Source organism: Nicotiana tabacum, chromosome 13 (genome assembly GCF_000715075.1).
Source record: "Nicotiana tabacum cultivar K326 chromosome 13, ASM71507v2, whole genome shotgun sequence".
NCBI classification, from domain to species: Eukaryota; Viridiplantae; Streptophyta; class Magnoliopsida; order Solanales; family Solanaceae; genus Nicotiana; species Nicotiana tabacum.
Genome location: NC_134092.1, coordinates 27,460,160 through 27,532,248, shown reverse-complemented (window position 1 = coordinate 27,532,248; position 72,089 = coordinate 27,460,160). Strand labels below are relative to the sequence as shown.

General features: G+C 37.9%; 3 protein-coding genes, 1 long non-coding RNA gene and 1 other non-coding gene across 7 annotated transcripts; 1 reads left to right on the top strand and 4 right to left on the bottom strand.

Annotated features, from left to right (window-relative positions):
* Positions 1–350: 350 nt before the first annotated feature.
* LOC107779879 (uncharacterized) lies at positions 351–2,295 on the bottom strand. The gene is made up of 3 exons (XR_012698257.1): positions 2,099–2,295; positions 1,918–2,019; positions 351–1,089 (listed from the first exon to the last, which is right to left on the bottom strand). It is a non-coding gene; the product is annotated as an uncharacterized LOC107779879 (long non-coding RNA).
* Positions 2,296–12,037: 9,742 nt separating this feature from the next.
* Positions 12,038–12,757, bottom strand: LOC142168042 (uncharacterized). Its single transcript, XM_075228696.1, has one exon. The coding sequence runs from the start codon at positions 12,755–12,757 to the stop codon at positions 12,038–12,040; it is 720 nt and encodes a 239-aa protein (XP_075084797.1).
* Positions 12,758–20,185: 7,428 nt separating this feature from the next.
* Positions 20,186–36,722, top strand: LOC107779877 (putative protein phosphatase 2C 38). 3 transcript variants are annotated; one of them, XM_016600378.2, is made up of 6 exons: positions 20,186–20,372; positions 20,553–20,579; positions 20,663–21,277; positions 32,657–33,039; positions 33,160–33,396; positions 36,155–36,722. In XM_016600378.2, exons 3-6 carry the CDS (start codon positions 20,938–20,940, stop codon positions 36,365–36,367), a joined length of 1,173 nt encoding a protein of 390 aa, XP_016455864.1. In that variant the 5' UTR covers positions 20,186–20,372; positions 20,553–20,579; positions 20,663–20,937; the 3' UTR covers positions 36,368–36,722. The 3 variants fall into 3 exon arrangements, with proteins under 3 accessions (XP_016455864.1, XP_016455865.1, XP_016455863.1); XM_016600379.2 differs by lacking the exon at positions 20,553–20,579 and having other exon boundaries at positions 32,672–33,039; XM_016600377.2 differs by lacking the exon at positions 20,553–20,579.
* Positions 36,723–43,449: 6,727 nt separating this feature from the next.
* Positions 43,450–43,556, bottom strand: LOC142168548 (small nucleolar RNA R71). The gene has a single exon (XR_012698402.1). It is a non-coding gene; the product is annotated as a small nucleolar RNA R71 (small nucleolar RNA).
* An 18,166-nt stretch (positions 43,557–61,722) lies between these two features.
* On the bottom strand, positions 61,723–64,696 carry LOC107816626 (protein ACCELERATED CELL DEATH 6-like). The gene is made up of 2 exons (XM_016642357.2): positions 63,681–64,696; positions 61,723–63,122 (listed from the first exon to the last, which is right to left on the bottom strand). The coding sequence occupies exons 1-2, from the start codon at positions 64,258–64,260 to the stop codon at positions 62,008–62,010; spliced, it is 1,695 nt and encodes a 564-aa protein (XP_016497843.2). The 5' UTR covers positions 64,261–64,696; the 3' UTR covers positions 61,723–62,007.
* Positions 64,697–72,089: the final 7,393 nt, after the last annotated feature.

The window sequence follows — 72,089 nt, the reverse complement described above, 5'->3', positions numbered from 1 at the left end:
ATAACGGCACTCCCGAGGTACCGCCTCGTAGTCCTAAATCATAAATAAAATTTATAATATCTCATTTTCTTATATCACCGCGGGAGCCTTCACATTTAATTTTAAAGAAAATATTTTTTGATACGTTGCCTCAGTTCCAAATTTAAAATATCAAATACTTCATATTAATAATATTTAAATTAAAGAAATTCCACCTTCAAATAATGCACAGAATAAAAGAAACTAAGTTTCAGCTAAATAGGTAAAAACAATTAGCAAGAGAAAGTCAAGCAAATTTAAAGTATATAAATCAGATCAATGATGGAGAATATAACAAAATAAAATAATTTAATTAATATACAACAGTAATCTACACAATTTAAAAATATAATCTTCCACATTTAGCCCGTGTATACACTCGTCACCTCGTGTACACGACTTGCAACACATTACAATTATTACATCAATACCAATCCTAGGGGAATTTCCCCCACACAAGGTTAGACAAGTCACCTACCTCGACTTGCTCCAATTTAATCAAGTAGTATGCATTTTCCTCGATTTTCTAACTCCGATCGACTCGAATCTAGTCATAATTAATTCGATACAGTCAACAAAAATTATAGAATCAATTCCATAAGAAAATACTATATTTTCAATAAAAATCCGAAATTAACTAAAAAAATCGCTCGTGGGGCCCACGTCTTGAAATCCGGCGAAAGTTACGAAATATGAATGTGCATTCAACCACGAGTCTAGCCATACCAAAATGACTAAATTTCGATGACAATTCGACCCTCAAATCCTCAAATTTATCCAAGAGGGTTTTCGTGATCGCGAAAAAGGTTTGAAACACCAAAAAACAGCAGCTACCAGCAGTGCCAAAATGAAGGGAAATAATCCGAATACCATCTGAAACACGTTCGAGCCCCTCGGGACCTCAACCAAATATACCAACAAGCCCTAATACATCATACGAACTTAATCGAGTCTTCAAATCACATCCAACAACACTAAAATGATGAAATTCACAAAAGTCAAACTTGGTCAACTCTTCCAACTTAAAGCTTAAATGATGAAATTCATTCTTTCAAATCGATTTCGAATAACCTGAAAACCAAAACCGACGATTCACATAAGTCATAATACATCATACGGAGCTACTCATGCCCTCAAACTATTGAGCGAAGTACAAGTGCTCGAAACGACCGGTCGGGTCTTACATCAAGCCAGCAACCCCTTCTATAAATTTATCCCGCAAGCCCGTACAATTCAGATGATTCCTATTATACATCTATCTACGATGCCCAAATTCCATCTACACAAAAATATTAAATATTATTTCATTTAAAGGTTCTTATTTTGAAAGGTTAAATAGCATTACACAATAAGCTAATTTTTAAGAATCCAATTTTAAATAATTTAATTTCTAAGGCTTCTATTTGTATAGGTATAAAAGTAGAAATATTAGCTTAGTGTTACTTATCCTCTTGTCATATTCTCGGAAATCTTTTTTACTAAAGTGATTGTGATTCATTAGATCGTGCTTCGTCAAATTGCACCAACTATTTTTTTTTTATTACTATCATTTATGAATATTTTTACTAAGAGGAAGAGAGGTAAAAGGAAAACTTAAAGTCTATAAGGTTGCTCCCAATCTTGATTCCAACTACAATCGACGAGTTTTAAATTTTTAACCCAACTAAGCAACTTTTAGGTGTGCTATTAGAACTACAAAATATTTATGAGAAATACAAAATTTAAATGTGCTATGAAAAATACATAATTTTTAACCCAACTAATCAATTTTATGATTTCAAAACAAATAAATCATTAAATATACTACGAGAAATATAAAATTGAAAATCAATCTATTTTCTATCATAAATTTCTAAATACTTGAATAAATTTAATAAATTTAATAAATTTTTTACTAACCTTGCAATCGGACCACTACAATACCGCCACTGAATGTAGAGGAAGACAATGTCGCCGGAGTCCACCGCCGCCGTTGCTGCTACACACCACTGTTGCCCGCTACTAAAAAAATTGAAATAGGAAAATGAGAAGAAGAGGAGAGGACGAGGGATAAAGAGAAGGAGAGCAAGAATTGCATTACCTTTATCTGCAATGGCACCTGCCGTGGAGGGTTCCACCGTGGGGTGGGATGGGGGAGGAGTTGGGAGGAAAGGAAAAAACAAATAGTGAAAGAGGCCAAATAAAATATTTTCGGGGGAAAGCAATCGCACAAGCGGGTCAACGAAGTCAAACGTGTCAGGCGGCAATTAATTGCAAATCGGTTCCAATTTTTAATTTTAATTTTTTTATTTTCCGACAAAACGGTCGGAAACCTCGCAAAAAACTTTTGCGGTTTTATCCGTCAATTTTTTCGACGGGCTCAGTCGCAGTGTCAATCTTAAAATTATTAAAAAGTAGTAAATATATTTTTTAGCAAATTTTCAACCGTTTCAATCGGAAACTCCAACTAAATTTTTTCAGCCGCAAATTGACGGTCGGAAAACTGTCATTTTTTAGTAGTGAACAAGGTTATTCCATGCTTCGTGTTTATTGTAAATGACTGCAATTGCACAGAGGCGAATTCAGGATTCGAAGGTTGCGGGTACCACCATGTTATGCATACAGTATATATGTCAGTAGCTACAAAGACAGATTATGAATAATGGGTCGGTTCGTTTAGTTTTTGGTTAATTTGAATAGGCATTTCATTCACAAAGCAAATAAGTTATTTTAGTTCAAATTTTTAACGCTTAATTTAAACACATTCTAAATAAAAATGCAAAAGAAAAATAACATTTCATGAAAGAGCGCCTTCAATATAAATATTTGCTTAAAGAGTAGCTTAACTACACTATATATTCTTTGTTTGACTAGATTAATTTACTTGTATTGTTCTTGTTTATTTTTTCATCTTAATTGTTGAGTTATATAACAATTATTTTCAAAGAAAAACCTTCAACATTCAACCTATGATATTCGACTCAAAACTACTATCAATCAAGCCATTTAATTTTTTTCAAAACCCAGTAGAAGATATTGCTCAAATTATATTCCAATATATAAATTAATATCGTTTCATTAAAAAAAAATTATATGCTAATTAAAATCAATTCCAATTACCTATAGAAAATAATTGTTCATAAAGTAAGGTATAATGATAGAAACAAAATGAGGACTGAAAGTTAAAAAAATGAAGAAGAAAGACTTAACAAGTAATAAAAAGAAGAAAAGGAGAGAAAGAGCCGAAAAAGAAGGAAAAGAGATGAGGCCCTAGGGCTCAACTGAAAACAAAGGAAATCTTAATAAGTAGAAAAAATGAAAAATCAACGGAGCTGCTCCAACAGGGAATCAAACTTGCATTCATGAGGCCAAAGAAAGCCTTCAAAGGGAAGGCTGAACCAATGGCACACGCTTCCACTTTGTGACTTCTGGGTGCCACTCTATCCATATATACGTTTCTCCACAGAGATATTATGTACATAGTAAGAATTTTAGCGAAGCGAGCGGGTGTCGTGGTACCCCTACCTCATAAGGTAGATCCGCCCCTGCAGTTGCAAGACTTCTAGCAGGGTTGATTCCGGTGCCGGTGATTGCGATAGTAGCCAAGTGAACCATGAAAACCGCAAATCCAATTGGAAGAAGTGCCAAGACCTAGAGTTCAAGAAAATCATGTGTGTACATTTATTAGGTTAACAACTTATTTGTGATGATCTCATAACCGATATTATTGTATAAATATATATTATACCGTCAATATATAAATTGAACGCTCAATTACTAACATTACTTACGGGGACAGGAGAATCTCTGGCATTCTTAGGGCCTCTAGTTGATTAACTGTAGAGGTCATAACGAGTTTTATATATGGCCTTCACTAAAGCAACACCATAAATGGCTCCCAAATATTGAACTATAATACACAATAATCCTCTGCTTAGGGACACTTTCTTAGCAAGGAATAGTCCAAAAGTCACTGCTGGATTAATATGACCACCTTCAATATTAACCCTAGAAATCAAGTTAGTTGATTGCGTAAACTTGGAAATAGTAAAAGTCTAGTTATCAGAAAGTATATAAGAGCATAATACACAGCATTCGGCAAAAATCTCAATTTTAATTGAAAGAAAATAAGTTGAAAGAGTCCTCTGAATATTTTGGTCTTACATTTGCTCAATACCTTTTTGGAATATGAACAAAAAAGAGAAACATCGAAATCTATTGAAGTGACTAATTCTTGAAAATTAGGAGGCTTGATTTCAATTAATTGTACCTTTTCTTTAAATATTTTCTTTTGAGTTCTTCAAGTGTTTGGTATTTGTTTTAGGGCATGATTGCGCCGAAAAGTCTCAATTCGAACAGTAAAACATTCCTTTAAGTTGTTACTATGATGTATGAAGCAGATAAAGACACTCACATGTTTTAGTTTGGCTGAGGGTTTACTAAATGCACAAACTAAATCAAATCAAACCAAGTCAAATTGTTTGGTTTCAGATTTTGTCCCTTTTTTGTGTTGTAGAATGTTTTCCCCACGTGAAATACAAATTTAATCCATTGGATTATTACTAGCAATGTAGAAATTTCTTTTTCATAGTCAATAGAATATAAATTTTATCATGAAACGAACAAATGGATGAACTTATATTATCTATTGAAGCATCTATGCATGTAAACAAGAAATTCGTGAGAAGTCATGATTATTAACTTTAATTAATAAAGATCAAATAACAGCCTTACATCCATATATTCTTTTTATTTAAGGCGGTGTATAAAGAAAAATGAAAGATTAGTATAATATAAATTATAGAACTTATCTTTAGAGCATACAATATACAGAAGTACTAATTAGATCTACACTCTTTGCTTTCAGGATCACTGTACTCTCAAGCGGTGACGGAACTAGGTGGACACAAAACCATTTGTCGAATTTATACTACACAAATAGGATTAATATAAATGGTCAAATTCTCTTGACAAAAGAGAAGATTAGAAGATTCAAGTATACTGTTAAAGGGAAGCTCACATTAGAAATAGATGAAGGTTCCTCTATCATGGACGAGTTAGATTATGACACATTATTTGAGCTAATTCATTTTTTTTCATAACACAATCCATGTTGATCCAAGTAAATTATGAACGATTGGATCATGATGTATTTTTTTGCTTGACCCAATTTGGCTCGTCTAAGTTGGCGTAGTCAGGAATTACGTCAAGAGTGTTCAAATTTTAAATAAATTAATATTTTTTTTGTCGATAAATGTGTTTGACCCAAAATTTAGATCTGGGCTTAACCAATTATATTTAATAAAATAGAGTCAATCTTAACCAATATTAATGTCTAAATGATATGTTAACTGATTTTGTAATAAGATAACATGTGTATTATCCGAATGACAATAAATATTGACAACACTAACAATATTAAATGACCCAAAAAGAGGGGGATAACATTAAATAACAACGAATGACATTTAAGTAATTAAGAACGTGTGAGTCACCCGAAAAGGAGTGTGATTTGTGGATATTTCTTCTGATAATGATGAATGATTGATGAGCATCGAATATTTAGGTTGTTCTTTGATCGAGTGGAAAGATTAGGCAAGAATCTTAGGAAAAAGGTATATGTTGTATGTTTGCAATAAAGTCAGATTCTATAGAGAAAGTCAATGTGTTTCTTTACAAATGAATATCTTATGTCTCATATAATTATGTCTCTTTCTATTTATAGGGAATATAAACTCAAAAACCCTAATAGTACAAGTACATAGAATATCCACTAGAATATTTTTTTAATGTCTTATCATAAAAACTAGCCGTTATTATCCTGTCCAAGGCGAATGCTCGGCCTTGACCTTGATCCACAGTGACTCCTTGACCTTGATCTTCAATGACTCAGCGACCTTGCCCTTCACCTCTTAAGAGACTACTCCAACCTTGAGCGGGTCTTTATCTAAGTCGCACTGGTGAGACGTGTACCAAATTTTTAAATCAAAATATGCAATATTTATCTAAACAATAAAAAAATATTAACTAGAACTATAGTTTTATACATCAAAATTAAAATAACAAAAAGACAATATTAGAAATTTTACTAATTAAAGTAAGCATAAAACTAAAGGAAAGAGAGAGTCGAGAGGATTTGTAGTTTGTAGAGAGCTTTATTGAAGAAATTTTTGTAGAGTTTGACTTTTAAATTATAATTTTTATTTAAGAAATTACTTTTAAGATTAGTTAAAAAATTACTTTTAAGATTAGTTGTTTATTTCTACACAAATTTTAAGTTTTAAGAGTTATTTTATTAGAAAATTTTTTAGATTGAGAAATAATCAAATAGAACACACATGGTGGTCTCCGTTTAGCTTTGGCAAATAAAATGAGCGGAACTTTGAACCTGTGAATAACATGTCACTTTGAACACCTTGAACTGCTGAACTGGCTCACTCAACTGTGTTAAGGGTGATAATAATATAACATATAATCATATATAGTAATACTTTCTTCGTTTCAATTTATGTGAACCTATTTCCTTTTTAGTATATGATAAAAAGAATGACCACTTTCCATATTTGAAAATAATTTATCTTTATGCAATGATTTATGGTCACACAAAATATATGTAACTCATTTCATACTACAAGTTCAAAAGTTTTCTCTTTTTATTAAACTACGTGCCCAGTTAACTGAGTTCATATAGATTAAAACAGAGGAAGTATTTAACTTATATACACAATATAATTTTTCGGCGAATGGTGTGCGCTCGACTACCTTGATGTAGGTTGGCTATGCCACTAACCAAAGGCCCAAGCAATCCCAATAAACCCAACTCCATGGTCATCACTCAAGTGTAAAGTAACAAAAGAGTCGCTACAAACGCTCCAATCATGGCCTTATACAAAGACCACTTTTTCAGCACCCATATAGGCGGCTCAACGAATTTTGTGGCCTAAATCCAAATTTTACGAGGAACTTTATTTATTTTTATTTTTTAAAATATTTTTTATTTGAAGTCTATTTTTTTTAACCTTTTTAAGATGCAAAGTTATTAATAATTTTTTTAAAATTAATTTCTCCTAATAAGTCTTTCTCAATAGAAAATATAGCTAATCCACTTACCCTCTCTTGAGACATTGTTGATTTTAGCTAAAATTTTATCAAATTTTATTTTGAAAAACTTCTATCCGCCGAAACAACGGTAACATGAGTTATTAGCATTATTCTATAAGCAATATAGGCATTTGGAAAAGAATCAAATCTTTTATTTGATTGAGTATATCAATTAAACTGTCATCTTCTAATTGTACTGTTTTTCTTAACACTTTTAATTCAGAAAATAAATTTAAACGATCAATATCAGATTGATCATTATGCTTTAAGGAACATTCAAGATTAAGTCAATATGTTTTCAAATTTTAATCATCTAGTGATCTCAGTTTTTTATTGCTAAATAGAAAACCAAAAATATTTTCATATGCTTCTAATTATTCAAATCTATTTTGACGTAAAAAATATAGTCTTGTCTACTATGTATAAAAAGTAATCAACTCTAAAGGACTTTTCGAGAGATTTTGAGATTTCATTAGCAACATTCTCATCAAATTGTTTCTTCCTATATGTCACATATTTTTTTTATGAAATTCAGGTTCGATATTCATTTCAAATACAATTTTCTTGATAGAAATCATATCAGTTGCAAATCCTTCTTCTCTATATTTGTGGCGGCTCGTGATAGTCCTTTGCCGTCGATAAACTTTGCTCCGGCAATGCACTACTCACTTTCTCTGCCATTTTGGCTTTCAAGTCAAGAGATAGTAGTGGTAACATAATATAATCAAAGGACTTATAAAATACAAGTATAAGGTGGAATTCATTAATATGGGATAAAAGTGATGAGGTTGTTGACTTGGTCTTGTACTTCATTCTTGTTCAGTTGCAAGTTGCAGAGTCAGAAATTCATACTAGAAATTCAAAAAAAATATTAAAATGTCACATCTAGAATTTAGACTTGTGGCTTTTACTAAATCAGAATCTTCACATATGTTAAGGGAATTCAGCAATTTGTATATAATAAAAATATTTATTTTTGCTCTATTTACGCATTATAATTTACTGAATGATGGAATTGACCGCCTGTCACAAGCTAGCTTCGCGTTTGATCCTTTTTTTTCTTTCTTTAGACTACGACAACAACATACCCAGTATTATCCCATACCGTGAGGTTTAGGGAGGGTAGTGTGTACACAAACCTTACCCCTACCTTGTGAGGATAGAGAAGTTATTTTCAATATACCCTCGGCTCAGGAAAGCATAAGCACTACATTAATGAAAATATAGACAAGAAGGGACAGTACCAAAAAGTCATATAAAAGCAGAATAAAAATAACAAGACAGTATGGTGATCAACAATGAAAGAAAACAACGGTTAGTCATAAAAATCTACTACCAATAGAAAGCAAGACTGCGTGCCAATACTACTGTAATGAACACTCTAGACTACCTACTATACTACCTTAATCCTCGACCTCCATACCTTCCTATCAAGGGTCATGTCCTCGGTTAGCTGAAGTTGCGCCATGTCTGGCCTAATCACCTCTCCCCACCTCTTCTTTGTCCTACATCTACCTATCCGTAGGCCCTCTAATGTCAACCTCTCATACCTCCTCATCGGGGGCGTCTGTGCTCCTCCTCCTCACATGACCAAATCACCTAAGTCGCGCTTTTCGCATCTTGTCCTCAATAGGGGCCACACCTACCTTATCGCGAATAACCTCATTTCTGATCCTAGCTAACCTGGTGTGCCCGCACATCCATCTTAACATCCTCATCTCTGCTACCTTCATCTTCTGGACATGAACGATCTTGACTGGCCAACACTCAGTCTCATACAATATAGTTGGTCTGACCACCACTCTGTATAACTTACCCTTAAGTTTCGGTGACACCTTCTTGTCACACAAAACACCCGAAGAGAGTCTCCATTTCATCCATTCCTCCCCAATAATATGGGTGACATCTTCATCAATCTCCTCATCCCCTTGAATAATAGACCCAAGGTACTTAAAACTCCCTCTCCTAGGGATGACCTGTGAGTCCAGCCTTACCTCATCTTCCCTTCCTTAAGTCTCTCCACTTAACTTATACTCCAAGTATTCTGTCTTGGTCCTGCTCAACTTGAAACTTTTAGATTCTAGGGTATGTCTCCATACCTCCCCTTTGATGTGGCGCGTCAGTACGTCCATCGCCAGAGCAAACAAAAAAGGGTAGATTGCCGACCCTTGATGCAACCCCATCATAACCGGAAAATGGTCTGAGTCCTCACCCACCGTCCTCATTCGGGTCATTAATCCATCATACATGTCCTTAATTAACCTAACGTAGGCAACCGGTACACCTCTAGCCTCCAAACATCTCCACAAAACCTCTCTCGAAACTTTATCGTACGCCTTTTCTAAGTCGATGATCACCATATGCAAGTCCTTCTTTCTCTCCCTGTACTGCTCCATCAATATCCTAACAAGGTAGATGGCTTCTGTAGTCGAACGCCCCGGCATAAACCTATCACGACCCAAACCGTAGGGTCGCGACGGACACCCAGTACCTTACTCAACCGAGTACCAATATAATGTATATTTCGTATCATACTATTATAGGTAAATGAGCCGGAAAGGCTGTCATGAGATAAATAGAATAAAATATGAGGAAATACTTGACATAGGATGACCCAAGATGATGTACCGACTTATACATATGACATATGGGCCTATAAGGCCGACACGATGCTTTATATACTCAAAATATAGGCCGACAAGGCCAAACAAGTATCCATATACATGACATCTGTCTACAAGCCCCTAAGAGTAGATAAATGCCATAAAGTTCGGGACAGGGCCCCACCATACCAATCAATACATGTCCAAATCATACCGATCAAATAAGCAACTCCGGAGCAAATGGAGCGCACCAACATCTTCCGCTGAGCTGATAGGCTACTTGGAGGACTCTCAACCTGTCTATCGGGACCTACGGGCATGAAACACAGTGTCCCCAAGCAAAAGGGACGTCAGTACAAATAAAGTACCGAGTATGTAAGGCAGGAAAAGCCGTATACAATAGACATAAAAGAAACATGGAGTAAAGGACTCACCTTGTAAGTCTGAGTAACTCTGTAAATCATGAAACATTTATAATGTCATGCATATGTGTATAAATATCATATCATGCATAGGTATATACGTATATAACATCATCAAGCCTCTGAGAGCATCCCATTATATCATCTCGACCATTGTGGCAAGATCATCAACGTATACCAGCTGATCAGGTGGTGGTGCGTATATAACGCCGTAACCTTTTTTCATATCCCAAATACATATAATATACGCGTATATAACGCCATCTGGTCATGGGTCAATGTACATGTATAAATGAATGAAATGCATAAGAAATACGTTAATACGATTTCTCAGAATGTTATAAGATCAATATGTCTTCGAATAAACTTTATTAACTACGTATTTTTCTGAGACCCATAAATAGAAGATATAATAATAAGCCACATGGGGAATCAAGAACATAGATACCCCTAGTACTTCTATGAATAGAGTCATTTATGAAAGCTGTGTGTTTGCTCGTTTCGTTTGTATCGTATGAATCATGCCAAAAAGAAAGAAGGGATATCCTTAATATACCTGAGCCGTTTCTCTTGGCAATCCCTCTAACACACGCCAATCGCGACAAAACACGTAACGGGGAGATCAAAATAGGAAAAATCTGTATGATATTCTTGAGAAAGATTGCACTGTACTTCCTTAGAATCGCAAATCTTACGTTGTTATAGTATTATGAAGATTCATACAAATTCATTTTTTTGAGACTACATCCGTTACTTAGCAACATACATCTCATTCTTAATGATATAAGTCTCTTAAAATTGTGGGTTGTGGGCCCTACTATTGTGATGACTTAGCCAAAAATCTTCCTAAATATGTCACCTAGTCTTATGAACCAAGAGTCATTGCTTAGTCTTAGCAATTAAACCCCTTGTTGCCACGTTGGGGGTATTGTCTCCTCCAAACTTATCCACCAATCTCCAATTACATGGTTAATCTCCTATTAAATTAATAATTAACTAATTTCTCACATAATTAAGAATTATCTCAAATTACTTAAAGTACTAATTACTTTTAACACACTTTATATACCTTACTATCATGGTCATGTGGTACCTTGTATAGCACTAGTCCATAAATACGGGGTATTATAGCTCGGACCATATTTTATCCCAAATTGTCAAACTTTGACGAAACTCATTTTCTTCGATTCTCTTACCCTCTCACCTTCACGAATTTACTCATCATTTATTTGAAATAGCGTAATATTAATAACCTCAAAATAATCTTGTCCTTGAACTCATGTCAATTTACAACAAATCCAACATACAATACTACGGGGTGTAACATCGTCAAAATACTGTGGAGCGTAACATCGACGTAATACTGTGAGGTGTAAAAAAAAACTCGAACTGGTTCTCGGAAATAGACATACTCATCCTCACCCTTAGCTCTACCACTCTCTCCTAGACTTTCATAGTATGTCTAAGCAGCTTGATACCCCAATAGTTATTGCAATTTTGGACATCACCCTTGTTATTGTATACAGGAAACATTGTGCTCCACCTCTACTATTCGGGCATCTTCTTCATTCTAAAAATGACATTAAATAACCTAGTGAGCCACTCCAAGCTTGCCTTGCTCGCGCTCTTCCAAAACTCCACCGGGATTTCATCCGGCCCGGTCGCTTTGCCCCTGCTCATCTTACGCATAGCCCCCTCAACTTCATCAACTCTAATCCGCCTACAATATCCCAAGTCACAATGACTCCCTGAGAGTTCCAAATCACCTAGTACAATGCTCCTGTCCCCCTCCTTGTTCAAGAGACTATGGAAATAGGTTTGCCATCTCCGTCAGATAAGCCCCGCATCCAACAAAACTCTACCTTCTTCATCCTTGATGCACTTCACTTGATCCAAGTCACACACCTTCCTTTCTCATGCCTTGACTGACCTGAAAAACCTCTTATCCCCACCTCGGCCCTCGAGTTCCTCATACAAATGACTAAATGCTGCAGTCTTGGCCGTCGTGACTGCTAGCTTTGCCTTTTTCTTAGCCAACTTTGTCTTCTCCTCCTCATCTACACTTTCCACTAGCTTCAGATACACTGCTTTCTTGGTTTTCACTTTTTCTTGCACCTTTCCATTCCACCACCAGTCTCCCTTGTGACCACCAGAGTAACCCTTTGAGACCCATAATTCCTCTCTCGCGACTTTTTTAATGCACTGCGCAGTCGTGGTCCACATAACGCTTGCGTCACTACTACTCCTCCAAGCCCTCATAGTCACTAGCTTGACCCCCAACTCCTGCGCTTTAGCTTCCATCAAGGCTCTCCACTTTATCTTATGTTGGCTATACATCGCCCTCTTCCTCCTCTTCCTCGTGATCTCAAGGTCCATGACCAGGAGCCTATGAAGGGTCGAGAGGTTTTCACTCGGGATGGCCTTGCAATCTGTATAAAGACCTCTATCGGACTTCCTACAGAGTAAATAATCAATCCGAGTCTCGGCCACCGAACTTCGGAAGGTGATCAAGTGCTCCCTCTTCTTTGGGAAACTCAAGTTTGCTATCACCAAATCAAATGCTCTAGCAAAGTCCAGTAGAGACATTCCTCCTCCGTTTTTATCTATCTTCAAAACCAAAGCCAACATGCACATCATCATACCCCCCAGACGTCGCTCCAATGTGGCCGTTAAAATCTCCTCCTATGACAAGCTTCTTGGTATGTGGGATACCATGCATCATCTCATCCAAATCCTCCCAGAAACGCCTCTTGACTTCCTCATCCAAGCCTAAGGCTGTCCAACGGGACGGGACGGGACGTCCCGTCCCGCGTCCCATCCCGTCCCGCTTAATTCTAAACGGGATGGGCCCATGTTAAATGGGACACGGGATGGGACGGGATGGCCATTTCGTCCCATTTGTCCCGTCCCATTTCGTCCCGTCTTGTCCCGTCCCGCCTCGCCTGTCCCGCTTGTCCCGTCCCATCTCGTCCCATCCTGTCCCGTCCCGTCCCGCCTGTCCCACGTCCTTTTTTTTTGCATTATATACAAAAAACTTATAATCCTGCTTTTGAAGGTTTTCCTAAGACCACTGTTAGAAATGATGTTTTTAAATTTCAAACCGAATATCTTCAGTATATTCGTTGTATATTGTTTCACTTAGATTGTAAAGTGCCTATCACATGTGATATAGGTCATAGTCCTAATGGTTGTGATTATTTAACTGTTACATGTCATTGGGTTGATCATCACTAGAACATACAAAAACGTATTATTGGTTATAAATTTGTTGATTCAAGATACAATGGAGCATATATTGCAACTATTGTTCTATAAATTGTTTATTTTTATGGACTCATTGATAAAGTTTTAACTATCACCTTAGATAATGCTTCTGCTAAGTGCTAACACAACTACAACAACTAGCTTAATGAAATTATTGCAAAATTAATCCAACTTATGCACCGACCATTAATGAAATGATTGCAAAATTTAAAAAGTATTTTTTCCCTATTCCCCAAGTTTATTTAATTTCTACTATACTTAACCCATCTTTAAAATTAAGAGGTGCAAATGGACTTGTTCGTAAAATTTATGAGAATTTAACATTTCGACAAAATGAACAACCATCTCTCGAAGACTGTCAAGCTAACATATATTCTTATGTTAGATCAATGTTTGATAAATATAAATCTATGGAAACACCAAGTGGTGAAACTAGGGAAGAAGAAGAATACAATGAGATACTTAGCACCGGGAGCTATGACGGCATGGAACTCATGGAACATCAATCAATATTGCCAATTCAAGAACAATGTCCAAGAGAAATTATAGATAAGTTACAACTTACAACGAAGTTATATAAGAGCTTACAAATATTAGTATGATAATTTATAATTGGCTAGTAAGAGGCCTAGTTCAAATAGAACCCTTCCTAGAAGGTGGCTGCGTAGAGCCGTAGATTAGGTGCTCTTCAAAAGAATTATATTTGTATGTGAGATTTGAAAGTTCTATTAATAAAATAAAAGGCTCTAAGCGTTGAATTAATTTTATGAATTGTCTTACACTCTTACTTAGTTACTTAGTGGCTTGAAATTATATTAAATAAATTATAACTCTATTATAAATTTATAATTACTAGAATATTTCATTACAAGTCTTTTGTTTTAATATTTTATAATTCTCTACTAAGTTTCCTAATTTCCGTTGAATTTTTAAGTTTATTAAATAACTCAAAAAACTAGTTGTTGCAAACTTTAAAAACTTAGTAATTGTCAAAAGAATAACGGTTTCCAAACTCAATGCTTAAATAATTATTTTTTTTTAAATGACACTTAAGGCCAGCGAACCCGTCCCGTCCCATCCCGTCCCATTCCGTCCCGTCTCGTCCCGTTTGTTAGCGGGACGGGATGGGCCTACCGTCCGTCCCGTCCCATCCCGTCCTGTTTGTTAGCGGGATGGGATGGGACTACCGTTTCGTCCCGTCCCATTTCGTCCCGTTCTGCCACCGTCCCGGCTAAATGTCGTCCTGTCACGTCCCGTCCCGTTAATTATGTCCCGTCCCATCCCATCCCGTCCCGTTGGACAGCCATATCCAAGCCTGCTTGGGGTGCGTACGCACTGATTATGTTCAAAGTAAAACTTCCAACAACTAGCTTAATAGTCATCAACCTCTCATTCATCCTCCTAACCTCCACCACTAGTTCACAAAGGTCCTTATCAACCAAGATACCTACCCCGTTCTTGCCCCCACCCTCCAAGAATACCAAGGTTTGAATCTACCCACACCCCGCGCCTTATCTCCTACCCGCGTAGTCTCTTGTACACAAGCTATATTAATTTTTCTTTTCTCGAGAATCTTCGCTAACTCTACAGATTTTCCAGTTAAAGTTCCTATGTTTCAAGATCCCACTCTCAGCCTAGTAGCTCCATTAGCCCTCTTACCCCTCCTCCGCGCTGACACCCCCAAGGATAAGACCTTACCCTACCATCGTTCACCAAAGCCACTATAATCTAGGAGTCACTACACAAGCACTATGTCATGATCCAAAAATCTCACCCGTCGTGATGGCGTCTATCTCGATACTAGGCAAGCCGATACCATTAATAACCCACAATTTCTTTTAAATACGAAAAATATCATAATTAAGTTTAAGAGAAAATTCCATAAATACTGGATATAAATACACTCCCAAAATCCGGTGTCACCGAGTACATGAGCATCTATTCATTACAAATATGAAAAACCCGATCTATAATAATCTGAGACCAAATACAATAAACAAAAGGATAGGGAAAGAGAGACAAGGTCTGCGAAACATAACAACTACCTCTGAATCTCCAGAAAATCAACTGTGTGAAAGAATCGACATCCACTGTGTCCGGGATTACCTGGATCTGCACACAAAGTGCAGGGTGTAGTATGAGTACAACCAACTCAGTAAGTAACAATAATAAATAAGGAACTAAAAGTAGTGACGAGCTTCTCAGCTAAGTCCAAATATAGTACTTTCCAACATAAAAGGGCAGGCATGCTCTCAAGTTCAACATTTAAAATTTCACAGAAATTTCATATCAAATTTGACTGAAACATAAAATAATATTTTTTGAAAATTTTCAAAATAGTGATATATAAAAGCTGAAATGCAGCAAATAATGAAATCATTGCATCCTCTCAGAGTAACAGTCACTCAATCCTCCCATTCACTCCAACCTCACAGTCACTCTTTCCTCACAGTCACTCATTCCTCACAGTCACTCATCACTCGATACTCGCACTCGGCACTCGCACTCAGTAAGTACCTGCGCTCACTGGGGGTGTGTACAGACTCCGGAGGGGCTCCTTCAACCCAAACGCTATATCAAGCCAATCATGGCATATAACAATGAAACATGTTGTGGCGTGCAGCCCGATCCCATAAATATCCTAACAATTAGGCCCTCGGCCTCACTCAGTCATCAACCTCTCCAATCTCTCGGGCTCAAGATGTCATGAAATTCAGCCCCAAAATGATAATATGATGCATCAATAAATAGCAACAGAGACTGAGATATGATATGAAATGAATGAACATGACTTAGTGTAAAATTACGATTTGAACATATAATTCAACCATAGAAATGACCCCAGTGGGTACCAATAATAACATCATATGTCTAAGCATGATTTTTATACGAGTCTCAGCTCAATTTTTCTCTAACACGTAGAGAATGTATAGATATCAACAGATTATTCAACTATACAGTTCCATGGGATTTTACCAAGTCACAATTCCTACGGTGCACGCCCACACGCCCGTCACCTAGCATGTGCGTCACCTCAAAACCAATCACATAACATATAATCCAGGATTTCATACCCTCAGGACCAAATTTAGAATTGTTACTTACCTCAACCCGTATAATTCTTTATTTATCTATGCCCTTGCCACGAGAATTGGTAGCTGAAAGCCTCGTATCTAGCCACAATTAATTCGATTCAGTCAATACCAATTATTGTAATTAATTCCATAAGAAAATACTAATTTTTTTCCAATAGAAATCCGAAATTAACTCAAAAATTGCTCGTGAGGCCCACGTCTCGGAACCCTACAAAAATTATAAAATATGAACGCCCATCCAACCACGAGTCCAACCATACAAATTTTACAAAATTCCGATATCAACTCGACCCTAAAATCTTCAATTAAAGTCTATGAAGATTTCTACCTTTTTCAACTCAATCTTTACCCATTTGAACTCAATAATCTTTCCATAAACCTTATTGATATATATAATTAATACACTTACACCCAAGAATCATACTCTTAATCACCCATCTTTACCCAACTCGAAATTGAAGACTAGGGGTTAGAACCTTACCTCTTGGGTGAAGATCTTGTGATATTTCCTTGCTGGATTTCAAAGCTTGAACAAGATCTTGATGAATAAAGCACTTGAGCTTCTTCCTCTCTCTAGAACACTCTCTCTTCTCTCTAAAAATGTCAGATTTTTGCTCCAAAATGAGCTTCAAGGGCTATAAATCGAAGTTGGGTCGGGTAAAAAATTAGAAAGGATTGAAGCCCCAACGCAGATTTTGCGATCGCATATGCGATAGCATAACACATATGCGGTCCGCTAACTGACCGCAAAATTGAAGCTCAAAAATGAGGGTCGCCTGGATAGGTCTGCGGTGATTATGCGGCCCGCATACCTGTTCTGCGGTCGCATAATGCACCGTAGAACAAGTCTGCTGTTGCATAATGCACCGCGAATTTTTCTCAAATCTTGCCTCACATCTGCTTCACTCTGCGGCCATTATGCGATCCGCAGAGTGATTCTGCGACCGCATTGTGGGCCGCAGAAATGTCCTCTTCTGCCGAAAATTTTTCTTTACTCCTCAGTGCATTGTTCAGCCCAAAAAGTCCGAGCCACATATAACCTTTGTACTAATTGATCTACCTTGGCACCACAAACCTTAATTTCCTTAGCAAAAATTCTCTGGGGTCGTTACACATAAGTCAACATCCGGTCAACATTTTCAACTTAAGTTCTAAACCTTGGAACTAAGTATTTTAAATCATTTCAAAACCTCACCGGACCCGAACCAATTACCCCGGCAAGCCAAATAACAATCGTAAATCACAATTTGAGCAGTAAATGGGAGAACAAGATTGTAATAGCAAAAAAGACTAGTCGGATTGTTACACACTATCCCGAAAACAAGCGACAAAAATAAAATAAATGACCGAAATATAATCCACCACTAAAGGTCGCAAAACAGGTGAAGAAATAAAATAAAGGAACTAACATGAACTACAATCTACAACTAAAGGTCAGAAAAACAAGTAAAGAAATAAAACAAAGGAACTAAAGGAACTATAATCTACAACTAAAGGATAGAAAAACAGGTGAAAAAATAAAATAAAGGAACTAGAAGAACTATAATCTACAACTAAAGGATAGAAAAATAGGTGAAGAAATACAATACAAGAGCTAAAGGGGGCTATAATCTACAACTAAAGATTACAAAAAAAATGTGCAAAAATATAACAGAACTATTAGGGAACATTTGAAATAAAGATTCAAAATAAAGATGTAAACAAGTAGATAACAATATAAACAAGTAGGCAAAGCTATCACTAATGCAATTAATTTGATAATTCTAGGGCAAATACTAACTTAAGATTCAAGAACAAAATAGGCAGGCAAGAAGATACAATTACACTAAAATATCAAACTATTAAAATATTATCTAGAGGAACAATAGAACCTGGATTGGAGCCCTTGAAGTTAACAAAAATTTGGCCGTGATGGATTGCCGGTATCTGAGGGATTTACCAGCGAGAATTGACCGGAATCTTGAGAGAAAGGGAAGTTGGAAGAAACTGGAGAAGACTAGGATTGAGGAAAGAATCAGCAACTGAAATTCCAGACCTACTGCCGTTTAATTATTTGTTCAATGTTGAAAGTTTGAGTAGGCTTTTTTTTTTGGTCACGCAAATGCTCTCTAAATTGGCTGGGTCTAATTGTCTATACGGAAAAGGAGAACAAGGCGGCGGCGCAGTCACTGGAAAAGCGAGAAATTCGAACTCTGAACTTTTTGGAGAATTTTGAACTGGCGAATCTTCAAATTCTTCTAGTACACCACAAATTCCAAATTTCAAATTCAAATCTTAGAAATAAAAATCAAATCAAATCTCTCTTTCACCTCCTTCGAACAAATAGTCAATGTTTTGAACAATGAGATTTTTCGAAAGGGAGTTGTCAAAGAATTAAAGAAATGGCGGCGGAGCAGTCACCGGAAAAGATAGAAATCCGAAATGTTGGTCGCAAGAACTTGAAGAAATGGAATTGAATATACCTACAAAACACAACCATAATGTTATTGCATGCATATAGCTAAAGTTTAGAGTAAAATGATTAATAAAAAATTTGGATTAAAAAGTGAAAAACATCTTAACAAAAGCATAACATGAAATACAGACATACATGAAGGAAGTTAATATAATAACCCGTTTGGCCAAGTTGCAAAAATCAGCTTATTTTAAAAAGTGATTTTTCTTAAAAAGTGCTTTTCTCAAAAGTACTTTTGGTGAGAAGCAATTTGTGTTTGACTAATTAATTTGAAAAGCGCTTCTGAGTAGTAATTAGTGTTTGACCAAGCTTTTAAAGGCTACTTCTAAGTGTATTTTTCTCAAAAATATTTTTCAAAAAAGTGCTTTTGAAGAGAAACTACTTTTTTCTGCTTCTCTAAAACTATTTTTGCTTCTCCTCAAAAGTAATTTTTTTTCTTCCAAAAGCTTTGCCAAATACATCAACTTTAAAAAAATGCTTCTAGGATTGAAGAAATTTGGTCAAACAAGCTAGAAGTAATAAACCTAACCTACCAATGACCATGCATACTTAAATACAAGAAGTAGACAAACTCTTAATTCAAATAATAAAGAGGAAGTCAAAAGACTTGAGAAAGATAATTAAAACATGACTTGCAATAGAGACTTTGATTTCATTGATTGATATATAACTGAATATTATTATACATATACACATATAATATATGCGCGTGCACACAAAATTAGCGCCATTGTTACAAAGGCATAAGTGAATGTTGTGAATATTGGGATTTTACACAATATAACTGCCATGGAAAATAATATTTTTATATATTAATATATTTGATACATAGTATAAAATATAAAATATATTTTATATATAATAAGTGTATATTTCTATGATTTCTGTTGATGATACTGATATATTGTATCTTTTCGTCTTCTTGAACCAAAAGTTTATCAGAAATAATTTTTTTCTTTTTGCTCGGTGTAAGGGTAGGATCTGGGTACACGCTACCCATCCTGAATCTTATGTGTGAGATTTTACTAGTTTGTTGGTCAAATGTGTTAAAAGGTGCTATGTTCATCGAAGTCTGTGGGGCTAAATTGCTTTGTAGTCCAAACGGTAAACAGAAAGTCCAATATGTATGGGTGAAAAGGGAAGCCAAAAAAACCCAATTACTTTTTTTTTTTTTTTTTTTTGCATTTTTAAAAAAAATAGTTTTTGTGCATCAGCTTCTTTACAACGAAGAAAAACCAAAAGAACACTCCACCCCACCCCCCAACCCCAACCCCTTTTTTTCTCCTCACGCCCTCTGTCTATCACCCTTTTCCCCATTGTAAAGAAACAATTTTCTCTTTCGTCGCAAGAGAAAGTACATCCTTTTTATTTTAATAATCAAAATCTAATAAAGGGGTCTTCCATTGCCACCTCAATTGGGAATATCTGATACAAGGTATTCAATGTAATATCCAATTTTGATATATGAATGTGCAATTCTTTTCTGTATTTGATTTCTTTATCCTGTATAATAATCTTGAAAATTAAAATAGGTATTATTTGTTTTAGTCTCAAATTGTTCAATTTAATGCAGTTTTTGGGTACATCATTGTTTAGATTGTTCTTGTTTATGTAGGTATGCAGATTAATTGTGTTTGCATAGGTTGGTCTCTGTATTGTGCATAATCTTGAAACCCCATTATCTTTTTTTGTCTCAATTGCTTATTTATCGTCTCTGTAATGCAGGCTTTGGGTACATATCATTTATTTAGTTAGCTAATGGTTTCTCGGTAAGCAGATTAGTGATATGCATTTCTTGGAACTTTTCACAAGATTTACAACATAGGTATTTTGATTGCTGGATCATTTTGGGTGTTGCATTGCTTGATATATGTGCAAAGTGTGGAACTTTTGGCAAGCTTTATAAAACTGGGGTTAGGATTTCGATGTAATCTTGGTTTGACAAGTACTCGATTGCTGGATCATATGAGTGACTCATAATAACAGTAACATGCAAAGAGATGGTGACAACTACATGGAAAAAGTTTGTATACCCTTGTTGGAAGCCTTCTATAAATAATGAAGGTGAAAATAGCAATAGTAGAGGAGGAGACCAAGATCCGGACGGCAGTGTTGATGGATTGTGGTGGTATAAAGATTCGGGACACCATGTTAATGGGGAGTTCTCGATGGCTGTAATTCAAGCGAATAACACATTGGAGGATCACAGTCAGCTTGAATCGGGGCCGATGAGTTCGGTCAACACAGGTCTTCAGGGCACCTTTGTGGGAATATATGATGGCCATGCAGGTGCAGAAGCTGCCCGGTTTATAAATGACCGCCTGTTCAAGAACGTCAAGAGTATGCCTTTTCTTCTTTCCTATGCTTTAAAGATCAACTGTATCTGTGGCATTTCATTTGTGACTTACATATATGTGCTTCTGAAACAAAGCCTTATCTTCTACTTACGTACTCTAGGTACTGTAGTGACTATTCTGTACATGCACACTCATATATGACACACATGTATTCCCAATTATGTAGCTCTTTCATAGTGTATTAAATCTTTATTAAATGTGTTATTGCATCTTATCAAAAAAAAAATCTGTTGTTTAGTGTGGTTAGACACTAAAGCTAGGTGTATAGGTTGAGTACTTCGCGTGATTTAGGATGTGTTTCATTCTATGTTGCTCGGAGCGTCAAACTAGGTGCGGGTACCCGATATTGGATTCTTCATCACATAAATTTTAGGATCTAGAGGTATGGATCTGAATGCGCATAAGGGTGCTAGAATACAACCAATAACTATTATTACGACGATTAATACAAGTTATTGAACTAAAATTAATAAAATTTAAACACCTAATATTTTATTCATAAGATATCTCGTGTAATAACAAAGCGTTCTATAACTATATATATGACATAAACCCAAAAGTCAAACCAAATAACGGATCAATCTATACTTGGTCAAGATGTAGTCAAAGCACCCAATTATTTATCATAGCACTGTCAAGACTTAAAAGCATTCTTCCAGAAAAAATGCTCTCAGGCACTTACCCCGAGACATTTCTCTTTCATGAATCCTAGGATTGTACCACCACCCTCCAAGAGACAAGCCTATCGCGACCAAAACCTAGCTAGAATCTCCGGCGTACGACCACCCACGCGCCGTCACGCGCGGCCCAGTTCCGGCATCTTCTCAGCCACACTCCGGCGCGTGAGGCATATCCCGGTCAGATCTCACTTTTTCTTCTTCAGACAGCCTCATCGCGAGGCTGTTCCGAGCCTTCCCGTCTAAGAATATCCAGATTTCGACGACCTTTACCATTTTCCGGCGACAGGTGAGGCTTTCTCCGACCAGACCTCACTAGTTCTTCTTTAGTCAGCCTCTTCGCGAGGCTTTTCCGTGCCTTCCCATCCCAGTTCCTCCTAAATCAGAAGATTTTTTCTATTTTCCGGCGAAAATCTTCAGATTCAGGCGGCATTCTATGAATTTTCCGGCATCATGCAACACCGGAGCTACAAATAGTATTTTGGGACAGCCGAATTTAGATATGATGGACTCTAGAGAGAGAAGCTCCTACTTCTCCCTAAAATCTAGAAAGCTGGAAAACATGTCTTTCATCAAAGCTGCCTCTTGGCCAGCCCTAGAACTTGGGGGAAGATGCCATCGAAAGCTCGACGTAGGGCAAGAGCCGCACTTCTCTCGTTGTTTGAGGAGCACACCCTCAGGCGCAAGGGTTTCTTGGAATCTTGTCTGATTGGGTCTTTCTCCAAATATGTTGGTTCTCCAGAGGCTGTTAGGAACTGGGCAGCAGAGGTATGGAATGTCAAGGACGGACTGAAAATATCGCAACTGGGGGACACGCAATATCTCTTTCGATTTGTCGACAAGTCTCAAGCTTCAGAAACTCTTGTCAGAGGAAACCAGTGGTTTGATGGGAACTTCTTAAAGTTATGACAGATGGGTGGAGCACGATGGGTGTCTCGACCCTCGTTTCCCCGGCAAAACATAGGTGGTCAACATGGTGGGTCTCCCGGTGCATCTTTGGTGTCTTGACCTATTCAAGAAGATTGAGAAAATCTGTGGGGGATTTTATTGATGTTACTTGTAGCCTACACGATCTCTCGCGAATGACGATTATGGTGAGGAAAAGGGGCAGAATCCCTGTCTCCACTGTGGTGGAAGATGGCTACTTGAGTTACAGGGTTTGGTTGAGCCCTGAATTTCGCCCTATATTTATGCCTGTGGTAGTTGCGGAAGAAAAGGGAAGGTCAAATAGAAGGGAGGGGAGGGAAAATCAGTCTCTGAAGGGAGGGGAGGACTCACCAGACCAGTGGACTAAGCCGGAATCAGACGTTAGATCGAGAAGAGACGCGAGGTTTGAATTTGGGAGAAGAAGGCAAAATTTTATCGGGAGGAAAAGACGTGAATGCCCCTGGGTTAGTGATGCGAGCTGGAAAGGCAGAATGGGCCGGTCCCCTTTTAACTATCATAGGGCCGGGCAAGTTTTCAGCAAGTATAGGCATGAGCCTCCACACATGGGCCCATCAACTTTTCCCAATAGAATTAGAATTGATCCCAAGTGGCCCAAATTATATCAAGTTGCGTCTGGTAATGCTCCTAAGCATATGGGAGCAGTCGCTCCTTCTTCTTCTGCCAATGGTGCTTCACACAGTAGTATTTCTTCACCGAGCTCTTAGTGACCTGCGCCCCTCTTCGGCCGCTGCTCCAGGGGCAGCACCGGCTAAAGCTGGTGGTGTTATTCCACGGCCTCCCGCCTCGGATGGACCCAGTTCCATCACCCCCCATCTTCCCCTTTGCTTAGCTGTGCTGAGGTTACACTCCAAGCTCCTTCTTCTGGGGAGATTGTTGCGCCTTCCCAAATTGATGTCAGTGGCGGGCCAGTAATACCAGTTAATATGCCGCCAAGGGCTCCATCTCGATACCCTGCTGGTAATGATGAGATCCTCCCGGCACCTAAACTTCCTATTGCTAGCAATGCTATGGTCTTGTATTCCTTCGGTAGGAGCAAGGAAAGGGTAACATACAGAAGACGCCTACCCAATTTCGTCATAGATTGGAGGAGGGGATATGTCCTTCTGGATGGAGGATAAACTATTAAATTTCGTGAAGTTCTTAGGTGTTTCTTTTGAAGGGAAGGAAGATAGGGTGCTAGAACTGTTGAGGGAGATTGAGCAACAGTCTTTTTATGAAGGTGCAGGGAGGGAGTTGGGTCAATGTGTTAAGCAAAATAATTTAGGGGATGTAGTAGTGTACCAGAGAAGGGGCCGGGTGTGTGACAGGGAGAAAGAGACCTCGGCTAGGGGGGTGGGGAAAAGGGGGCTATTGTTACTTATGGAAGTTAAGATTCTTTCATGGAATGTGAGGGGATGAATGACCCAAACAAAAGGGCCATCATCAAAGTGGAAGTTAGAGAGTGGGGTGCCAACCTAGTTTGTTTTCAGGAGACCAAAATGGAAGCTTTGTCGGATGCGATTGTGAGAAGTGTCTTAGCAGCAGGAAACCAATATGATTGGGTCCTAGCAGCGGGAAGTGCAGGGGGCATTCTTCTTATGTGGGATGATAGAAGCTTGAAGGTAAAGGAAATTAAGAAAGGAGTTTTTTCTTTAGCAGCTCTCGTCAAAGATAGAGTGAGTGGGGTGGAGTGGGGATTTGGGGGAGTGTACGGACCAGTAAGAGAAGGGTCCAAGATATCTTTCTAGGAGGAACTGGCCAATATTATGGGGGAATGGGACATTTCATGAGTTCTAGAGGGAGACTTTAACTCTATTAGATTCCCAGAGGAGAGATTAGGGTGTAGTCTGATTTCGAGGGCCATGGAGGAGTTTTCTGACTTCATCAATAATCACTTTCTTATTGATCTTACTCTGTCGGGGGAAAGGTTTACTTGGGCCAGGGCGGAGGATTCTAACTCAAGGTTTAGAATTGATAGATTTCTGATATCGCCCTCCTGCGATGAGCTGATGCCGAATGTGCTGCAGATTCCTTTACCTAGGCTGACTTCGGATCATTTGCCTATCTTGCTAGATGGATGCAGAGGGAGCGGGGTGCGTGCTCCTTTTCGATTCGAGAACATGTGGTTGAAAGTGCCAAGATTTGGTGACAAAGTGAAAGAATGATGGACAAGCTTCGGGGTATTAGGGTCACCTTCGTTCCGTCTTTCGAAGAAACTCAAATTGCTCAAGGGAGATATTATTAGGTGGAATAAGGAGGATTTTGGGAGGGTAGAGGTTAAAATGATGGAGCTTATGCATGAATTGGGGGAATTAGAGATAGGGGAAGGGGCGAGAGAGCTAGATGAATCTGAGAAAGCGAGATTGGAGGAGGTTAAGAGGGAAATAGTCGAGTTAGCAATAGCTCAGGAGACTAGTTGGCGGCAAGAATCGAGGGCGCTCTGGTTAAAGGAAGGGGATTCGAATACCAAGTTTTTTCACAGGGTTGCGGTCGCAAATCGAAGGAGAAACTTCATAGAGTCCTTAGTTGTGGATGGGGTGAGGATTGAGGGAGAGGAGGAGGTAAAGGGGGCGATAGTGGGGTTTTATGAGAACTTATACAAAGAGGAAGTTAGTTGGAGGCTTACTTTGGGGGAATAGAGTTCAACCACATAGGGGAAGGAGACAGTGAGTGGCTAGAAAGGGCTTTCGAGGAGGAGGAGGTGCACGAGGCTGTGTCGAGTTGTGCTGGCGATAAGGCCCCCGGGCCTGATGGTTTCTCCTTGACTTTCTTCCAGTTCTGTTGGGACACCATTAAGGAGGAGTTGATGGAAGCCATTGAATACTTCCACGTGAATGGTGTTTTCGAGAGAAGTATCAATGCTTCTTTTATTACTATTGTGCCTAAGAAAGAAGGTGCATCTTGTATCAGAGACTACAAGCCTATCATTCTCGTGGGGAGCATTTACAAGATTATTTCTAAAGTGCTCTCCAACAGACTCAAGAAGGTTCTTGACGTGTCTGTTTCGTCCTCCCAGAATGCGTTTGTAGAAGGTAGGCAGATCCTGGATGCTGCTTTGGTGGCAAATGAACTTGTAGATTCTAGAAGAAAAAATAGAGAACCCGGCTTACTCTGCAAGTTGGACCTTGAGAAGGCTTTCGACCATGTCAATTGGGAGTTCCTGGATTTCATTATGATGCGGATGGGGTTTGGGGAAAGATGGAGGGGATGGATCAAGTTCTGCATTTCCTCAGTCAGATTCTCTGTCCTGGTTAATGGTAGCCCGTGTGGTTTCTTTGGCAGCTCCAGGGGTCTCAGGTAAGGTGACCCTCTATCCCCATGCTATTCATTCTAGTAATGGATGCTCTGAGTAAAATGATGGATCGTGCGGCGGGCGGAGGCTTCTTGAGAGGATTCTCAGCTCCGATCGGGGTGCTTAGTGCCCGAAGAGTCTCTCATTTGCTTTTTGCGTATGACACACTGGTTTTCTGTGATGCCGATATGGATCAGTTGACCTGCCTGAAGCAGGTCCTACAGTGGTTTCAGATAGTATCAGGACTCAAAATCAACCTCGGCAAGTGTGAGATTTTTCCGGTGGGTGAGGTTGCTAACATTGATGCTTTGTCTCATGTTCTCAGATGTAAGTTGGGCTCTCTTCCCGCTACTTACCTGGGTCTACCATTGGGTACTTCGCATAAAGATACTACAGTTTGGAATCCAGTAATTGAAAGGGTTGAAAAAAGATTAGCAGGCTGGCAGAAACGGTACTTGTCAAAAGGTGGTAATGAAGTGCTTATCAAAAGCACTTTGTCGAGTATCCCTACCTATTTCTTGTCCCTGTTGCAAGTTCCTGTGATGCTCACAGATAAACTTGAGCGGCTTCAAAGGAATTTTCTTTGGGATGCGGCGGATGGATTTCATATAGTGAATTGGTAGACAGTCACTTCCCCAAAGAAGTTGGGTGCACTTGGAGTAAAAGATCTTAGGGTATTCAACAGAGCTTTGCTGGGGAAGTGGCTGTGGCGATTCTGGGTAGAAGAGCATGCTCTATGGAGGGAGGTCATAGTAGAAAAGTACGATTTCATGGGAGGGGGTTGGAGGACCAAGGCAATCACAACACCGTTCGGGTGTGGCATGTGGAGGAGCATCATGAAGAACTGGGAAGCCTTCAATGGCAACATCACTTACAGGGTGGGAGATGGAAGGATAATCAGCTTTTGGAATCACATGTGGTGTGGAGAGGATACTTTGAGGGTCTCTTTGCCCCACGTTTTCAGAGTTTCAAACCAGAAGGAATTGATAGTACAACAGATTCGCAAGGAGCATGAATGGGGGGGGGGGAGGTAATATGGGACCTCTCTTTTAGAAGGAACATGCAAGATTAAGAGATTGCGGAGCTCCAAGATTTGTTGGCACTGCTATACAGGCAAGACATGCCCCATCCATCTTGTGATTCTTGGAGATGGGTGTTGCGTGGCGATGGTTTGTTCACCGTAAAGTCCTTTTACCAGAATATGTTGGTGAGAGAGTAGGCTACTTTTCCATACTCCTCGATCTAGACTCCTAAAGCGCCCACGAATGTGTGCTTTTTTGCATGGCTAGCGGCGAGGGGAGTGATCTTGACTGCTGAAAATCTGCGAAAGAGAGGAATTACACTTGTTAGTTGGTGCTACATGTGTAAAAGCTCAGGGGAAAAAGTTGATTATCTTTTGTTGCATTGCCTTGTGTCCTTGGGTTTGTGGAGGGCAATCCTGAATCTTTTTGGTGTTTAATGGGTGATGCCAAGCACTGTAAAGTAAATGCTATATAGCTGGGCCGGTTTCCGAAGAAGAAGCAAGCAAAAGGCGTAGAAGTTCGCCCCGTTAGCTCTCATGTGGATAGTTTGGGGAGAGAGAAATAAGAGAGTTTTTGAGGGGATTGAGTCTCCTTTTTCACATCTTAAGAAGTCTTTTATCTTTGATCGCTTTTTGGTACACCCATATAGCCCCTACTTGTGTAGAAGATTGGGCGTCTTTTGTAGAGAATCATGTTCTGATGTAAATTATCTATTTTTTGGTATACTTCTTGTATACGGGAGTTTTTTCTCCCTTTTGATTAATACAATTTACCTTATAAAAAAAAAGTAGTCAAAGTACCCAAGTTAAGTTGACCAAATCCCATGTGGATTTCCCACCCACACCCACACCCACACCTAAATTGCGTCGGATAGGCATGGGTGCGATCGGGATTTTGAAGGGTCCGAGCAACACCAATGTGCTAATGTATATGCCTTAGTGTCCAGGGGCTCTTGAAAAGGGCGTCACTAAAAGATACATGTACGCACACCCTTTTCTTTAGTGAAGCACGCTTTATTTGCACTATGTGTTGAAAAAGCGTACGATAAAGTTCAGAGGGAGGTTCTGTGGAGGCGTTTGGAGGTTTGCGACGTTCTGGTAGCGTACACTGGGGTGATTAAGGATATATATGATGGTGCTAACACTCGGGTGAGGACTGTGGGAGGTGATTCGTAGCACTTCCCAATTGTGATGGGGCTGCACCAGGGATCGAATCTTAGCCCGCTTTTATTTGTCTTGGCGATGGACGTGCTGATGCGACACATCCAAGGGGAGGTGCCTTGGTGTATGTTATTTGCCGATGATATAGTGTTGATTGACGAGATGCGAGGCGGGGTTAATGCAAGGTTGGAGGTTTGGAGACAAAGGAGTCTAAAGGTTTCAAGTTGAGCAGGACCAAAACAGAATACTTGGAGTGCAAATTCAGTGACGGGACTCATGAAATAGACGTGGATGTTAAGCTTGATGCTCAAGTTATCCCCAAGAGAGGTAGTTTCAAGTATCTCGGGTCTATTATCCAAGGTAACGAGGAGATTGGCGAATATGTCGCACATCGCATTGGAATAAGATGGATGAAATGGAGGCTTGCATCCGGTGTTTTATGTGATAAGAATGTGCTGCCAAGACTTAAGGGTAAATTTTACAGAGTGATGGCTCGACCTACTATGCTGTATGTGGCTGAGTGTTGGCCAGTCAAGAACTCCTATGTGCAAAAGGTGAAAGTAGCCGAAATGAGGATGTTGAGATGGATGTGTGGGTGTGCCAGGAGAGATAAGATTAGGAATGAAGCTGTTCGAGACAAGATGCGGGAGTCGAGGTTGAGATGGTTCGGGTATATTAAGAGGAGAAGCATTGACGCTCACATTAGGAGGTATGAGAGGTTGACCATGGAAGATTTGAGAAGAAGTCGAGTAGGCCAAAGAAGTACTAAGGAGAGGTGATTAGGCAGGACATGGCGCTGCTTCAGCTTACTGAGGACATGACCCTTGATTGGAGGGTGTGGAGGTAGATGATTACGGTAGAATGTTAGTAGGTAGTTGAAAGTTTCTCATTTTCCTACCAGTAGTTTTAGTAGCACTCATGTTCCTTCATATTCTTAGATCTTTATTACGTCATGTGGTTTAGTTCGCCTCAAGTATTGTATTCCCTGTTATTACTACTTGGTACTACTTATTCTTTTTCTCCCTCTTTTTCTTCTCTCTTCCTTTTCTATCCTTTTCTCCTCTTCATCTGTTGTTGAAAGTTCCAAGTTCCAACAAACTCTGGCCTTTTTTTTTAAATGCTTTACACATTTTGGATAAGATTAAACAGTAAGTTCTTGTCATTTATGATGAAGGATTAGGTCAAACACTTTCACTATGCTATCATTCTTGTTTATAATGCCCTTACTGACAGAGAACTTTTAGAAGCAGGATTCTGGTTCTGATTATATAAAAAAAGATACTAAAATTACACTTAGGATAGCTCTCTGGTAATTTCTGATGCATTCAAGGCTATGATTGATTTGGGACATGTGGCATCTCTCTCTTGTTGGGAATTACTCCCCTTTAGGTGTGTGTTTGGCTGTTTGCAAGTTGTGACAGAGAACTAAAGTCAGCTCTGTATCCTGGCCATATGGATTACTTGATAGAAGAATGTCCTTTCCTTTTTAAATCACCTGAAGAAAGGATTGAGAGAGGAAATAGTGAATGTTTGATTAGAGATGAAGCGAATTGTGTGAGGTTCAACTATGCATAAATATCTGATCTTTTAGATTCCTTGTCCAAAGATGGGGAAATACTGAATTTGGGTCTTCGTTTCAGTACTAAAAGGCCTTTGTAAGATTTTTGTTCAGCTTTTCCAATAAACTTGCTGCAAGGAACAATTATAACAGAGGAAACTCCGAATTTTAATAGCCATTGCTGCCAACATCTATAAGGTTCTGATGAATTTGAGACGGGTCAATTAATGATGTTAGCAATAATTTCCTTTTAAGATGATATATATCTGTATGGATTAGTTCAAGGATTGCTCGTTCCTTTACTACACTTGATCTTAGCCAAAAGGCCGAGAAAGGTCTGGATTGTTCTTTCCTTTATATGTACCTGATTGGAAAAAAAGAATGAAAAACATAAGCCATGCATTAGAGACGGTACTCATGGTGTTAGGGTCAGCAATGTAGATCTTACATGTGCCTTGTCCACAAATATTGTATTACTAAATGTGAAGCCTTCATGATGACTCTATGTTGTATGACCTAGGGAGAATTGAAGTCTATTATGAAGCATGACAAGTCCCTTTGGTTTAAGATCCATAGGCAAAAATCTTACTCCAAAAAAAAGAAAAATCCATAGGCAAAAATCTAAAAGTTGTACCGAACTCATCCCAGGTCAAAGGTAAAGCACTACAAGGGGACTGGTGGAGAAGGTTCTAGACCATGAATATGTAACATCTCTGCCTCAGCTGGTAAGTTACAAGCTCAATAGCTCGCACATGACTGCAACCCACCACCGCTAATGCCTTATGGATGTCATCCAGAAATTGCTAAGGGTCATCATAGTGTTTACTTTAAAAAATGGTCACAAATACCCTCTCACTGCCTGTTTGGCCTGGCATTTCTATCCCCTTCTTGAGCCAACCTAGACTCTCTCTACTTGATCAGCTGCATTTCATAGCAATAGCTTAATCACCTGGTCCACCCCAGGAGCGTCTCCTGAACGCCCTCTGGTAAAACCGCTGGCACCAGAGCAATTGGCATTGGCACCTGCTACTCCTCGAGTACTAGCTCCTCCTGCTTAGCAGCTCTAGGAGCCCTAGCTCTAGCTGCACCATTCTCTCAATTCCTACCTTGACCATGGCCTCCTAAGTTGCTCGGACACGGGTGCGGATCTAGAGGTCGGATCCTTCGAGATGTAAATTCTAAGGTTCGGGGATACGGATCCTTGTATGGATTCGGTTGCGGGGATCCGGCTAAAAATAATTAAGAAAAATAAAAACATAGAAATATCTCTAAATTTTGAGAAATTTTGTCGAATAATTACATATAGCTTGTAAAGTGTAGATTTTTTTTTATTCTCAAGTTGTAGATTAGTAAAAGATTGATTTCCTAGATAAGGTATGCTATTTTCTTCAAATTTACCCTAGTTTTAGTTCTGATTTCGGAAATCAAATTGTATCTTGTCTCGAATTTTTCCGTCCGGCATGGAAAAATTATTTGACCAGATCCTGTACGGATCCCATGTCCACACCCATACTAGTGTCGTGTCGACATTGGTGCGGCACCTAAACTGCCATGTCGGAGCAACTTAGATGGTCTCTACCTCGACCTATGCCCCTACCTCCCAGGGCTGCTTCACCGCTGCTTCTTCAGATGCAGCAGGAGCATTAACATCTAATCTTATACTGGAAAACTTGTGTTCTCACCATCTGGTATAAGGATAACAACGTTAAATAATCTTAAAAGTTCTAGCGCATGAATACCTAAAGGGGAGAAAACTGAATGGAAGGCACTTCCTAAAATGCCTTGTAGCCTCCCGCCTATGGATGTTGAGTGAACACATCCATAAACTGGACTTTAGATCAAATTCTAGATCCGATAATAGATCTCTTCGCTCATGTAATTCTTTTGTAAGGTAAATAATCTTATGTTGGCGAAATGCACGTGTACTAGCTGTAAGCCGGAAAGTAGAGAACCTACCGTAAAACAATGTTTGCATAATCTATTTTTTTGGGTGTAATAGGTGTTTATTAGATAGTATGGATCAGTTTCTGGAATTTTTGGATTTGTTGGGAAAGATGTAATAGAGTGATCTCTGTAGGTGCTGTCTGCCCTGTTTTGTACTCTTTTTATCAATAATACTTTACCTTATCACAAAAAAAAAGTTCTATACAAAGCTCATCCAATTATCTAGACAAACTGGGAACTCAAGGGTGCACCAAAAGGAAACCAGAGACTAAAGGCTATTCCTCATATCCACAAAATCATTTTCAACCCCTTCAAATGCCTTTTTATTTCTCTCCTTCCAAACTACCCACATAAGCGCTTTGGTTGGGGGGGGGGGGGACATGTTGATGTCTTCTATTCCTACTTCTGAAAACCCAACTAAACATTACCTCCTTTATTGTGCTTGTCACATCACCCATTGTACTCCAAATCAATGCAAGACCACCCACTACAAGCACACTGCTGTATGACAATGCTTTTCACATCTATACATATAGCACTAACGTACATGTATGACTTTCTTCGCTCATGTAATATGTCATAGAAAAGTTTGTTAAAGCCATCAGGCTTATTCTGTAAAATAGGATTAGATCATCCTACTGGTTGCCCCCCCCCCCCCCCCCCAAAAAAAAAAAAGAAAAGTTTGAGGGAAGAAAGCTTCATGATTCTCTCTCTCATTTGACATGTACGCACTCTTTTATACTGTTTGAAGATTACTAATGCATATGTTACTTACTTGACAGCTATTTGTGATGCAGAATTCACCTCAGAGGATCAAGTTATGTCAGCCGACGTTATAAGCAAGGCATATTTGGAAACAGAAGAGGAGTTCCTTTCTTTAGTGAGAAAGCAATGGCAAACTAAACCCCAAATTGCTTCTGCGGGATCATGCTGCTTAGTGGGTATTATATGCAGTGGGATATTATACATCGCAAATGCTGGAGATTCTCGTGCGGTGTTAGGGAAACGGGAGAGGGCTATGAAAGAGGTCAAAGCAATTCAATTGTCTTCTGAACACAATGCGAGTTTGGCGTCTGTCCGTGAGGAACTGCGTTCACTGCATCCTGATGATCCGCATGTAGTAGTTTTAAAGCACAAGGTTTGGCGCGTGAAGGGAATTATACAGGTATTTAAGTTCCATGTTATCAGACTCACTGTAAGGTTATTCATTACACTTATCTGAGCTGTGTGAAGCAGATGATATCAACTCGATAGTATTATTGCTAAAATTTTAATGCACTTGCAGGTGTCAAGATCAATTGGTGATGCATATTTGAAGAGAGCAGAGTTTAACAGAGAGCCTTTGCTCCCTAAATTTCGATTTCCTGGAACCTTCCTGAAGCCAATTCTCCTAGCTGAGCCATCAATATTTGTACAGAAGCTCCTTCCAGAAGATCAGTTTCTCATATTTGCGTCTGATGGCTTATGGGAGCATCTAAGCAATCAAGAGGCCGTGGACATTGTCAGTCGTTGTGAACACCATGTAAGATTGTCCTCATTTCTTTTTGATAAGGAAGAATCTATCTACTTGTTTGTCAAATCTTCTATTTTTTCTAGTTATCATATCATTCTGATTTGTTAACGAGAGAGAGAGGGGGGGGGGGGAGAGATGTTACAAGAGTACATGTAGGTGTTACGATTTTATCTAGTTTAAATCTCTCTCTTAATAGACCTTTTCCTGTTCCTCAATCTTCGGAGAACACTGTTGTGTTATCTGTGAGTTCTCTGTTTGCTTGCAAGGAATCTGAATTTCTTTAGTAAATCTGCTCTTTGTGTGCTTTGAGATATGTACCTGTGTTTATATTTTAATTTTAAAACTAGGACAAAACAAGAAATATATGAAATTAAAAATGAGATTAGTTAATAAGTTAATAAAAAACCCCATGTTTCTTTTATTAAGAGTAGATGCTTGTAGAATCTTTATCTTTGGTGTAGGAATTGTAGGATTGAAAATTTAACTCAGTTCATAGAGTTATGTGATTTCTTGGGGATGTAAAGAAAGTTGCTTGTATTCTGGTGTACCATCTTGGTACATTTTTAAAAACTCCTTTACTTATTAAAAAAAAGTTTAACTAGCCACTTTCATGATTAAACCTTAGATTAATAGCATTTAAAGATGATTTAGATCGCAATGAAGGGAAAAAGAAACAGAGACCTTGCAAAAGAAAAGAAAGGAAAGGAGAGGGATATCACTTTCTTGTTTTTGGTTTTTTTACCTAAAGAGAAAAGGAAGTAGCAGGCATTCCTTGACATTAATACCTCTGATTACAAAAGAGAACTTTGAGATTATGAATTAAATATGTATTATTTTTATATACTTATCAAAAACAATACATATTATAGTCTATATTGCTCGGGCTCTCCGAAAATATTGGCGGGTGCGTGTCGGATCCGACACAGGTGCGGCAGCTGTTTTGAATAGTCTGCGCAACATAGATTATAGTCATAATTTTAAGGTCTCTTTTGGCATTACAAAAACTTTCTACCTCTTGCTTTCATAGAAAAAAGAATTTATTGATAAGATAGCTTGGTGTCTTATCAATATATTTACAAAGAAGCCTTCGATCGTTCACCTCTAATGTGATACGTTCCCTCCCAGCACTTAAAAAGAAGCCATGGCCTAAGACATCACACTTGAAATATCATGATCCTTCGTCGTGACTTCTTTCGTTTGGTAGGGCGACGAAAGGCTACTTCAGCGGGAGCTGCTGTCGGCTAAGTTGCCCGGACATAGGTGTGGGTGTCTGACACTAGTGCGGATCTAGTGGTTGGATCCTTCGAGATGTAAATTCTATGATTCGGGGATATGGATCCTTATACGGATCCGGGTGCGGGGATCCGATTAAAAATAATTCAGAAAAATAAATATATAGAAATATCTCTAAATTATGAGAAATTTTGTAGAATGCTTACGTATAGCTTGTAAAGTGCGTATTTGTTTTGTTCTCAAGTTGTAGATAAGTAAAAGATTGATTTCCTAGATAAGTTATGCTATTTTCTTCAAATTTACTTTAGTTTTAGTTGTGATTTCGGGAATCAAATTGTATCTCGTCTCAAATTTTTCCGTCCGCCATGGACAAAGTACCCAAAATTATTTGACCAGATCCTGTACGGATTCCATATCCACACCCATACTAGTGTCGTGTCGACACTGGTGCGGTACCTAAACTGCCATGTCGGAGCAACTTAGGCTGTCGGTATTGGAAACGTCCAGCTTGTCATTTAGTTAGAGAAAAGGGACCTCAACTTGATCTTATAGAATGATTTTGCCGTATCCAGAAAGCAAATGCGATCTAAGTAAGACACCCTGGAATTCCACTGACACTTCTGCCTTTCCACTTTCCACGAGTCAAAAAATGCAATGATATCTAAGAGAACTCGACTCAGTCCGCTCCTACCGCGCGGGAGTCTCGTCTGGTAGGACTGAACAAAATCTTGAATTCCCGGGTTTCCTTTACCAATAGACTAATTAATGGTGCTCTAGCTAGAGAGATTTTCAAATCAGACTTCAAGTTGGTGAAAAAAAATGACGAAAACAAAATAAATAATGAGCAGACCAGCCCACTTGTTTGATCACTGTAGGTCACTTCATCCCCGGGTAGAAGTGAAATTTAAGTTTTCGTGTTAATGAAATTTTCTCCCCTATATTCTTATCTCTTGCCAAACTTAACCACACCTGGTGTTTGTATATAGCCTTATCTGGTTAAAATATACTGTAACAATTACATTACAATTCAAACTGGGGAAAACCTTACCATCTTGATCCTCTCCTTTCCGATTGCTTCCTTTCTTTCAATCTTGAGCATCCATCAAGTATATTACTCAGTGAAAGCATTTTTTATTTTTGTAATTATTAAAATTGTTTCATTTATTGATACTTGAGGGGTTTTTACCATGATGGTTACCTTTTGGGGATCTAAATGCGATAATTCCTTCAGAGAAATTTTAGAGGTCTAAAGTATTACTTGTAACTTTTTTCCTTTTTGTGGTTTTATTCTTGATTCAACGGGCATCCAGTTTCCACACGTATGCTTATACTTGTGTAATGTGTTCACTAGACAGCGACACTAGATTCTTGCATATTCGATTATGACTATTTGTGCAGTTGAGCATGTAAGTTTTGTTTTCTTCATGACCTGTCTACTTCAAGAAACAGTGATTGACTGACTGTTGGAACTTGCATTAAATTACTGTGTCAGCTGTTTTCTCTACTAAAACTAACATATTACAAATTTGTACAGGGAATTGCTAGAAAACTCGTAAAAGCTGCTCTTCAGGAAGCAGCAAAGAAAAGAGAAATGAGATATGCAGACCTGAAAAGGATAGATAGAGGAGTGAGGCGACATTTTCATGACGATATCACGGTCATAGTTTTGTTTCTAGATTCTCATTTGATTAGTCGCAGTTCCTTCCATGCGCCGGTGGTTTCTATAAAAGCAAGTGGTGGTCCTTGAAATGCCAATACCTTGAATAAGTTCCTATAACCTACGTCTAATCCCTCGGAGTTTATTATGAAAAGTTCTCTTAAAATAGAAAGAGACAGAAAAAGAAAAAGTATGTATAGCTTTGCTCCTTGGGCTATCAGACCTCAGTATATAAATGATAAGTTGATGATTATGCCAGTAAGATGCTCTCAAAAACCTCTGCTGATTGGCATATGAAACTTAGTAAGTTAGGGCGAGACGGTGAGGCTGAAAACTTATGGCTGTCGTTCAGTTTTTCAAGAGATGTTAAATTCTTACAAAATTCGAGTGCTCACAATTTTTTTTTTTTTTTAAAAGGTAACATAGTGCTCACATTTTCTTTTCTTGAATTCAATTGCTTTATGTCGATGTCCAGCTCTGTTCCAAACTTATTTTTGATTCTTTTTAGATGGTTGGAGTAATTTGACTCACAAATTTTACCTTAGTTGTTACATACGTAGGTCCCTGACTCTTGTGCAGCATCTTGGAAGGCAAGTGTATCTCTGTATAGAACTTTCTTATTGCCTTTTGCATAATGGTGTCATAGGTATGCAACATTCTTCTACTCGTGTGAAATGACATGCCATTTGGATGTTAACTTCACAAGCAGTTCTTATCTAGGAGAAAAATAATGCTGTTTTTTTCTCAATTTAACGAGGTGCTTATGCTTCTCTGAGCCGAGGGTCTATTGAAAATAACCTCTCTATCTCCACAAGGTAGGGGTAAGACCGCGTACACACTACACTATATGTGAGATTATACTGGGTTTGTTGTTGTTGGCAAACAACTATATTGCATGGATATTTCATTTATTTGGATGTGCCCGCATCGGATGTGACATGGATATAGATACTTTATGTTGATTTTTTCGAAAGTAAAAAAGTTGGTATAAGATTGCACAATGTATCGTACAAGTTATAAGGTGAAAAGATAAGCAACTTAGCATGAATGATTAAAAAAAATTCTAGAAAAAGAATTTACCGTATCTCCTTAAATCATAGTTGTTATCTTGAGTTGTTAAGGAAACATGATAAATGATATGCACTTTGGTTCATATTTGACCTTCAAATATATAGTCATAATGAAAACTAATTTTACAGTTAACGGAATTTAATCGGTTGTACTCTTTTCGGTACCATGAATACTGAGAAAATGAGCCTAATTTAGAACTGAAGAAGAGTAATCTTCCGTTCATATAGAAATTTTGTGCCATTTTCCTAAGTTGCTCACCATGTTTTTTGTTTCTGCAGTCCATAGTGCAGTCTCAACAGAAATTCTAATTATCTACTCCGACAAAACTTAATAGTTTAGTTGGTTCTAGAAGCTACCGCTTCCCGCCTCCCTCGGGGTGAGAAGTTCCCTTCCCTTTTCTAAAATGCCTGAGTAGTCTGCTCAGCAAACGTACAAAGTGGACCGCAGTTTGGCTGACCCTCTTCTTCCCATTCGGGTTGGGTTGACCCAGAAGTACAGTAAGAAGGAATGAAACCACTGGAGAGTCGTCTGCAGTTCACACTTGGGCAAAGACGACTGACTTTGGAAGTGCAGTCTCAACAGAAATTCTAATTATCTACTCCAACAAAACTTAATAGTTTAGTTGGTAAAAGTATAATATAGTAAATGGTTGGAGTAGTATTTCGGCTTGATTTGTATATATGTCGATAAACAAAATTGTGTGTAAATTGCAAAACTAATGCAGTCAGACCTCTCTATAACAATATCCTTATATAACAATATTTCACTATAAAAGCCAAATTTTTTCCGGAACTAATTTTCATGTTATGTTATAATATGTGTTCTCTATAACAACACTTTGCTATAACATCCAAAAATATTGGGAACAAACGAGACTGTTATAGAGCAGTTTAACTTTAGTTAAACGCGTAACTTCTAAAGTAATTAACGAATTTCTTTTTAAAGTAATTAAGACGTCTTACTTTAATACATGAAAACAAATTAAAATCCAGATAATATTATACAATAATGAAGAACCCATAATAATTTTGAATTAGTAGAAGTTATTTTAAAAACAAAACTTGCACATCTTTACGATATGCCAAACGATCGTTTGCTCAATATGGTACCCTTTATGCCAAAAGAAACAACTCCGATAAGAGCGCGACATAATCCAAATCCATCCGAAATTCATCGGAATCTAACCAAAACTTGCGGAGAAGTCCAAAATCATCATGCATACCTTTTGAAACTTTTAAATCATGATACCAAAGCTAGTTACAACTCATTTTTTTAAACTTAACTAGTATGCAACTTAAGTGTCCGAATCACTCTTAAACATTCCGGATCACGACCAATATATACTCAAATTAACTGAGTTGGTGTATCAACATATATAAGCAGAAGGCAAAGTAGACAAGGAAGGAGATTCATGCTCTTTACTCATTGAGTTCTTGTTTCTTTACCGCTTCTCATCAGACAAATATGCATAATCCACAAGTACATAAGCAAAGAGCTGCAACTGATGACAAGGACAGTAATGACGAGACCGAGTGAATGTGCTAAAGTAGCATACATACCAGTTACAAATGCAACTATAACTGCTGTCATTGCCAAAAACTGCAAAATAACTGCGACCCCGTAAAGCCACCTAATTACCTTCAACTCCTTTAGTGTTGCTGCATTTCCTGCCATGATATAGTAGCTGAATATATAGCACCAGCTCCAGCTGAGCATGCAAACGCGATTACATCTGTAACAACAAATGCACGGAATGCTGCTTTTCTTGTTAGAATCGCCATCCCTTTATTTGAGCTGTTGGAGTCGCTATCTTAGGGACCAATGATATGATGTGAAATTAAATTCAGGTGAAAGATAAACAGAGGACGAAATAGAATGCAGTTTTTACTTGTATCCTTTCAACATATATATGAGTTTCAAACACATAAAACACCATACATCAAGAATTGACAAAATCCCAGAAACATTGGTTCTATAAATGCAAAGCTATAGTTAAGGATGGTTCAAGGCTTGCTTTAATTTCTTGCAGGATCAAAATTGGCAAATCAGCCGGATTTTGAAATCACTCCTGATCATTGGTCATATTTTCATCATATTAGAGTAATAGTTTTTCTTTATTATATGCAAAAGGTTTTGGAATTTTGTTCTTAATATTCTATTCTATAGGACTAAACAATTTTAGTATTATCTTCTTATTCTATCAAATACTAAACATGATAGATTAGATAATAAGCGCTCGTTTGGGTTGAAGGGTTGGTATAACATTCTGTATTGTTTTTTCCAATGTTTGGTTTAGCTTTTGAATCATGTATAACTAATCGTGGAGTGATTTAATACACCAATTGATGTATTATTTTATACCAAGACAAATGTAGTAAAACAATACTATGATTAAGTTATACATGGACAACGCGTTCAAACTGCCAAACCTCCCCTTATGGGTCTCCTCATGCAAACCCTTTTTCAAATCCTTATACAGTTCTAAACCAAACACAAGTTTAAGTTATACATTGTGTATCCAATTTTTAATACAATGACCCCCCACAAAAAACTTAATTTGGAAATGAATAAAAAGAAGGTATAATTAGAGAGCACTTGAAACAAAATGCTATCAATTTGAATGAAAATTTTAAAAATAAAAATAAAATATAGAAGTATCGTGTTGTGAAGGATTTACTTTTATATATATGTGTGTGTGTGTGTGTGTGTGTGTGTGTTGGGTCGGATCGGATTGGATTAGATCATTCCTATTTTAATTAGATTATTATTTATTAAAATAAAAATAAAAAATTTAATTTATCTTAGACAAAAGAAATGTACTATACAAGTCACGTATTTATAGACTAGCTAATCCTAACTGATTATAATTAATATCCTAACAACTAACTGAATTCCAACTTAGCACCCTTCAACACCCCCGTGTGAACAAGTTGAACACTCCTAACTTGGACAATAGGAATTCATGTTGGGTTCGACCAAGTCCCTTCGTCAAAATGTCTGCTAGTTGAAGCTCTGTCACTACTAGAATTTTGGCAAAATTCGACCGATCAATTTTGGTCGGTCAAAAAATCGACCAAAAAACCGATCAAAGTTGGTCGGTTTTTCAAAATATTTTATTTTTTAATTTTTTTTACGAAACCGACCCACTTTGGTCGTTTTTCTTTGGCGTAAAAATGCGGAAAACTATTTTTGAGTCCCGCAAAATTTATTTTTCAAGAAACCGACTAACTTTGGTCGGTTTTTCAATTAAAATAAATAAAAATTAATATTAAAAAAACTGACCAAAATTGTTCGGTTAATTCAGCCGGTCATTTAAAAAAACGACCAACTTTGCTCGGTAATTTTACTTTTTAATAAAACCGACCAACTTTGGTCGGTTATTTTCGTGCAAAAATACAATTAAAGAGTATAAATCAAATAAAAGGCAATCTTAAAACAAAATGCACCAATGATCTAGTGGTAGAATAGTATCGTGCCACAGTACAGACCCCGGTTCGATTCCCAGATGGTGAATCTTTTGATTACATAATTAAAATACCGACCAACTTTGGTCGATTTTTTTTGCAATCGATCCCTAAAATACCGTCCACACGTAAATGGTCGCGTTTTGATCGGTTATTGGCCATTACCGATCAACTTTGGTCGGTTTTTTTGGTCGATTTTTATCGAATTTCTAGTAGTGTGTCCTTACATGCTTGGTATTGATGATAGGCTATAATCTCGTATTTTAGTCGCTTATTACACTCTAATTTAGTGTACTTTTATTGTGTTTGTGCTTTAATCACTAGTGTTGTGTACTTATTTCGTGTTTTATGCCTTGTATGAGTGATTTCGAGTGATGTAGATGTTATGGAGCTAATTCGAGCCATTTGGAGTTTTGAAATCTTAGTAAAAGTCCAAATGACTAAGTCGGAATCGTGTTCGGGGGCCGAGTACCGTGTATGTATATAAAAAGTAAAAGAAAAATGCCCAAAGCCAAAAAATGGCCTATCACGGGTTGTTGGAAGACGTGCACCATGAAGCCAAAATTCCCTAAGTTAAGGAATTTAATCCTCCAAAGTGAGACATGCAAGTGACGTGTGAAACATTGAAGTAGCTGCCCAATTCATCATTACACAAGACAAAGTAGTAGATGAATTGAAATTGGCCAATTCTCTCGAAATGGCCATTAAAGCGCCGCACTGTGCGACGCCCCCCACGCTGCAGCTGTACATTTTTCTGCTCCTGTCAAATTACAAGCTCTCTGGATTTTCCCACAACTGCCCCGCCTGGCGCATCGCCCCATGCGATGTGCCTTTGTATTTTTTTACAGAACCACAGTCCTATTTCGCGTAGGAAAAGGTGTTTTAGTGTGGCCCCAATCCTACTTGGTATAAATACATGTAAAAACGTTAATTTTGCGATTTTTGACACATTTAAGGTCTAAGGAGGCTAAGGAGGAGGCGGAGAAGCGAAAACATGAGGAATTCATCATTCAATCCTCACTCAAGACAAGAGTTTGGATCGTTTTATGCTTTTCTTTATATTTGTGATGAATTACTCCATATCTATGGAGTAGTTCTCTTTAGAGATTGATGGATTTGGTATTTTGATGATTGTTTGTGGATATTAACTCTAGTTTTTATGTATTGAATCGTTTTGGGTGTGTTAATTGTTACATCTATATTCACATGTTCATGTTACCGAGAGAGACATAACGTGTGATGTTTGTGCATTATCTTGTTGGTTGAATTCATTAATTCTTCTTAGTAATCAAAAGAGGCTAGTTGAATTGTTGATTAAACCTAGTTAGGAGGATACTCGAGAGAGTTTCTCCTAAAGACCAATCAACTACGAAGCGGTGCATGTCTTCACCGAGCTTAAATTGGTTCATATTGTGAGGTTGAGACTTAATCGAGAGAGGAGTTTCTACTAAACATTTGAATTAATAATTGAGTGAATTCAAGAGACTCACTTGAACATTAGAAGTGAATTAACTAGAGTTAAATCCCATACATTTATCTTGCACCTATCCAAGCAATCCCTATTTTCTCCCATTGATATCTTCCTTGCTTACTTTTATTTCGATTCTTTAGCTCTAGATTATTAGTTAATTTTAGTTTTTAATCACATTATTCTAAACTATTGATTATCTTGGATAACAATCTAGCTGCAAACTACGATAATACTTTTTAACTCTAAAATCCCTGTGGATACGATATTATATTATACTATATTCGACTAGCGAGCATATTTAAGTGTATGTTTTGCGCTCGTTAAATTTTGACACCGTTGTTGGGGATTGGCAATCAATAGTGTTTGAAATAGTTTGTAGTGCTAATTCAGGAATTTTTTTTATTTTATTTTGTTTTTTCATTTATACGGTTGGCATTCTTTAACTGTGCGCAGGTTACAGGTCAGATTGGTGCATGACCCGATCTTCTGGGAAGGAATTTCTAACATACGAGCCGGAAATTTAAAAACAACTGCGACAATTGAGGAAGTAAAGAAAGATCGCCGAGACGTTAGAAAAGGTTGGGCAATCCTTAACCAAAGATATGTCTAGAAACGATGAAGATAATGTAGATTTGGTTGCGAGAGAGGCAACCCAACAAAGAGAAAATGTTGCACGAGATGCTGAAGAAGCAACTTTTAGAGATGCACAACGTATTTTTGAAGAAGAGAGGGGCTACAGACTTAATCAAAATCAACCTTTGGGTGCAAGCCAGTTAAAATACATAGCTCCCGAATCTGGGAAACCACTTGGTGATTACTCTAGACCGGTCTAAAACTAAGGGTTGTCAAGCATTCGACCACCTCCAGTTGTAGCAAATAATTTAGAATTGAAGCAAGGGTTGCTTCAAACTCTGCAAAACTGCTGTGTCTTTAGAGGAAAGATGAACAAAGATCCAAACAATCATCTAATGGACTTCGAGGAGATCATGAGCACCTTCTAATATAATGGTGTGTCACAAGATGCAGTTTACTTAAGGACATTTCCCTTCATACTGAAAGATGATGTGAAGCAGTGGCTTCGAAGCTTGCCCCATGGATCGATTAAAACATGGGAGGAGATGACCAGAAAATTTCTTGATAAATATTTCTCCTCGGCTAAAACGAGCAATTTTAGAAGAGAGATCCATAACTTCTGCCAGAAATATACTAAAATGGTTTTTGAAGCTTAGGAAAGGTTTAAGGAAATAGTCAGAAAGTGTCAACATAGCAGAATTGAACTCTGGATGCAACTCCAGGAGTTTTGGGATGGGTTGACACCGGCCTCACGCAGAATGTTGAGCAATGCAGCTGGAGGTCCGTTAATGAAAAAGACACCAGATGAGATAGTCACTATTCTCGATGAATTATCTGAAGATGTAAATCAGCGGCCCTCTAAAAGGGTTGAAAGAAGACGGGCAAATAGTGTTCACCCGGTTAATGCTAACATATCTGTATAGGTACAGCTTGATGCTATGGCGAAGAAAATAAGGAAGCTGACCTTAGCTTTAATACTGAGTGAGACTCATGCAACATGTGATATATGTGGAAGAGGACACCCTACTCATGAGTGTCAAGCCTCAACTGAGGAAGTTAATGCTGTTGGAAATTACAATTTTAATGCAATGGGTCAAAGGCACCCTGGTTTTTCATGGAGTTCACCTGGGGTACAACAAATGCGTGGAAATAAAATAACGCCAGACCTCAGGGACAAGGGGCGCCTGTTTTCCAAAATCAGCTGAGGTAGCAATTTCAGCTTCAACAACCAATTCATCCTCAACGCTAGACCTCAGTGTCTTTATAAAGTATAGTTTGATTGCTCGAGGACGAGCAATAGTTATGTGTGGGGTGTTGATGGTAGGCTATAATCTCGTATTTTAGTCGCTTATTGCACTCTAATTTACTGCACTTTTATTGTGTTTGTGCTTTAATCACTAGTGTTTTGTACTTATTTTGTGTTTTATGTCTTGTAAGAGTGATTCTGAGTGATGTAGATGTTATGGAGCTAATTCGAGCCATTTGAAGCTTTGAAGTCTGAGTAAAAGCCCAAAGGACTAAGTCGGGATCGTGTTCGGGGGTCGAGTACCGCATATGTATATAAAAAGTGAAAGAAAAATGCCCAAAGCCAAACAAATGACCTATCACAGCTTGTTGGAAGACGTGCACCATGAAGACACAATTCTCTAAGTTAAGGAATTTAATCCTCCAAAGTGAGACATGCAAGTGACGTGTGAAACATTGAAGTAGCTGCCCAATTCATCATTACACAAGACAAAGTAGTAGATGAATTGAAATTGGCCAATTCTCTGGAAATGGCCACTAAAGCGCCGCACTGTGCGACGCCCCCCACGCTGCAGCTGTACATTTTTCTGCTCCTGTCAAATTACAAGCTCTCTGGATTTCCCCACAACTGCCCCGCCTGGCGCATCGCCCCATGTGGCACTCCTGTGTTGTTTTTACAGAGCCACAGTCCTATTTCGCGTAAGAAAAGGTGTTTTCATGTGGGCCCAACCCTACTTGGTATAAAATACATGTAAAAACATTAATTTTGGGACTTTTGACTCATCTAAGACCTAATGAGGCTAAGGAGGAGGTGGAGAAGTAAAAGCACGAGGAATTCATCATTCAATCCTCACTCAAGACAAGAGTTTGGATCGTTTTATGCTTTTCTTTATATTTGTGATGAATTACTCCATATCTATGGAGTAGTTCTCTTTAGGGATTGATGGATTTGGTATTTTGATGATTGTTTATGGATATTAACTCTAGTTTTTATGTATTGAATCATTTTGGGTGTTTTAATTATTGCATCTATATTCACATGTTCATGTAATCGAGAGAGGCATAACTTGTGATGTTTGTGCATTATCTTGTTGGTTGAATTCATTAATTCTTCTTAGTAATCAAAAGAAGCTAGTTGAATTATTGATTAAACCTAGTTAGGAGGGTAATCGAGAGAGGTTCTCTTAAAGACCAATCCACCACGAAGTCGTGCATATCTTCACCGAGCTTAAATTGGTTCAGATTGTGAGGTTGAGACTTAATCGAGAGAGAAGTTTCTACTAAATGTTTGAACTAATAATTGAGTGAATTCGAGAGATTCACTTGAACATTAGAAGTGAATTAACTAGAGTTAGATCCCATACATTTATCTTGCACCCATCCAAGCAATCCCTATTTTCTCCCACTGATTTCTTCCTTGCTTACTTTTGTTTCGATAGTCATTCGTCAATTAGCTCTAGATTATTAGTTAATTTTAGTTTTTAATCACATAATTCTAAACTGTTGATTATCTTGGATAGAAATCTAGCTAAAAACTATGATAATACTTTTTAACTCCAATCCCTGTAGATACGATATAGCGAGCATATTTAAGTGTGTGTTTTGCCCTCGTCAGGTTTTAATCAACCCTTCCTGCAATTTTTTCCTCACAAAGTGAAATCAATTTTTTTTTGCTTAGTCCTCTCATGGTAAATTGGATTAGCAACAATCAGCAGGGCAGCCTTGCTATTACACAATAGCGCCATTGGTAACTCTAAATTCAGATTCATTTCTTTGAACAGTCCGACAAGCCATACCACCTCTGCTACTGCACTGGCCATACTTCTATACTCAGCTTCTGCTGAGCTCCTGGATATGGTGTTTTATTTTTTGGCTTCTAGGAGATCAAAGAATCTCCAAGATTCACAATGAATCCACTCAAAGACTTTCTTGTCATTGGACAAGTAGCCCGATCTACATCAAAGTAAACTATCATCCCACCCGAGACTTTGGATGATAGCAAAATCCCTAAACCAGGTGCATTCCTCAAATATCTGACCACTCTTAGAGCTGCTTCCACATGTGACTTCTTAGGCATATACATGAACTGACTAAGTTTTTGTACTGCATAGGATATATCGGGCCTTGTCATTATAATGTAAAGCAATATCCCGACCAACTTCTAATAACTGGTGGGGATCCTTCAGAAGATCATCATGTGTATCTGCCTTGATTGTATCTCCTTTGTCAAAGTCTACACTCGTCAACCTCTGATTGACCTCTAAAGGTGTACTAGCAGGTTTTGAACCCTCCAAGCTAAGGTCAGAAATCAAATCCAAAGTGAATTTCCTTTGGCACACTGATATTCCCTGTTTGCTTCTGCTTATTCCAAGACCAAGGAAGTACTTCATTTCCCCCATGCCCTTTATATTTAAATGTTGCTTGAGCATGTCTTTGGACTTCTAGATAAGGACAAGAGATGATCCAGTGATCAGAAGGTCATCTACATACACCAGTATAATCATAATGTGATCACCAACTCTTCTGGTAAAGAGGGAATAGTCATTGAATGGAGCCTGCAACCATGAGAGCCTCAGACAACTTCAAGTTCCATTGCCTGGAAGCCTGCTTCAATCCATATAAGGATTTTTACAGCTTACACACCTTGAATTGCTCCCCCTTGCTAGCAAAGCCAAGAGGTTGTACTATATACACATCTTCCATCAAATCACCTTATAAGATATTAAAAACATCCATCGGGCACAGCTTCCATCCATACATGGCAGCCATAGACAAGACAACCCTCGGTGACACCATTTTCACAACAGGGGAAAAGGTCTCTTGATAGTCCAAACCTTCTTATTGTGTGTAGCCTTTGGCCACAAGTCTGGCTTTGTACCTGTCCACCTCCCTTTGAGCATTGTACTTTACCTTATATATCCACTTGTAACCAATATCCCTCTTCCCAGTTGGCAAATCAACTAGAATCCATGTTTTATTATCAGTAAGTGCTTGAAGCTCTTGATTCATGGCTGCAACACACTTCTTATCATGCATAGGTTCTGCATAGGAATATGGCTCCCTGATGGAAGAATAATTACAAATGGACTTATAATAAGAGTCAGACAAAGAAGTGTATGACATATAAGTGGCCATAGGATACAAGCAAGGTCCAGTAGCAGTGGTGTCTTTGGAAGGAAGAGGGCCATGCACATAGTCATGCAGTTACCCATGAGTCTTGGTCAGTCTAGTGGACCTTCTAGAAATAGGTTCCTTCTCCAAAGGCAACTGTTATTGTAATGAACTGGCCGGTTATTTTATGTATTTGAGCCTCATTTTCCTATTTGATACTTTCCGTATGTGTATTTACTGTTATACGACTTGCGGGGATGGTTGATTTGATTTTGGAAAAGTTTTGGATTGAATTGAAAAATTTAGTTCCAAGGTTGAAAGTTTAAGTTATAAAGGGTTGTTCGGAGTTTGACTTTTATATAGATGACCCCATAATGTGTTTTGATAGTTCCAATACATTAGTATGGTGATTTTGGAGTTAGGCGTATCTCCGGATTTGGATTTGAAGGTTTCTAGGTTGATTTAGCTCTTTTTGGCAAAAGTTGGAAAGTTAAAGGTTTAGAAGATTTATAGGTTTGACCGGGAGTTGACTTTGATGTTATCGGGTTCGAATTATTATTCCAAAAGTTTAAATATGTTCTTTATGTCATTTGGAAGTTGTGTAAAAATTTTGAGGTCATTCCAAGTTAGTTAGACATAATTCGACATGAGTTTTGAAAGTCGAAGTTTGATAGTTCATTATGATTGAATTGAGGTGCGACCCATGGTTTTGATGTTATTTTGTGTGATTTGAGGCCTCAAATAGGTTTGTTCTGTATTTTGTGACTTGTTGGTATGCTCGTGGGGGGTCCCGAGGGGCTCAGATAGATTTCAAATCACCTGAAGCGTGGTTGTGCATGGCTGGTTGGTGGCAAGTCTGGTGTACTCACACTTGTGAAAAAGAGGTGCGCAGGTGCGAAGTGGCACCCACGAGAAATAGGGCACATAAGCGGAGTATGACTGGAAGAGGTAGAGTCCGTAGATGCGAAAGGTATTGCGCAGAAGCAATGTCGCTTCTGCGATGCATTATGTGTAGAAGTGCTTCTGCAGAAGTGGATGATGGAGCGCAGGTGCGGATGGCCGGGGGATTAAGTGAAATCACAGAAAAGCGACTTTCTGCGCATAAGTGGAGCCGCAGGAGCGCGATTATAGTCCCAAAAGCGAAAATAGCTGGGTAGAATATAATTTCAAGGGTTTGGTCTATTTTTCATTATTTTGAGTTTTGGAGCTCGGCTAGAGGCGATTTTTGGAGAGTTTTTCACCTGAGGTCTCAATACAATAAAAACTGCTAATACAAAGTAAATCTCCCCCAGAAACTGGTAAGTACGGAGTTATGAGCTTCTACAATGGAATACAAGTCTAAAACTGAACAATAAATACACTGTCTGAACAGCAACAACAGTATGAAAGGAAAAGACAAGTCAAACTGCGACCAAGGATGCAACTCTACCTCGCCTTTAGCAGATAGTCCAACAAGCAAGCCTACTGCTGATAACTGGTCCCCACACCTGGATCTGCACAATTAAGTACAGAGTGTAGCATAAGTACAACCGACCCAATATAAACACGACAAGGTAAGAGAAGCACAAATTATTAATGATACTAGCTATCACCCGTGTAGTTTCATCCTTTAAACCGATGCCGAATAATATTGAAATCAAATCTTAAAGTGTAGTATGAAAACATCTGTGTGTGTATGTGTACAATTTCTCAAATACTCTGCTCAGACAATAACTTGGCATATAGAGGTGATATGCAGTTAAATCAGATAAATGATAAAGGAAATTGCAAGTAAACACGACGTCAAGGAGAGGAGGTAAGGGTTCCTGCCTGAGATGTTATTGATAGATGAGGAGCCAGTGCGGGACGCATGTTAAGATAAAGGAAATGACCCATGAAAGATTACGCATAATATTGATATGAGAATGAGCCAATGCGTAGTTAGTAGTTGATTCAGGAAGAGCCTAGTTATGGCTAGACAAGAGGATACAGACAAATCAACAGATCGTGCAACATAAACATAATGAACCCCAACATGGGGAATTTAGTCTCGCAGATATGACATTGTAATACTTGAGAAATATTCAGATAGGAGTTGGGGTAGTTAAAGGTACCGTATGAATGTTATGGAAATAAAAGATAGTCTCACTGGGAAAACAGTCAAAACTTCAGTTCAGGAGCAACCCTACAAGCACAAGGGCGTGGAAATAAGTAACTACGGATAATTATAGGCAAGGAAGAACATCAAAAATTCCGTCAAGTATACGATGTAATAAGCTCGCAGCTTCACAAGAGTCAGAAGGTCTTCCTTAAGTACTACAACGAAAGACTAGCTGAGGAAATAAGGAAAAAGGCTTCGACCTAAGCACAATGACCTAAAAAGGAAATTGTCATGTAAAAACAGTCTCACTACAATATCGTATGCACTCTATGAGAAAGTGGCACCTACCATGGCTAAAGAACGGGAAGAAAAATCAAAAGTAATATTCGAGACCATGTGAGTTGCACAAAAATTCCGGCATGCGTGGGAACTGAGATAAGCTAAGTATACACGCAACAGAAGGGCAGAAAGACCAGGAAAAGTAATAGTTTACGTTTAAAGGAAGCTCAGAGGGAACAAAAAGGATTATGCACTTAAGACTTTAGAGTGATATCCATGCACCATATATGTTGACATTCATACAGCCGTAGAAGACTCCGGTATAAGTTAAAAGAAAGAATTGAGCCTAGGTCATAGACAAAGGATTGAATTATCAGAAGATTGTATCATAGATATTCCATAGCGCCCATGAAAGGCTAAAGTAATAACTAATACCGTAAGCCACAGATGAGAAGATACTGTGAGAAAGATTGCACCGTACTCCCTTATAATTACAAAATCTCACATTGCTTGGAATTGTTGAAGATCTTACATGCTTACGTGATATACACAGATGCATATATGAATTACTTACATTACCTACTATCTTACTTACAAAGTCTTACTTACAGAATCTTACTTACCCATCTTACTTACAAAATCTTAATGTTTGAGATGATGTGGGCCACACTTTATGTGGATGACTTATTCAACCATTGTTCTAATTATGCCACATAGTTTGCAAACCAAAGAGTCATTTATCTCCCAATTTGATTTGTTGCCACGTTGAGCCCTTTAGACTTATCCAACAATTATTCACTTAATTCCTTAATTATATGGTTAATCTCCCATTAAACTAATAATTAATCAATTACCCACATAATTAAGAATTATCTCAAATTACTTAAAATACTACTGACTTTTAACACACTTTATACACCTCACTATTATGGCCATGTGGTACCTTGTATAGTATTAGTCCATAAATACCGGGTGTTTTAGCTCGGGCCTTATTTTATCCCAAAATGTCAAACTTTGACTAAATTCATTTTCTTCGATTTGCTTACCCATTCTCCTTCACGAATTTACTCATCACGTATTTGAAATAGCATAATGCTTATAATTTCAAAATAACCTCATTACCGAATTCACGTCGATTAACTTACGACGAAATTTTAACGTACAAAAATGCGGGATGTAATATCTCGTTCCCGAGCTTTCATCAATTCACTTATGGCATACTTTCACGTACGAAAACATGGAGTGTAACATCATTCCCCCCTTTGGAACATTCGTCCTCGAATGTTGACTGATACACATATCATTATCATAACTTATATCTTCTGAATACTTTAGTATTCTCCTTGCCATCTAGGCAACTGTTCTGTGAATAATTCCAAAGGCCAGGGCATCCCCTCCCTTTAGGCCTCTTTCTCACACCACGACTTGTGGTCGGAATCCTTCCAATCTCGTAACTGTTGCTACCTTCTGTCCGTGCAGCCTGTAGGACTTTTTCCTTGCATGTGCTCATATGCGACTCTTCCCTTCATCTTTTAGCCAATCTTTAAGCCTCACTTTGGGAATATATACAGAACTTGATAAGATGTCCCTCTAGGCATCTATAGGTGTATTGAAGTTCTTCGGTCGGTACTTTATCGACCTTACGAATATTGCCATATCTCATTTCGTACTTTGTAACTTCTATCCATTCATTGTTGATTTACCTCAATATTGATCTACAATCTACCACTGATATCTTGAAACTTCTTACGTAAAAAATTTCCACTAGGGCTTACGTTGCATCGAGGAATATTCGAAGTGATTTTCCTGATCTACTTAGCGGCGATACTGTACTTCAATAACCATACTTTATAGCATCCTAATGTGACTCACTTACGTGGGTATTTTAATCCTGTACAATTTATGAAATCCCTTCAAATCATCACTCAATCGAAGGTCCAAACGTCATCCTTCATTTATCACAAGTATACCCTCATTTTACTACCAGGGCAACATTCCATCTCTTTTAAATGCTATTAATCTTAGACTCCTTTGAGTTCATTCAGGCTATACTGGGATTTCTATAACTTAGAGAAACCATCAGCTCTCTTGTTTTCATGGGCTTAATCCTAAGGACTTATCCATTCTCATCACCTTCTCACTCGCCCTTTCTTATCCTTACTCCTGTCTTCCTAAAACGTTGTCGCTTTACCATACTTTAGCTTGCGACCTACACATATCTAGTTATACTACTCGCAACCTTCTTTCAACTTGTTTGCACTATAGTTTTCCTTGTGTTATTTTGGAACATCAAGCGAGACATCACATCGTCTCAAACTCTTCTTTACTCTCTTAACTAGGCCTCTAGGTACCTAGAAACCATAGGCTGGAAGATATATGCCACTGGCGACGCCGCTATCATTCCTGGATACTGAATCCCAACGCTTCTAGCCTTCTATCCGAAGTATGGACTATTCATAATCTTCTGCATTTGAGTATCTCGTACGTTGTTCACCTTTACCTTACTTACCTTAAAATCTCGCATCACATCTTCTATCTCTTTCATGACCTCTGATGTTTGGCATATTTCGATATGTGTTGATGTTACTTTACCTATATTTTAACCGCTTCTTGATGTTATTTGATCTTTAAAATGCCCAACATGGTTTAATTATTGGTTTTATGACTAATTGAGTTGTGTGTGGTGAATTAGGGTATTTGGAGTGCAAAAATATGAAGAAAAGGTGCTCTAGGTAGAGGAAGAGAGATTGGATGCGTCGCATTCCAATCTAGAAAAAAATCAGATTTCGTGCACCCTTAGCAGTGAAGTCGGCCCATAGCATCCGCCATAGCATCCGCACCTGGGCAAAGCTGAGATGGAGGAACAAGGGTTGGATGCGTCGCATCCACCCTCGCATGAAAAGCTAAGAAATAGAGGACGAGGTGGATGCGCCGCATCCACCCTCGCATGTGAAGCTGAGAAATGGAGGACGAGGTAGATGCGTCGCATCCACCTTAGCATCAATCCCTGAAGCCGATTTGGACTAGGAATAGGAGAGCTTTGGCCCACGACTTTTGTACGCAATATATAAGCCAAAAATGCCTCCTTTAGGTCATCTAATATATTGGAGAGGGGGAAAAAGCCACAACAAAGTTCTAAAAACGACGGAATTTGTCTTGAGTTCCTATTCTCTCTTTCTTTTATCGATTCTTATGCACTCTTGTGAATTTTTGATGATTGCCTGAATATGAGTGGCTAAGAACCCTATTGTTCTAGGGTCATGGGTATACATGAATGTTGATGTTTGAAGTTTAATTTGACGAAGTTGATTTTATCATATTGGGTTGTTTATTTAATTCTGTTTTTAATTATTTTGCTGAGTAGCTAACAGTGAAATACTATCTACGAATCTAGAGTTGAACTCGAAAGTGGGAACTCTAGATTGCATATAGAATTAAATAGAGCAAGTTCTTAAACCCGGGCATCGGAAAAAGGATTCGCAATTGGGATAGACATATACCTAATTGCCTTGCTCGGTTGCAATACAGGAATTGTAAATGCGTTTTTGTTAAATTTAAGTCCATAGACATATAGGTATTGAGTTAGCTTGAATAGGCGAGTAAGGGCTCGACAGAGTCTTATAAGTAATATCAACCCTTTCAACCAACAATCCAGATAAATCAATTAGTTATTTTAAGCTAAGAATGGAACATGATTGTTAAATAACCCATGACCCTGGAATATTATCCCCCATTGATTGTTATTTAAAACTATTTAAGTGTTGTGTTGATTTCTAGTATTTCATTACTTGATAGTCTTTAGGTAGTAAATTAGACAATTATCTATTTTATAAGAAATCGCTTGAATCGATAAGCTATTTGAGTTTAGTCAAAAGTTAATCATAAGTCCTCGTGGGAACGATACTCTATTCACTACTCTATTACTTGACGATCACGTATACTTGCGTGAGTGTGTTTGGTCCCGACAAGTTTTTGGTGCCGTTGCCGGAGAGGTAAATTTAGGCGTCAGTGAAGTCTGAGTAACCGAGCAACATTAGTCTATGCTAGTGAATAAGTGTGAGGTCGTTTGTGTTGATTGTGTACAACAATGTTTTGAGCCTATGATATATTGTCTAAATAAATTGAACATCCGGCACATGCTAGACATCGTGAATTATAAAGTGTTACTCATTTTAAATTGTGTGAGCGCTATGCGTAATGATATGTCGTGAGAATAAGTGTGGGGTCGAGTGAGGTATTATGTGCAATTGAACATGGTTAGTGAGCGTCACTCGGATAAACCTCATGTTGGGCATAATGATATCTATATAGCGCAATGCTTATTTGTAAAATTTGAATAGAGTATCACATCCCTGCTGAAAGCCATGAGCTATAGTTTCATGAAGTATTGAATGGCATGACTCTGCGCATAATTGGAAGTGCAAGCTGTTGCAACTGCTTTATAGCTAAACTTCACTGTTTTATACGCTAATTGTTGATTTCTTTGCATTGCTGATACTCAGGTTCATAAATGGCAGCAACGAGTAAACCATCCAAGCAACAAGACAAAGATAATAACAAACAACCACCCAAAAAGCCCACCGGAAAGGCAACATGTGCTCCAAATCCACAGAAAAAAAGGAAGCATACTGACAAAGAAAAGGAACTGCAGCCTATGCAGTTAATTGATGATTCAGAGCAAGAAGAAGAGGAACCATTAGTCAGGAGGACAGTGAAGAAGGGTATTACAACAACATCATTAAATCTACCAAGCAAAGGGATAGAGATAAGAGAGCCTGTGACATACCAGAGAAAAGCCTCCAAAAAGAGTGATCCGACTGATAAAGGAAAGGAGAAGATTACTGCAGAATCTGAGTCCGAATCCGATTCGGATAATGACCTTCTACATGTCGACATGAGTGATGAAGATGAGGGTGAACCCATAGACCGAGTTGCTTGGGAGAAGAACTTTGTTAATGAGAAGGCATTCCGAGCCTATAATAAGATACTGGGTTCAAAGAAGTACATTCCAGAAAAGCCGATCAACATCGGAACACTTAAGAAAAAGTACCCAGAGTTTCTAAAATCAATTCGAGAGGTGCAACAATGGGGACCCATCTTGAAGGGTCACGGCAAAGCCAACCTTACTATCGTTAGAGAGCTTTACGCCAATTGGCGTCACTCTAGGGGCAACATTGTGAGAGTACGAGGGGTAGATATTAATGTGTCAGCTGAAGCTCTAAATAATTTCTTAGGGGTGCCACACACACTAACAGATAGGTTTGACTCCATATGCAAAACACCAGATTATGCACACATTAAGTCTGTTCTATGCCCTACCAGGAAGGATGCAAATTGGAAGCATGGGAGTATGGAGTACCATTCTATAGCCAAGGAATTCATGAGTGCGTTAGCACATGTGGCTCTAAATTTCATATGCAACCGCCTGATTCCATGCCAACACAAAACTGATGTCCTTCGACACCACGCACTAGTATTGTATGATTTATTGGAGGGGATACCGCTCAACTTAAGAGACATCATGCATAATCAAATGCAGTGCACCAGGATGAATTACGAGTAGAGGCTGTTCTTTGCAAATACCCTATCGGCTTTCTTGACAGAGATGGGAGTACTATGGGACAAGGAGAATGACGACATTGAGGCTAAAGCTCCAGGACCATACGATGTCACTCATGTTCTAGAGCCGAACAAGGGAAGGTCTTCTAAGCTCACCATTCAACAGTTATTTGAGCAGATGCAAGCAGATATGCAAGAGAACAGGGCTGAGTTGATAGCGACTCGTGTCGAGTTGAGTGCCACCAGGGATGAGTTGAGTCAGACTCGTGCGGATCTAAGCCGAGTCCAGACTGAGCAAGCCACGATGATGAGGGAGATATCATTACTCCTCAAAGCTCTAGTTCAACGTGCAGATATATACATCTCATAGCTGATTGCATTGTCCACTGTCGGACCATCCACTCCTGTTCCTCCTATACTCCCTAAGGCTCCACACACCAGGCCTACTGAGGTCGCTGTACCACCTGCTACAGAATCAGCTCCAGTTGGTGATCATAGGACAATGACAGCTCTCCCTATGCGTGAGGATGATATTGCAAGGCCGGAGGGGGTCTTGATGAATGCCATGGATGCAGATGCTCTTCCACAGACTGCGGATGAGCCTTCCACCTTGACTTGAGGGAGTTTCTTCTCACCCTACTTTACCTTATTTGTGTGCATTGGGGACAACGCATAGTTCTAAGTGTGGGGTGGGGGTTATTCATATTTTTTTGTGTGGATGAATGTACTTAACTGTTACAATTTGACTGTTGGGGGCTGTAATATTCACTGGATTAATGGCAAATGGCATGTAATAGTAGTAAATTCATCTATATGGAGTAACTCTCAGTTGATTCTTAAAATTAGTGTTAGTATTAGGAGATTGACCAAAAAAAAAAAAAAATTAGAGTAGTAGCCTTAAGTAATTAGTAAAAATTTTGTGTAGGTAGTAATAATCCCCTGTGGTTTTTCTTTGTGCATCGGTTCTTTTCCATGGGATGTATTTTGAACCGGGTAGTAAATTTTTTCTTTTAGAATAGATTAGAGTTAGAAAATAAATGGAGGAAGAAATATGAGATTCCTAGGGGGCTCTTGACTTGTTTGATAGTAGCATATTCAGGCTTTGGCATGTGTAGTGCCTTTCCTATGTTTTAAAATTGATCATGAAGCCTTTATAAATTGGATAGCATGTTTTGTGACACCCATGTCTCGTTTACATGACTTTTGTTCACTTTGTGCTTAATGCTTAATATCTCGTTGCTCCGTGAATACTTACATTGTTTGAGAGTCGGAATGTGATCGTCCTTAGTGAGTCATGTGACATGTGGGGTGAGGTTTTTGTGTTGTTCATATATTGTACTTGTGTCTAGAACTTGCCCGGTATGTGAGTTGAAGCGAAATTTGAGGTGATGCTCGGTTTGAAAAATGATTTTAGACTTTCTTTGATCTTTTTGAGCTTATTGCTTATCACAAATAAAATCTATCCCTAGTTAACCATTTTGAGCCTATTGACTTTTATTTGGTACCCACATTACAAGCCTATACACTTTTTATTCTTAATTGACATTGTTTTGATCCTTTTACCTCTTGAAGCACTTTAGTTGTTAGATGAGCGCTAAAAGAAGTAAAAAGGAACTAAGTGTGGGGTGGCTTTTGAGTGAAACCAATGAAAGGAAGAAAGGTGCACTTGTTTTGTAAAATAATACACCACTAGCGGAAATTGAAAAGAATAGTTGGAAAAAAAAGAAAAAAAAAGAAAAAATATAGATGAATAAATTGTTGTCTTGTTCTTGCTAGTGGGTATGAATTAAAGTAGTGCTTAAAGAAACAGAAAATATTGTTGGGGATGATATTATTTTTGAAATTGAAATGGTGTTGAAGAATTTGCGCTTAAGTTATTTGGTGATGTGTTAAAGTGCTTAGGATGTTGAGTCACTATTCCTAAAATATATCCTACCCGTCCCTTAGCCCACATTATAACCATAAAAAAGTCCTAATTGATTCTAGATCGAGCGAGCTTACATTAGTAGAGATTTACATTAAGGACAAGCCTATGATACCAATTGCATGCATGTGACTTCTTTGTGAGAGTGAGCGATTTTCTTTGATATATGTGAGTCATTAAAATATATTTGATCATGAGATTCGAATGTGTGGATTGAACTCGCTCTCTTGTTCTTGTTGTGAGGGCACATGGTTTCACGAGGGATATGTAACGTTATTAGACTTCTCTATGATGTTGGGTGTTCAAGCCATGAGTGCATAGTGACATTGAGTCGGTTTTTGAGGTTAGGATTGTTGTGAGCATGTTGTTTTTGTTTGAATATTTTTAAAAGAATGACTCAAGTAAAGGTAAGTGCATATGATGCATATTCTAGAGCCTAATTGTGGCAAATGACCATGGTCATAGGTGTGGTGTGCTTTGAATGATAAGATCTTAATTTTGTTTCATCTACTATAGTGATGGTTTGTTTGAGGACGAACAAAGGTTTAAGTGTGGGGTAGTGATGTTTGGCATATTTCGATATGTGTTGATGTTACTTTACCCATGTTTTAACCGCTTCTTGATGTTATTTGATCTTTAAAATGCCCAACATGGTTTAATTATTGGTTTTATGACTAATTGAGTTGTGTGTGGTGAATTAGGGTGTTTGGAGTGCAAAAAAATGAAGAAAAGGTGCTCTAGGTAGAGGAAGAGAGATTGGATGCGTCGCTTCCAATCTAGAAAAAAAATCAGATTTCGTGCACCCTTAGCAGTGAAGTCGGCCCACAGTATCCGCCATAACATCCGCACCTGGGCAAAGCTGAGATGGAGGAACAAGGGTTGGATGCGTCGCATCCACCCTCGCATGAAAAGCTAAGAAATAGAGGACGAGGTGGATGCGTCGCATCCACCCTCGCATGTGAAGCTGAGAAATGGAGGACGAGGTAGATGCGTCGCATCCACCTTAGCATCAATCCCTGAAGCCGATTTGGACTAGGAATAGGAGAGCTTTGGCCCACGACTTTTGTACGCAATATATAAGCCAAAAACGCCTCCTTTAGGTCATCTAACATATTGGAGAGGGGGAAAAAGCCACAACAAAGTTCTAAAAACGACGGAATTTGTCTTGAGTTCCTATTCTCTCTTTCTTTTATCGATTCTTATGCACTCTTGTGAATTTTTGATGATTGCCTGAATATGAGTAGCTAAGAACCCTATTGTTCTAGGGTCATGGGTATACATGAATATTGATATTTGAAGTTTAATTTGACGAAGTTGATTTTATCATATTGGGTTGTTTATTTAATTCTGTTTTTAATTATTTTGCTGAGTAGCTAACAGTGAAATACTATCTACGAATCTAGAGTTGAACTCGAAAGTGGGAACTCTAGATTGCATATAGAATTAAATAGAGCAAGTTCTTAAACCCGGGCATCGGGGAAAGGATTCGCAAATGGGATAGACATATACCTAATTGCCTTGCTCGGTTACAATACAGGAATTATAAATGCGTTCTTGTTAAATTTAAGTCCATAGACATATAGGTATTGAGTTAGCTTGAATAGGCGAGTAAGGGCTCGACAGAGTCTTATAAGTAATATCAACCCTTTCAACCAACAATCCAGATAAATCAATTAGTTATTTTAAGCTAAGAATGGAACGTGATTGTTAAATAACCCGTGACCCTGGAATATTATCTCCCATTGATTGTTATTTAAAACTATTTAAGTGTTGTGTTGATTTCTAGTATTTTATTACTTGATAGTCTTTAGGTAGTAAATTAGACAATTATCTATTTTATAAGAAATCGCTTGAATCGATAAGCTATTTGAGTTTAAATTAGTCAAAAGTTAATCATAAGTCCTCGTGGGAACGATACTCTATTCACTACTCTATTACTTGACGACCACGTATACTTGCGTGAGTGTGTTTGGTCCCGACAGTTGTCGTGTTTTGGGTATAATTCACATCCGCGACTTGAAGCTCTATTATAATACTTGCACCTCTAGTGCATACACACTCCAGTGGGAGCTTCATATTGACTTCTTATGAGGCTGGTACTCTTCTAACTGACTTTATCGTAAACCATTATAAAATATGGCTACTGTACTATCTCTCTTGTACCTCTGATATTAAGAGCGATCCTGCAATATTCTCAATAACGATTTCTATAATTTTCTGGGTCCAATAATCAGACTCCTGATTTACTTCGTTGTTTTAACTCTTTAGTTTCCTCTTCCTTCTGTTCAGCCTTTATGTAGGCTTAAGCTATCTTCTGATCTATGGCTCACGGTATTAGTTATTACTTTAGCCTTTCATGGGCGTTATGGAATATCCATGATACAATCTTCTGATAATTTAATCCTTTGTCTATTCCCTAGGCTCAATTCTTTCTTTTAACTTATACCGGGTGAGATTTACTTTATATTAGCAGTTTTTATTGTATTGAGACCTCAGGTTTATGCTATTTCTATGAATTTCGTTACTATGTTGCCTTCGTTATCATGTTTCAGCTTGCCTAGTCGGTGTGTTAGGCGCCATCACGACGGATTGGGATTTTGGATCGTGATAACTTGATACCTTGTTTGGTTACAAAAATGAGAAAAAATAATCTCCACATAGAATCTAGCTAGTATAGGTTATATAATATTAGGTTAGATTTTTTCTCTTTTCCACATAAAACGTAGCGCATTGCTAGTACAATGTTTGCTCTGTGTTTTTCTTTTCCGCATAACTAATATACATATAAGTTATGAGAAAATCTATGTATTATTTATGCATGGTAGAAGATGGAATAACTTATACATGTATTAGTAATACCTGTATTAAAACTCAAAATGACAAGAATATCATCTATTCAAACTTGTTATATATTTTTTTGTTCAAGAAAATATATCTAAAATATACTAACAATTTTAATCGAATAAACTAGACTAACAATAAATAATATTCACATTATGTTTCTATATTACTAATCCTATAATTAATCTCCGAATAACTAATTCCTGCATAATTAATTCCCGCAAAATTAATCTTTGCATAATTAATCCATGCATAACTTATTCCTATATTAATAATACTTACATAACTCTAACCAGCAACCAAACGAGCCCTTAAGGTAACTCCGTAGCTAAGCAGCTAATAAGAAACCATGCATTAGCTGCTTAGTTATGGGCAAATCAAACTGAAGCTAGATGCGGGGGATCTAGCCTTATGGTGTCGGGTTCATCTGAACCCAGTACTTTTGATGCAAAGCATAATATATATATATAAATTCATTAATGCCAAAAAACTCAAATATTGAGAACCCGTAAAGTTTAAATCCCGGATCTGCCTCTAAGTCTAGATGTTAATACAAGTAGTATTATGTACCGGTGTGTTCCTGAATTACTGCTGCATGCAGAGGCATTCGATTAGATGGACCAGCAGCATAAGTTGGGGCCGATTCCAAGATTTCCAAAATATCAATAGAACCACACTCTGCCGCCAGATACAATCAGAGGTGGAAATAAGATTTTAAGCTTATGAGTTCGAAATTCTAAGTATTTTAAATTATTGAGTTTTAAATTATTAAATTTTAAATAATCAATAAATTATTCAACGCAAATACAAGGTTTGAACCAAAACTAATGGATTCGCCCAGAACACTGGCTCCGCCCCCGGATACAGTGGTGTCTCCCCAGCCTGGTTTGCTGGATATTCAAATTCAGGATCTTCTTTAACCAACATTTTGACAATGCCAACACATTTACTCCTCACGGCATTGTGCAGTGTTGTATCTCCATTATCATCTGTCATCTTCATTAGTGTCTCCTTATTTCCCCCACTACTCCAACTACATCAAGTATCACACTCACAACTTTACTGTTCCTTCTCTTAGCTGCTATGTGAAGTGCAGTTTCATTTTTCTTGTTCGTACAGCATAAGATTGCTGGAGTAAGATTAAGGACTTCTCCAAAGAAATCGGATTTGTCATATAGGGCTGCCACGTGGAGGATCGTGTTGCCCATTGGAGTGACTTGGTACCCATTTTCATCATTCCTTTTCAAATGATGAGCAAGTAGAAAATCACCATCTCTGGTATTGCCTCTCTTTGCAGCATTATACAAGGTGGGATCCATTATTCTTTTTTATTTAATTAGGGGATATGATTATCAAAAATCCCTGGAATAATGATCTTGTGGTATAGGAAATTACTGAAACTCTTGACGAAGTCTTTGCTAAGTCTTTTGTTTTTTTAACATATACAAATATTAATACAAGTCTCATGCTCATCCATTTCACATGGTGTGGCCAGCTACCTCACATTAACTTTTTATATAAAATCAAAATGAAAGACAACTTGTTGTATAGGGTGAAATTGATTTATATTAAATATTCGTGACACGTGGAACCGGAGGCAGATGGAAGATAGAAGCGAGTAGAAACTAACATTGTTTTTTGAAAATGACAGCTTTCATCGCTCAAACTAGAAATTAATTAGAAACCAATGGTAGAGAGTGCTCACGTGCATATAAGCACGTAACTTCTAAAGTAATTAAGCTACTTCTTTTTAAGTAAGGCGTCTTATTACTTTAACATATAAATGAAAATAAAAACCAAGATAACATATAATACTATACAATATTAAACAATTCGTAATTATTTTGAATTAATTTGACAGTTCTTTTTTTTAACTACAAAACTTGCACATCATCTTTAAGAATGCATCTGTACATAAGGTATGCGAGAAGGCAAGATAAAGCAAAATAGAGATGCTGAACTGAACAATCTGTTAAACAAATACTGATGCATGCAGACTGCAGTACTATTACTCGGCCATACTGCTTGAATTAATTTCACTGAAAAAAGGAAAAAGATGCATTTATGTTTCTCTCTCTATTTCTCAAGTAATATCTCTTCCAACAAGATACATTACAAACATGTACAAAAGAAAGAGATGCAACCGATGACTACGACAGTAATGGCGAGACCAAGTGAATGTGCTAAAGTAGCATACATACCAGTTACAAATGCAATTACCACTGCTAACATTGCCAGAAGCTGCAACTGACCTGCGACTCTACTGAGAGCCGATAGAATTCTGTAATCCTGATAGGATGTTGGTCGATGATTTATTGCCATGAGGAAGTAGCTGAATATAGCACCAGCCGAGCATGCAAAGGCGATGACATCTGTAATAACAAATACACGGAATGCTGCTTTTCTTGTTAGAATCGCCATCCCTTTATTAGGGCTATTGGAATCACTGTCAAAACCTCCTGGCAATGTGAAACCAGCGGCAAAGGTGACTGTAACTAATAGAGTGGCCACAACTAGATGTATTTGAGCTGCCGACATGATGCCTTTGATTTCTGTTTCACGTTCCTTAGCACGCTTCAAAAACTCCCTCTGTATATCAATTTCATCCAGTGTATTCACCGGAGTCTCACGTCGTCCCAATCGACCAATGTTAGCAAAATCGCAATACAAGCTGTCACTGATACTTTCCTTGTTTGTCGTCCTCTTTAAGCAAGACAATGCTACGTCAAGCGGAGTCTGGTTTTCTTTGTTAAATGACATCTTCTTTGCTATGGGATTTTCTCTTAATTTCACAGGCACATGGGCCCAATAACTAGAGGCGGCAAGCAAATGGAGAGGAGTGTTGCCATCATCATCTGCATCGTCAGCAAGGCTATCCCACTTCGTGGACTTTAATAAGGAATTAACTAACATATATTGATTGTTCAATATGGCAACATGAAGAGCATTTTTGTCTCTGCTGTCAAGCATTTCCCAGCAATCCGGGCAGTACTTTAATAACTCATTTATCATGTTTTCATCACCTGCACTGGCTGCAATGTGAAACGTTGTCGTCCAGCGATTTTCACTGCCTGCTGGAAGGTAGGCTAAGGATTTCCTCCACCCCAGCATATCAGAAACTACTTCTTTCAATCCTAGATTAACAGCATAGTGCAGCGAATTCCAACCACTCACGTCAGCTTCCTCACATGAAGATTTATTCCATTGCCACAGTAATCTCGCGCAATCTGGATGTGTCAAATATGATGATGATGATAAGGAGTTAATTCATCACAAATTATGAGATCATTCAAAAGCGCTTAGCTTCAAATTATTTATTCTTTTGCTTCCTCTTTCATACTTCTCGCACAATCCTAGAGCTTGGATTTGGTGGTTATTGATTGAATACTTACTGATTTCTAAGTCTTCCACTAGGTCAAGGGTTCAAGAGTGGTATGAAGAGCCATCAAAGTTAAAATTTGACTTTTGAGTTAATCATTTAAAGGGAAACTAATTAATTACGAGAAAATTATTATTGTTACCAAGCCGATTTGTGATTTCCTCCACAACCAATCAAACACTTATGGATTTTGATATGGCTACCTAGGACTACATCAAAAGTTATTGGTTAACTAGAAATAAGTCTTTAGAGTTGTCTCACAAAATGAGTGATGTGAATATTAATTTTATATTACTGAGAATATCTGAAATGATTATATACTCCAAGTTAATGTAGACAATGGTATGGAAAAATCAAACTAAAGCTAGATGTTAATGACGGAGAGTAACAAAAAATACGTTCATACCCGTGTGTTGATGAATTACTGCTGCATGCAGAGGTGTTCGATTAAATGGACCTGCAGCAAAAGTTGGTTTGTTGCAGGATACCAAGATTTCAACCAAAGCATCACGAAGACCAGACTCCGCCGCCAGGTATAGTGGTGTCTCCTGGGCCTTGTTGGACGGAAATTCGAATTCAGGATCTTCTTTAACCAAAAGTCTGGCAACATCTTGATGTCGGCTCCGCACGGCCTTGTGCAGTGCTGTATCCCCATTGTCATCTGTCATCCTCATGAGTCTCTCCTTATTCTCCTCTCCAGTTATACTAAGTAGCACATGAACTACTTCACTGTGCCCTTCATTAGCTGCTATGTGAAGTGCAGTCTCATTTTTCTTGTTCTGATGACATAACAATGCGGGAGTAATCTTAAGGACTTCTCCCACAAAATGGGAGTGGCCATAGAGGGCTGCCACGTGGAGGACTGTGTTGCCCTTTGGAGTGACTTGGTGCCCATTTTCTTCATCCCTTTTCAGATGATCAGCAAGTAAAAAATTGCTATCTCTGGTATTGCCTTCTACCGCAGCATTATACAAGGTTGGATCCATTTTTTTTTTCTTTAATTATTAGCGAATTTATCCAAAATCTCCTGAATTATGTTGTCTGTCCTTTGCTTTCTCTGGATGAGACATTATATAGAAATATTCTGAACACCACTGATCTTTGTCTTTGACCAAAAGAAAGGGATTTGTTGTTTGCCTTGTTCAGAAGAAAGGAATTTCTTGTTTATCTTTGCTGTTTCTTCTATTGCCTTTTAATTATTTGTCAAACTTTAAAGAATATCAACATGAATAAAAACGGTTTTTTACTACTAAATCTAACAAAACCAAAATATTACTTATATCTTAAGATTTACTTCGTGTCATGATTCTCTTTTTTCAACACAAACAAGACTGAGTAATTAAATAAGAAAATGATAGAACAAGAAAAATATTTTTATGAGTCCAGATAAATCTGAAAATCAAGTTTTACTAACATCCCATATCCTTATTAATTTCTATTTTTCCAAAATATCTTTTCAAAAAGAGAAAAAAAAATTAGTTAGAACAAATAAAAAAATGTAAGGATAATTTCAAAGACCTCCCTCCAAATGTATCTTTGTTACACTAACTTCTATGATCTTAGATACTACATTCATCCTCCCTTATTATTATTGCTTTTCAGTAAAAATGCTGGTTCAATTGATAAAATTAATATTCTATTCCAGAACTACCCTTTTGTGCGTTTAATTGTTGAATATTAAGTATTCAGCACAAACCTCCCTCAAATTCTTTTTATGCATGCTACACAATTGGTCTGATTTGTTTTAAAATCATAAAATCACACACATCTTAATTTAATTAATATATATTGACTAATTACTGATTTGTTAAATTAAAATATATTACTAGAAGTAAGAGAGTTTAAAGCTAAATGCTTAAATTATTTCTCTTCCTGTCCAGTTAATCGAAAAGGTACTACTGGCTTTGCCTTTTCTTTGAGAGACATGATATTCACTTTGGTGTTTAAGAAGCAACTTATGGTGATGGTCTCTTGCTTTTTCTATTTACAAGTTCAAAAACAGAATAGGCAAAGCACATTGGTAAGATTCCATTGTATTTGAGACTGCATCAAAAAGAAATAAGTGAAGCTCACATGTATCAGGACCAGTGATTGACCATAGAGGGCTGCAACGTAAAGGGCCATGTTTCCCTTTGGAGTGACTTGGTATCCATTTTCTAATCCATCCCTTTTCAGATGATCTACACCTAGAAAACCGCCATCTCCGACAATGCTTTCCAATGCAGCATCGTACAAGGTTGGATCCTTTTTCTTTATTTGGGGATTTGTTCAAAATCTCTCAAATTATCATCTTGTTAGTACTTTGCTTTCTCTGGATGAAATATTATATAAGAAATTAATTAGATTCTTGATGAATCCTGAAGAAAGGGATTTGTTGTTTGGGTTTTGCTCTTAATTTCCTTTCATGAAACCTTATATTAGTTAAAATTGAAAGAATATCAATGTGGATGACAAGTGTTTATGAAACAAGAGCTTACAAAACCCAAATTAGCTACAGCTAAAGCTTACCAAAATATTTAGCGGCGCTGGCGAGCCTTTTGCTTTCTCGAGTAACTTGTGGAGGCCTTCATTGCTCTTCGAGACCCCCCATTTCACCATTTGGCGGACATTGCTCCTATTCCCCATATCCAACATATGCTTCCTCACAAATCTACAAAATCAAAATATGAAACATCAGCAGCAAATTCCAACAACTTTATTTAGGAATTCAAGAATAGACAAGGAATTAAGAGGGGGAATAGAAGGATACCCAACAAAATGCTCCGGAAAGGGCTCCCACCATTATTACACTTTAACATCTTTTCATCTTCTCTATTATTTTCAGGATCTTCTTTTCTTGTTTCTTCAAAAGAATTATTTTTTTTCTATGGCTGTCTAGGGTTTGTCAGTCAGCCATGGAATTCTCGCCGGAAATTCCTTACTGAAATCTTGCCAGAGGGACTTTACATGAGTAGTGTAAAGTGAACCGGCAGGGGGACATCCTGGATTCGTCACTGCATCAACATGAGCGGAAATTAACGCAATGTACATAAGGAAAGAGATGTATTCATGTCTCCCTACTCATGTTCTTATATGTTCCTTTGCGGTTTCCTAATGAGATGCACAACCCTGTAGCACAAAAGGGAAGAGATGCAACTGATGGCACAGACAGTAATGGCGAGACCAACTGAATGTGCTAAAGTAGCACAAAAACCAGTTACAAATGCAATTACAACTGCACCATTGCCAGAAGCTGCAAACAAGCAGCGACACTATTAAGGTATAACAGAACTACCAAATCCTGTTGGGACGTTGGTCGAAATTTTGTTGCCATGATGAAGTAGCTGAATACAGAACTAGCAGAGCATGCAAAGGTGATAACATCCGTAACAACAAATGATATTTTCCTTATTAGGATTGCCATCCCTTTATTAGGGCCAGGATCGCTATCAAAACCTCCTGGCAATGTAAAACCAGCTGCAAAGGTGATTGACCTAGAAAACCGCCATCTCCGACAATGCTTTCCAATGCAGCATCGTACAAGGTTGGATCCTTTTTCTTTATTTGGGGATTTGTTCTAAATCTCTCAGATTATCATCTTGTTAGTACTTTGCTTTCTCTGGATGAAACATTATATAGGAAATTAATTAGATTCTTGATGAATCCTGAAGAAAGGGATTTGTTGTTTGGGTTTTGCTCTTAATTTCCTTTCATGAAACCTTATATTAGTTAAAATTGAAAGAATATCAATGTGGATGACAAGTGTTTATGAAACAAGAGCTTACAAAACCCAAATTAGCTACAGTTAAAGTTTACCAAAATATATAGCGGCGCTCATTGGCGAGCCTTTTGCTTTCTCGAGTAACTTGTGGAGGCTTTCATTGCTCTTCCAGACCCCCCATTTCACCATTTGACGGACATTGCTCCTATTCCCCATATCCAACATATGCTTCCTCACAAATCTACCAAATCAAAATATGAAACATTAGCAGCAAATTCCAACAACTTTATTTAGGAATTCAAGAATAGACAAGGAATTAAGAGGGGGAATAGAAGGATAGCCAACAAAATGCTCCGGAAAGGGCTCCCACCATTATTACACTTTAACATCTTTTTATCTTCTCTATTGTTTTCAGGATCTTCTTTTCTTGTTTCTTCAAAAGAATTATTTTTTTTCTATGGCTGTCTAGGGTTTGTCAGTCAGCCATGGAATCCTCGCCGGAAATTCCTTACTGAAATCTTGCCAGAGGGACTTTACATGAGCAGTGTAAAGTGAACCGGCAGGGGGACATCCTGGATTCGTCACTGCATCAACATGAGCGGAAATTAACGCAATGTACATAAGGAAAGAGATGTATTCATGTCTCCCTACTCATGTTCTTATATGTTCCTTTGCGGTTTCCTAATGAGATGCACAACCCTGTAGCACAAAAGGGAAGAGATGCAACTGATGGCACAGACAGTAATGGCGAGACCAACTGAATGTGCTAAAGTAGCACAAAAACCAGTTACAAATGCAATTACAACTGCACCATTGCCAGAAGCTGCAAACAAGCAGCGACACTATTAAGGTATAATAGAACTACCAAATCCTGTTGGGACGTTGGTCGAAATTTTGTTGCCATGATGAAGTAGCTGAATACAGAACTAGCAGAGCATGCAAAGGTGATAACATCCGTAAAAACAAATGATGTTTTCCTTATTAGGATTGCCATCCCTTTATTAGGGCCAGGATCGCTATCAAAACCTCCTGGCAATGTAAAACCAGCTGCAAAGGTGATTGACCTAGAAAACCGCCATCTCCGACAATGCTTTCCAATGCAGCATCGTACAAGGTTGGATCCTTTTTCTTTATTTGGGGATTTGTTCTAAATCTCTCAGATTATCATCTTGTTAGTACTTTGCTTTCTCTGGATAAAACATTATATAGGAAATTAATTAGATTCTTGATGAATCCTGAAGAAAGGGATTTGTTGTTTGGGTTTTGCTCTTAATTTCTTTTCATGAAACCTTATATTAGTTAAAATTGAAAGAATATCAATGTGGATGACAAGTGTTTATGAAACAAGAGCTTACAAAACCCAAATTAGTTATAGCTAAAGCTTACCAAAATATATAGCGGCGCTCATTGGCGAGCCTTTTGCTTTCTCGAGTAACTTGTGGAGGCTTTCATTGCTCTTCGAGACCCCCCATTTCACCATTTGGCGGACATTGCTCCTATTCCGCATATCCAACATATGCTTCCTTACAAATCTACAAAATCAAAATATGAAACATCAGCAGCAAATTCCAACAACTTTATTTAGGAATTCAAGAATAGACAAGGAATTAAGAGGGGGAATAGAAGGATACCCAACAAAATGCTCCGGAAAGGGCTCCCACCATTATTGCACTTTAACATCTTTTCATCTTCTCTATTGTTTTCAGGATCTTCTTTTCTTGTTTCTTCAAAAGAATTACTCCCTCCGTTTCAATTTGTGAACTTGTTTGACTGGGCACGAAATTTAAGAAAAATGAAGACTTTTAAAATTTGTGGTCCTAAACAAGTTAAAAATAGGCCCGAAATATTTGTGTGGTTATAAAAGATTTTCATTGAGGGTACAATTGTAAGTTTAAGCTAAATTATTACCAAATTTAGAAATGGGTCATTCTTTTTTGAACGAACCAAAAAGGAAATAAGTTCACATACACTGGAATGGACGTAGTACTATTTTTTTTCTATGGCTGTCTAGGGTTTGTCAGTCAGCCATGAAATTTCTCGCCGGAAATTCCTTACTGAAATCTTGCCAGAGGGACTTTACATGAGCAGTGTAAAGTGAACCGGCAGGGGACATCCTGGATCAGTCACTGCATCATGATGTCAACATTAGCGGAAATTAACGCAATGTACATAAGGAAAGAGATGCATTTATGTCTCCCTACTCATGTTCTTATATGTTCCTTTGCGGTTTCCTATTGAGATGCACAACCCTGTAGCACAAAAGGAAAGAGATGCAACTGATGGCACAGACAATAATGGCGAGACCAACTGAATGTGCTAAAGTAGCACAAACACCAGTTACAAATGCAATTACAACTGCACCATTGCCAGAAACTACAAACAAGTAGCGACACTATTAAGGTATAGCAGAACTACCAAATCCTGTTGGGACGTTGGTCGAAATTTTGTTGCCATGATGAAGTAGCTGAATACAGAACTAGCAGAGCATGCAAAGGTGATACCATCCGTAACAACAAATGATGTTTTCCTTATTAGGATTGCCATCCCTTTATTAGGGCCAGGATCGCTATCAAAACCTCCTGGCAATGTAAAACCAGCTGCAAAGGTGATTGTAACTAGTAGAGTGGCCACAACTAGGTGTATTTGAGATAACTACATGTAATATAGCCAAATTTTTATGACATTTGCCATGACATAATATCAATTATAACAAAATTTGTGGATCATGACATTTGCCATGACATAATATCCATTATTAGGCCAAGGATTTCTTGCTATAAATAGAGGAGTTTCTCCTCATTTGCAAACACACCAATTCAAGAGCTTTTTCACTCTTGTCTTTCTTTCTCCTCCTTTATTTCATTATAGAGTATTTTGTAAGAGAGCGAGTGTTGGGAAACACTTGTGTGAACCCTTTATTTGGAGTGATCTTGTGAGATTGTTCTCTTGGGATATTTGGTATTAATTAGAGTATTTACTCTAATTTTGTACTCTCTTTTGTACTCTTATTGGTATAGTAAAATTGCTCCTCTCTGCTTGTGGACGTAGGCCACCTTGACCGAACCACGTTAAATTTATGTCTTATTTATATTCTTTAATTGTCGTTATTATCAACTTCCATTGTCTTTGTTATTGTCATTATACCGTTGTTTGGCTAAATTTTGCACTACCCGGGTTCCCGATCCTAACAAATTGATATCAGAGCCAGATCTAACCGGGTTAGATTAAATAGCCGAAATGACTCTAACAAAGTCTTATGTTGAGAAATTTGACCGAAGTGCAAACTTCGGAATGTGGCAATTAAAGATGGAAGCTATCCTAATTCAGGACGGCTTAGATTTGGCACTGCAAGAAAAAAAGAAGATGCCGGATAAAATGACGGACGAGGAGTTTTGCCGTCATAGACAAAAAGGCAAAAGCAGGTATTATTTTAAATCTTTCAAATGAGATTTTGCTTGAAGTTGCAGCAGAAAGCTCAGCCAAAGGCGTATGGAAAAAGTTTAAAACCCTATATATGAAAAGAACAGTAGAAAACATGCTTTACCTAAAGCAAAAACTCTACACTTTTCGTATGGCTGAAGGTACCTCTATACTTAATCATCTTGATACTTTTGATTCTCTTCATATGGATTTAAGTAACATAGATGCTGAAATCAAAGATGAGGATCAAGTTGTGTTATTGCTTGTTTCCTTACCCCAGTTGTTTAAACATATAAGAGATACTGTGCTTTATGGAAAGGATAATATCTCTTATAAAGATACCAAATCTATTTTGAAATCAAAAGAAAAAATAGATAGAGATATTACTGGGGAAACTAGTGGGAACCAAAGGGAAGGCTTATTCATAAGAGGTAGATCAAATAAGAAAGATTCAAGTAGTGAGAAACCTAAATCAAGGTCAAAATCCAGATACAGAAATGTCATGTGTAAATATTGTCATAAGAAAGGTCACATTATTTCTGAATGTTTTAAATTAAAAAACAAAGAAAAGCATACAGAAAAGAAAAATGAGCACAAAAATACTAACACAGCCGAAGCAAGTGTAGCTGCTGATGAAACTGAGGGAACTATTTTTTTTAGCAACTAATAATAGTTTCAAATCTAACAATGAGTGGATTTTAGATTCAGGTTGTTATTATCATATGTGTCCCAGTCGGGATTTATTTATCACATATGAATCTATTGGAGGTGGAGTTATCTTGATGGGCAACAATGCTGCCTGCAAAGTTATTGAAAAAGGTACAGTCCGAATCAAAATGCACGATGGTATGGTGAGAACTCTCACCGATGTTAGACATGTTCCTGACTTAAAGAAAAATCTCATCTCTTTGGGCACTCTAGAATCTCTTGGGTGCAAGTACACAGGTGAAGGTGGAGTTCCGAAAATTTCTCATGGTGCTCTTGTGATCATGAAAGCACGCAGATCTAGTATGTTGTATACTCTTTTGGGATCTACTGTTATAGGTGATGCTGCAGTTTCAATATCAGATAAATCAGATTTTGACATCACCAAATTATGGCATATGCGATTGGGGCATATGAGTGAAAAAGGTCTGTCCATCCTCAGCAAAAGAGGTCTCTTATGTGGCCAAAGTACCAGAAATATGGAGTACTATGAACATTGTGTGTTCGGGAAGCAGCAAAGAGTCAGCTTCAAATCTCCAGCGATTTATAGAACAAAAGATACTTTGGATTACATTCATTCAGATCTTTGGGGTCCTTCACGTACCCCATCAAAAGGTGGTGCCAGGTATATGTTAACTTTCATTGATGATTATTCAAGGAAAGTTTGGGTTTATTTCCTGAAAAATAAAAGTGATATTTTCTTAATTTCAAACAATAGAAAGTTTTGATTGAGAAGCAAACAGAAAAACAAGTTAAGCGGCTTAGAATAGATAATGGCTTGGAATTTTGTAATGATGAATTCAACGAATTTTGCAAGAATGAAGGAATTGCTCGACATTGTTTTGTGAGAATGACACCTCAGCAAAATGGTGTGGCAGAAAGGGTGAATAGAACTATTTTGGAAAATGGCTCGTTGCATGATTTCAAATGCTGGGTTGACAAACCCCTTTTGGGCAGAAGCTATCTCTACAGCTTGTTATATTGTCAACC

Excerpts from the sequence above, each read along its gene's own strand:
- LOC107779877 (XM_016600377.2), top strand. The coding sequence starts at position 20,938 with ATGGTGACAACTACATGGAAAAAGTTTGTATACCCTTGTTGGAAGCCT. Across the intron at positions 21,278-32,656 it reads CCTGTTCAAGAACGTCAAGA|CTATTTGTGATGCAGAATTC; the intron begins GTATGCCTTTTC and ends CTTACTTGACAG. Across the intron at positions 33,397-36,154 it reads TCAGTCGTTGTGAACACCAT|GGAATTGCTAGAAAACTCGT; the intron begins GTAAGATTGTCC and ends AAATTTGTACAG.
- LOC142168042 (XM_075228696.1), bottom strand. The coding sequence starts at position 12,757 with ATGTGCATGTTGGCTTTGGTTTTGAAGATAGATAAAAACGGAGGAGGA.
- LOC107816626 (XM_016642357.2), bottom strand. The coding sequence starts at position 64,260 with ATGGATCCAACCTTGTATAATGCTGCGGTAGAAGGCAATACCAGAGAT. Across the intron at positions 63,123-63,680 it reads AGTAATTCATCAACACACGG|ATTGCGCGAGATTACTGTGG; the intron begins GTATGAACGTAT and ends TGACACATCCAG.